The sequence below is a fragment of the Phoenix dactylifera genome, unplaced genomic scaffold (assembly GCF_009389715.1).
Source record: "Phoenix dactylifera cultivar Barhee BC4 unplaced genomic scaffold, palm_55x_up_171113_PBpolish2nd_filt_p 000876F, whole genome shotgun sequence".
In the NCBI taxonomy this organism is placed as follows: Eukaryota; Viridiplantae; Streptophyta; class Magnoliopsida; order Arecales; family Arecaceae; genus Phoenix; species Phoenix dactylifera.
Genome location: NW_024068239.1, coordinates 51701 through 112648, shown reverse-complemented (window position 1 = coordinate 112648; position 60948 = coordinate 51701). Strand labels below are relative to the sequence as shown.

At 44.1% G+C, this 60948-nt stretch overlaps 4 protein-coding genes across 6 annotated transcripts; 2 read left to right on the top strand and 2 right to left on the bottom strand.

Moving 5' to 3' along the window:
- Positions 1–6435: 6435 nt before the first annotated feature.
- Positions 6436–7402, bottom strand: LOC120107472 (tropomyosin-1, isoforms 33/34-like). The gene is made up of 2 exons (XM_039120745.1): positions 7322–7402; positions 6436–7221 (listed from the first exon to the last, which is right to left on the bottom strand). Exons 1-2 carry the CDS (start codon positions 7400–7402, stop codon positions 6436–6438), a joined length of 867 nt encoding a protein of 288 aa, XP_038976673.1.
- Positions 7403–14033: 6631 nt separating this feature from the next.
- Positions 14034–36705, top strand: LOC103720191 (oxysterol-binding protein-related protein 1D). 3 transcript variants are annotated; one of them, XM_026809653.2, is made up of 8 exons: positions 14034–15100; positions 19922–20278; positions 22142–22229; positions 24177–24652; positions 26959–27114; positions 27349–27657; positions 29454–29798; positions 36287–36705. In XM_026809653.2, the coding sequence occupies exons 1-8, from the start codon at positions 14537–14539 to the stop codon at positions 36350–36352; spliced, it is 2361 nt and encodes a 786-aa protein (XP_026665454.2). In that variant the 5' UTR covers positions 14034–14536; the 3' UTR covers positions 36353–36705. The 3 variants fall into 3 exon arrangements, with proteins under 3 accessions (XP_026665454.2, XP_008808011.2, XP_008808012.2); XM_008809789.3 differs by lacking the exon at positions 36287–36705 and adding an exon at positions 34084–34417 and having other exon boundaries at positions 14036–15100; XM_008809790.2 differs by lacking the exon at positions 36287–36705 and adding an exon at positions 34084–34417 and having other exon boundaries at positions 14850–15100; positions 19906–20278.
- Positions 36706–37099: 394 nt separating this feature from the next.
- LOC120107473 (acidic leucine-rich nuclear phosphoprotein 32 family member E-like) lies at positions 37100–39361 on the top strand. Its single transcript, XM_039120752.1, has 2 exons — positions 37100–37221; positions 39046–39361. Exons 1-2 carry the CDS (start codon positions 37100–37102, stop codon positions 39359–39361), a joined length of 438 nt encoding a protein of 145 aa, XP_038976680.1.
- A 17366-nt stretch (positions 39362–56727) lies between these two features.
- LOC103720201 (BTB/POZ and TAZ domain-containing protein 1-like) lies at positions 56728–59124 on the bottom strand. The gene is made up of 4 exons (XM_039120749.1): positions 58782–59124; positions 58542–58675; positions 58128–58431; positions 56728–57540 (listed from the first exon to the last, which is right to left on the bottom strand). The coding sequence occupies exons 1-4, from the start codon at positions 58908–58910 to the stop codon at positions 57217–57219; spliced, it is 891 nt and encodes a 296-aa protein (XP_038976677.1). The 5' UTR covers positions 58911–59124; the 3' UTR covers positions 56728–57216.
- Positions 59125–60948: the final 1824 nt, after the last annotated feature.

Here is a 60948-nt window from a genome sequence, read left to right as displayed (position 1 = left end):
CCTTATGGAAATCGAGGTCGGGACTTCTTCCGACCCCCGCCTCCTATGCGAGACACGGGAGTTTTCCGTAATCCCAGAAAGTACTGTCGCTTCCATCGGGACCGTGGGCACGACACGGAGGACTGCTTCCAGCTCCGGAACGAGATAGAAGCACTCATCCGTCGGGGAGTACTCAACCGGTTCGTGAGGAACCGACATGAGGAAAGGAGGCCGGCGGAGAATACCATACCGTCCGAGAATTCGGACGACAACAGGCCCATTGCCGCACCATCAACATGATTGGGAGGGCCTCGGCAGGAACGGCCGCCCAGAGAGCACCCCCGAAGCGCCCACGCACTGATGAAGTCATCTCGTTCTCGGACGAGGACTTAGAAGGGGTCGAGACCCCTCATGATGACGCTGTGGTCATCTCTATGATTATAAATAGGTTTGATGTAAAGCGTGTCCTAGTTGACAATGGAAGTTTAGCCAATGTTTTGTATTATCATGCCTACCAAAAAATGGGGTTGCCAGAAGGACATCTCCGGAGAATTAATGCCCCACTGGTTGGGTTCACTGGGGATTCAGTCCCAGTTGAAGGTGAGGCTAGCTTCCTTGTCACGGTTGGCCTCGCTCCCCGGGAGAGCACTGTGAGGACGGACTTCCTGGTGGTCCGTCTGCCCTTGGTCTACAACGCCATCCTTGGGCGCCCGGGGCTAAACGCCCTTCGAGCCGTAGTTTCAACCCGCCATCTGCTCATGCAGTTCCCCACCGGCCAAGGAATAGGCGAGGTCCGTGGAGACCAGCTGGTTGCCAAGCAATGCTACATGGCGGCCCACGGAGTAAAGCGACCAACCGGGGCAACGATTCAGCCAACGGGCCCCTCATTACCCATAGAAACCCTCGATGCGAGGGACACCCCTTGGAAGAAGCAAGTAGAGCCCGGTGAGCTTCTTGTTCAAGTTCCACTACGAGAAATTTTTCTGAGCTAACTGTGCAGGTCGGCTCCGGCCTTGGCGCCTGCGAGAGGGACCACCTCGTCAGCTTCCTGCGGGACAACGCTGACGTCTTCGCCTGGTCGCCCGCGGACGTGCCAGGAATTGACCCTGAGGTCATGGTCCATCGGCTCCAGGTGAAGCCAACTAGCAGACCTGTGAAGCAGAAGAAAAGGGGCTCCGCCCCAGAACGACAACGGGCTGCGGCCGAGGAGGTGGACAAACTCCTCGGAGCCGGCTTCATCCGGGAGGTCTCCTACCCGGACTGGCTCGCCAATGTAGTCCTCGTAAAGAAGGCCAATGGGAAATGGCGCATGTGCGTGGACTACACCGACCTGAACAAGGCCTGCCCGAAAGACAGCTTCCCCCTCCCGAGCATCGACCAGCTCGTCGACTCCACCTCAGGACACCAACTGCTAACCTTTATGGACGCCTTTTCAGGGTATAATCAAATCCGAATGGCGCCGGAAGACGAGGAAAAGACGGCCTTCATCACCGACAAGGGCACCTACTGCTACAAGGTGATGCCCTTCGGCCTGAAGAATGCTGGAGCCACCTATCAGAGGCTGGTCAGCCAAATTTTCAAAGATCAGATTGGCCGAAATATGGAAGTCTACGTGGACGACATGCTGGTGAAAAGCCGAGCGGTGGAGCACCATGTAACTGACCTCAACGAGACATTCTCCAAGCTCAGGAGATACCGAATGAAGCTCAACCCGGCGAAGTGCGCGTTCGGAGTCACCTCGGGCAAATTCCTGGGTTTCATAGTCACCCAACGTGGAATTGAAGCCAACCCCGAGAAAATCCAAGCGTTGCAAGAAATGGCGCCTCCGAAAACAGTTAAGGAGGTGCAGCGGCTTGCAGGGCGGGTTGTCGCCTTGGGAAGGTTCGTCTCCCGGTCAGCCGAGCGCTGCCTCCCTTTCTTCAAGAGCCTCAAGCGGCCGAAAGACTTCCGGTGGTCAGAAGAATGCCAGCGAGCCTTTGAAGAGCTCCGGAGCCTTCTGGCCTCTCCCCCGCTGCTCACCAAGCCCCAGAAGGGCGAGGTCCTTTATTTATACCTGGCCGTCTTCCCAGCTGCAGTGAGCTCAGTCCTCATCCGGGAAGAGGACAAGCTCCAAAAGCCGGTCTATTACACCAGCCGGGTTCTCAGGGATGCTGAGACCCGATACTCCAAGCTCGAGAAGACCATCTTCGCTCTCATCATCTCGGCTCGGAGACTCAGGCCTTACTTCCAAGCCCACACAATAGCTATACTGACCGACCAGCCTATGAAGCAAATACTGCAAAGGTCGGATCGTGCGGGGAGGATCGCCAAATGGGCGGTCGAGCTCGGGGAATTTGACCTCGAATATCAGCCCAGGCCGGCCATCAAAGCTCAGATACTCGCCGACTTCATCGTGGAATGTACCCTGCCGGACGACCCCGAGTTGCCTCCCGTATCCACGGAGGAAGCACCGAGGCCACCATGGGTCCTACACTCGGACGGGTCTTCAACCTCGGGGGGTAGCGGAGCCGGGCTCATCCTCACCAGTCCAGATGGAGTGGTGGCCGAGCAAGCCCTGCGCCTCGAATTTCCAGCCTCGAACAACGAGGCTGAATACGAGGCTCTCCTCGCCGGGCTCAAGCTGGCGAAAGAACTGAAAGTGGAGGACCTAAAAGCCTTCAGCGACTCCCAGCTGGTAGTGAACCAGATCCAAGGAGACTTTGAAGCTAAAGAGCCATCCATGTAAAAGTATCTCCAAAAGGTGCGGGAACTCACGTCTGCCCTGAACTCCTTCAGTATTCAGTACATTCCCAGAGCGGAAAACCTCAGGGCAGACCAGCTGTCCAAATTGGCAATCTCCCGCATGAGCGAGCTTCCCAAGGGAACAATGCTCGAATATCTTCGGACACCCAGCACGGAGGAACCCGAACCCACCATGTGCATCGACTTCGAGCCGAGCTGGATCGACGGGCTCGTCCGTTATCTCCGGGACGGAACCCTCCCTCAAGATGAGATTGAGGCTCGCCAGATCAGGCGTCAAGCTCCACGGTATGTCCTATACGAAAATAGGCTTTATCGTCGATCATTCACTTCTCCCCTCCTCAGATGTCTCCGCCCATCTGAGGCGGACTATGCCCTCCGAGAAGTCCATGAAGGAATTTGCGAAAATCACCTGGGAGGTCGGGCGTTAGCCCATAAGATCCTACGACAAGGATATTACTGGCCCACGCTCCAGAAGGATGCGACGGACTTCGTTCGGAGGTGCGATCGGTGCCAATGGAACGCCAACATCCAACGCCAACCTTCGGCCCTGCTAACCTCAATCACCGCCCCCTGGTCGTTTGCCCAGTGGGGAATCGACATCCTGGGACCTTCCCTCTGGCCACCGGACAAAGGAAATTTCTGGTCGTCTCCATCGACTACTTCACCAAATGGGTCGAAGCTGAACCTGTGGCCCAGATCACCGAGCATAAGATGCGGGACTTCGTGTGGAAGTCCATTATCTGTAGATTTGGACTCCCCCGTATCCTTATATCCGACAATGGCCGGCAGTTCGACAACGTCCACTTCAGAGAATTTTGCTCTGAGCTCGGCATCGACCACCGCTTCACCTCGGTCGCCCATCCCCAGACAAACGGAAAAACTGAGATAACAAATCGTACAATTTTGCAGGGACTCAAGGCCAGGCTTGATCGGTCCAAAGGACAGTGGGTCGAGGACCTGTACAACGTCCTCTGGGCTTATCGGACTACGTTCCGATTGCCCACCGGCGAGACCCCCTTTAACCTGGCGTACGGCACGGAGGCTGTCATCCCACTGGAAATCGGCCTCCCCTCCCCAAGAGTGGAGCATTATGACCCTGGCTCCAACTCTTCTCGGCTCAGAAACAACCTGGACCTCGTCGAAGAGACACGAGAGGTCGCCCGGGTCCGTATGGCAAGATACCAACAGAAAACGGCCCAATACTACAACTCTAGGGTCAAGCCCAAGCTCTTCAAAGTAGGGGACCTCGTCCTCAGGAGGGCCGAGGCTTCTCAGCCAACTGAGCAGGGAAAGCTCGCCCCAAATTGGGAAGGGCCGTATCAAATCGCCCGAGTACAACGACCCGGGGCATACAAGTTGAAATCCCTCGAAGGGACTCCCATTCCGCGAAGCTGGAATTCCGAGAATCTACGAATGTATTACCAATGAAACCCCTAGGGGTTCAAGACAATCCAAAACGCGGACTCGGTCTCCTTTTTACATATGATCCGACCATTCCAATAATTATGATTATTTCTTCTAACGTCGGGTCGTTTGTGATCCTCAGATTCCTCGGCCAAGGTCGGGAGGCCTCGAGGCTCGACCGTAGAGTTCCAAACTCCCTCGGCCTCGGGAAGTGTAGCAGGACAGTGAAGCATCGACCTGGCGCATGATCCCTCGACTAAGGTCGGGATGCCCCGAGGGTCGACCGTAGAGTCCCAAACTCCCTCGACCTCGGGAAGCGTCGCAGGTCGGTAGCGCATTCCCAGACCCACTGACCTGGCGCACGATTCCTCGACTAAGGTCGGGATGCCCCGAGGGTCGACCGTAGAGTCCCAAACTCCCTCGACCTCGGGAAGCGTCGCAGGTCGGTAGCGCGTTCCCAGACCCACCGACCTGGCGCACGATCCCCCGACTAAGGTCGGGATGCCCCGAGGGTCGACCGTAGAGTCCCAAACTCCCTCGACCTCGGGAAGCGTCGCAGGTCGGTAGCGCGTTCCCAGACCCACCGACCTGGCGCACGATCCCCCGACTAAGGTCGGGATGCCCCGAGGGTCGACCGTAGAGTCCCAAACTCCCTCGACCTCGGTAAGCGTCGCAGGTCGGTAGCGCGTTCCCAGACCCACCGACCTGGCGCACGATCCCCCGACTAAGGTCGGGATGCTCCGAGGGTCGACCGTAGAGTCCCAAACTCCCTCGACCTCGGGAAGCGTCGCAGGTCGGTAGCGCGTTCCCAGACCCACCGACCTGGCGCACGATCCCTCGACTAAGGTCGAGATGCCCCGAGGGTCGACCGTAGAGTCCCAAACTCCCTCGACCTCGGGAAGCGTCACAGGTCGGTAGCACGTTCCCAGACCCACCGACCTGGCGCACGATCCCTCGACTAAGGTCGAGATGCCCCGAGGGTCGACCGTAGAGTCCCAAACTCCCTCGACCTCGGGAAGCGTCGCAGGTCGGTAGCGCGTTCCCAGACCCACCGACCTGGCGCACGATCCCTCGACTAAGGTCGAGATGCCCCGAGGGTCGACCGTAGAGTCCCAAACTCCCTCGACCTCGGGAAGCGTCGCAGGTCGGTAGCGCGTTCCCAGACCCACCGACCTGGCGCACGATCCTTCGACTAAGGCCGAGATGCCCCGAGGTTCGACCGTAGGGTCCCAAACTCCCTCGACCTCGGGAAGAGTCGCAGATTGATGGAGCATCTCCAAACCCCCTCAACCTCGGCGGGCGCCATAGGGCTCATGAGAAGCCCGAGCTCCTCAAAAGTCAAAGAATGACTCCGGAAGTTGGCGAGGAAATAAGGCCACCTACTCTGATACGAGGGGCGCAATTTTGGAGACACAAAAGGTACATCCTATTTGATGCTCGCCTTGTTATATTTATCTACGTATTGACAGTGAAACCCCGATTGAAATCGGGACCTTAATCTGGCCAAGGTCGGATTGCTTCTACAAGTCGGTGTAAGATTAATCTCCCGTTGACCTTGTGCATGCTTCGTCTACCGACGATCTCCACCACAACTCATATAAACCCTTATGGGCAAGGGCCAAATTCAGCCCCCATGCCCAGACTCCGATGTCAACTTGTGAAGATAACCTCAAAGGCCGAGGTGTTCCTTATAGGCCCCAACCCCGCTCGCCTGAATCTCGGCAGAGTCCGAGGGCAATGACTATGAAAAACCTGGCGACGATGTGACTATTGGCCTAAGCTCCCCTTTGGGGGACAACTTTCTTACGGGCCTGCGCCCCAAGAGCCAGGCTCAAAAGCTTGGCCGAGCACCTCGGTAGCGACCCATGTAGGTCTAGCGCGGCCCCACTTGGGGGGCCCGAAGCCCGAACCCGGTGCCATGAGAACCTAAAAGCCAAACTTGGCAACCTCTGCGACCTACGAATCCGAGCTACAAGACTTGGTGAAATTTCCTAAAGTCTAAGCTCGGAGCCCCCCCAGCTAGCGTAATCAGAGTTCGGACACTTATACACACCAGAAGAAAGGTAAGACATGGCCAAAGAATATGTCTTTATTAATATTATCCGAAGGCTCAGATACGAAGTCGAGAGTCGGCAGAAGTACCGACCTCGTTTGCGAGTGAAAAAGACAGAGAAGAAGAATAAATGTAGAAGTGAAAGAAAAAGCTTTCATTGATGAAACGCCAAAAGGCTAAGTACAAAACTAGAGGCCGGCCTTTTACAAAGTTGTAGGCCGACCTCGTTTACAATGAACATAGAAAAAACCGAAGTCCTAAGAGGCGGTGGCTTCATTAGCATCGCTCTCGTCGTCTACAGGAATGACCTGCGGGTCTTCAGTAGGCGCGGGCTCAGGGTCTGCAGCGGGCGCGGGCTCAGGGTCTGCGGCGGGGGCCTCGGCTGGCGCCGCGGGAACAACCTCGCTGGTTTCACGAGGTATGGCCTCCGCCCTCGCCGGTTCAGCTGCCACGGCTCCGGCCTCAGCAAGGTCCTCCTCGGACATGAGGGCAGCGGGGATATCGTCGTCGTCGTCGTCGGAGCCGTACCCGAACCCCATCCTCGGACGGACCGTCGAGAGGTCGAACTGGGGGCATATCCGGGCCATCTGCTTCCGGAAGTTGTCAAAGCCCCGGAGGAACCCGTCCACAGTCTCCTCCTCTAACATATCGCGGAACTCTTCTAACTCCTTGAAGAGTTCCACGGCGTTCTCGGCCCGCTCGAGCGCCCTCTTCTCCCAGGCCTCGAGCTGCTCGATCTTGAGGCGGAAGACCCCAGCCTCGTACTTCAGACCCGCGACCTCGGACTGGGCCTCCCCCAGGCGCGCCTCCGAGGCACGCAGGACCGATTTCGTCAACGAATGGGCGGCCCTCTCCTCTTCGAGCACCTCGACCATGGCGAGTCGCCCGGCCTCGGTGGCTTCCCTTCGGGCTTCGGCTTCGGCCAGCGCGGCCTCCAGCTCAGCGACCCTCTTCTTGGCCGGCTCCAACTGCCGGCTGAGTCGTCGAGTCTCCGCCTGACAACTTTGGGCAATAAACACCAGGGAGTCGACTTCATGGATACGCTGCAAAAGAGGAAAAAAGAAGAAGAAAGCAACTATAAGTAAAAAGCAGGCAATGTATGCATAAGTTAGTAGCCAATGAGAGGTTAAGGCAATAGCTCACCCGAACAGTATTACAGTAGGTACTGTCGACGATCTCTTCCAGCGACGCCCTCCGGAACTCGGCCCGGTCCGCTGGAAGCATGGCGTGCCGACATACCGCGCGCGCGGTATCGGCATCGTGGAAGGCCGAGCTCCCCTCAAGGATTGGGGACCCCGGCTCGGCTGACCTCCCCGCCTGATCCCTCGGGGAGCTCGGCTCGCCCGAGCTGGGGACCTCGGGGCCCCTGCTCGGCCCGGGCTCTGAAGGCCGCAGTCGGATCACCATCGGTCCTCCCCGCTGGGCGACAGGGGTAGGACAGAGTGGGGCTACCGAGCCCGCATCGCCGGTATCTGGCGCCCGCCTTCGGGCGCCCGCAGAGACCCCCGCCTCCGGGCCTCCCGTCCCGGCCGAGGTGGAAGCAGCGGCCGACTTCGACTTCTTCCGGGGCTGAGGGATGGCCCCGCCGGCCTCGGCCTCCCGCCTCTTCAGCCGAGAAAAGAGGGATGTGCTGCTAGTCGGCATGTGGGGGATGTCTGAAACCAAAAAATTTTTCGAGTGTCAGACCAGTGTTAGCGAAAAGAAGAAATAGATAAAAATAGGACGAGACAACTATTCTTACCCTCGGGGCGCGCCGAGCTCAAGCCCACGCTCGCCAAGGCGCCCTCCCGTAGGAGCTCGGTTAGGTTGAATCCTTTCCCGAGGGCCCGTAGGGAGTCCAAGACCCTCAGCTCCCTCCCCGAGGGATCGGAGAGCCTGTTGAGAGTCTTCAACCGAGGATGCCCCCACCTCAGGTTGAACCCCCACGGCACCTCGAATGCAAGAAAGAAAAATTTCTCCTTCCACTCATGAATAGAGGAAGGGGCACCCTGGAAGAGCGACATACTGCCCCGAAAGGCGAAGTATAGCCACTCTGCATCCGCCGGATTTTTCTTTAATAAAAAACACCGGCGGAAAATGCTCACCGAGATCAGAATCCCGTGCGCAAGGCACAAGGACAAGAACCCGATGATAGTTCTCCACGAGTTCGGAGCAAGCTGTGCTGGGACGAGTTGATACTCCACCAGCAAGTTGTTCACGAACTCGTGAACAGGGAACCGTAGGCCGGCCCAGAGCGTCTCGCGGTAAATCGCGATCCGACCTGGGGGCGGCCGCGTCACCCTGTCTTCCGGCCCTGCAGTTTCGAGACGAAACCCGGGCTGGAAGAAGAACCGGGAGCGGATTAACTCCAGCTCCTCCCTCGATAAGCTTGACCCTACCTCCTCCGGACCAAGACCCATTTTTTCAGAAAATTGAAGTAAACTAAAAGATGAGAGGAGTAGGTAGGAGAAGAAGGGAAACCCTAAATAACACGGGGCAAGAACCTACGGAAAGAGTCGCCGGAAACCGCTCCGGGGACCGTCGGCAAAGTATCGTTAGGAGAGAGAATGGAGGTAGGGACGACAAAAGCAAAGGGCGACCAAATAGGACTATTAGGGCAGACTCGAGGGGCTTATATAGACCCCCCTGACGGCCCGGATTGGCGGGCTTAGTTTCCATCCCCCGTCCAGATTGCGCCAGGTGTCAACCTCAGAACCCGAAGCACCGCATTCACTCCGGATCAATATCCCGGGTACGCAACCGAGGCGCCGTCCCATCGGATCTCACGGCCTCATCATAGGCCCACTAAACCGGATCACCTTAAAAGATGAGCGGACATCACCTCCGCTCCCTTCATTTAATAAGCCTCAGGGACACGTGGAGCGCCGAGATAACCCCAGCCTCCCAGATCGTTATTCCGCCAATACGAAATCGGAAACGTCCGACCTCAGATCATGCCACGTGCTCATTTCGAAGCGCGAAACGGCGTGCCTATTTAAGGTGGCGGCTTCGATTATAAGGTCGAGGCGCCACCTCATCGGGCTCAGGGAGCCTCATTATGAGCTCGCCGTACAAAGCGATCTCGGAGATCTGAAGGGCGTAATCATCATCATGGCTGCTTCGAGATACTAAGGGTGCAGACCCCGTCATAAGTCCGCTGTATAAAGCGATCTCGACGGGCCAAAGGGCGCAGCCCACGCCATAACTACCTCGAAATGCCTAAGGGCGCGGACCTCATCATAAATCCACCACATGAAGCGACCTTGAAGGTTCAAAAGGCGCGGACTTCGTTACAGAAGCTTTAGGGGTGCGGGCGTGATCCCCTTCGACCTCGATAACCACGATAACAACTTCTACTTCCCACGTCCGAGCCTGCAGCTCGAACTCGGAAGTCGGAGGGTAGTGTTGGGGGAATACGGTTTTTCCCCAGTAATACAATAACCCTGCCACCGGAAGACTACGCAGTCGACGACCCCGGACGACTGAGGTCGGTGCCCGACCCCAGAACGTCCGATCCCGGATCATCCGACCTAGAGGACTTCCGACCTCAAAGGCTTGTCTTTGTCGACCACCTGCCGCGGCCGTACCTCTCCGAGGTCCGGCCAAGGGCCATATCCTGCCATTGCCCTAGCATTTATTACAATGATCCCGGCAAATTCTCAGTTCACGCAACAATTAATGTGAATCTCCGGCCTACGCAACAATTAATGTGAATCTCCGGCCTACGCAACAATTAATGCGCGTGGCTCCTTTCATCTACGGATCCTCAGTTCTCCATGGCAAATCAGCTCGGCAGAGTCCTGTCCGCCATGATAAGTCTGACCCCAGCCTCACCGCCGACATCAATGCAATGATTCACTCGATCGCGTGACGGCTCAGGTCGTACGACGGCCTTACCTCCGACATCAGTGTAATTATTTACTTGTCCGTGCACCAGATCAAGCAACGTGCCGAGCTGTACGATGGCCTTGTCCGGTCACATCGCAGGTAAACCCCCCTATAAAAGGGAACCGTGCTTCTCAAGGGAGGGGGGGAACAGAGAGAGAGAGAAAAAACACTACTGCTCCCATTTTCTTTGAACACTATTTTGCCCCTTCTGACTTAAGCATCGGAGGGCCGGCGCCGGAAGACCCGGCCATCGGCTTTTCTGCAGGCACCCCGACAGAGGACGCCGCCCGCTGACGCATCACCACTCCCTCGCGTCCGCCGACAGCTCCCCCTCCTCGACGGACGATCGCCCCCGGGTCCAATTTCCAGCAACAGGATCTTTGCTCAATCTATATGGAATAAAGCAATTAGGTCTGTAACTAGAATAGAGGTGTAATTGGAGGGACAAAGCAAAGCTATTATTCAATAGTTAATTATTGTGGATAACTACAATAACATATATAAATGATGCATCAACCAAGGTTTATTAAATTATTCAATGATGACACTTGGAGTGATTAAGAATAGCCACTTGTTGCTCATATAAGAGGACATATTTGGGTAGTTAGTTGCTGAAATTAACTTATCAAAAGAAAGTTATTAGGACAATAGTGCTATTTTTATCTTCTTAAATCTTAAAATTTTTATTTGTAAAAAGAGATATTTGCTCTACCTTACCTATACAGCTAGACCATTCTACTTCATTTTATTTTTTTTTTCTCAATTTGGAGTCTTTGTTATGAGGATAAGGCCATAGAAGTCTGAAGAAACTATTTTTAACTAGAGATTGATGGAAAGAGGAGAAATATGGATTAACTCTTGGGATGAAAGCCAAGTGATTGTGTAGACACCACAAGTATCCTTTTCTAAGCTTTATGGCGTAAATTTAATAAGTGATCATGTGTATAAATTAAAAGCCCCTTAGTTTGGATGAAACTTTATCTTACCAACCCTTTTCCTTTGCTTTGATTAATTCTAAATTTTTCAAGTCCCACTACTCTAAATTGATCAATTGCATATTTAATTAAACCCAATTATACCGAGTTGCATCAGTTGACCCATTTACCACTTTCAGACCCTAATTTACTTATCTCAATCTAATTCTACCAATCTCAAGTCATTTGATATCTAATTTACTCTCCATTTTATTTGACTCTACTCCTTCATTGACCAAGTCTTAGTTTACCTAAACAACTACCTGGTTAATTTTTCCAAATTAACCTGAATAGGCTAGCACAAATTCACCTAATCTAGCCTGATTTACCAACTCATTTCAATTCTCTCCTAGTTACTTACTAATTTCACTTCACCTCAATCTCAATTAATAATTATAGGATCCACTTAGATTTCTCTATGCCTAATTTGATCAAATTCTATATGTATAAGTTGGTTGGACCCTAGTCAATTTACTTATGAGTTTAAATTTGCTGATTTTTAAAAGTATGTTAAATAAGCTCAGATTGAGCCCTCATTTAAACTATGACCTTCCCTCATAACCTATGTGTCCTAGTTAAAATTTTACATCTTTTGACATATCTTTACCCTACTAACAAAAATCAGTCAAATTACCTAAAATTGCATCTAAATATACTAAAAAATAGAAAAGGGGTGAGAATATTAGATAGAAATGACAAATTTGAACACTAACTACTTTTTCTTCTAAAGTTGGAAGAAGAGAAGGACTTTAAGCCATCATATCAATGAGATAGTATGCTATCATTGAATCAAGTTTTGATCTATAGCTCTTCTTAAGTCAATGATTATATTCTACTTAGTGTCATCTTAATCTTTCTTTAATTCAAAAATCAAACTCCACCATCTTTTTTAGGCCTTTAGTTCTTTGATTTTTTTTCTCTTCCTTTTGCTTTAGCTTAGGTTCCTTTAGCTTTAGCTTTCTCTCTTCTCCTATCTTAATTTTCTTGGATCTAAATCCCCCCAACCTAAGGACATCCTCAGTAGAGATCCAAGAAAATCTAAAATAAGAAAGTGTTTAGATTAAATTCTTCAAGAGGAACTTCTTTCTCCCTCTCTTTTATATTTTTTTTGTATATATTCATTTAATAATATTATTATTTGTGTAATTTGATGTTGGCCAATAAAATTTCTCATTCTTTGGTGAAAATTGGCTTGCACTTTGATTCCTTTGCTTATCTTAGCTTAGTTGTTGGATGCTTGCTTAGTAGTTTGTAGATCATTTTTTTGATCTTTTGGGTATCTAGATGGATGGATAGGATCTAGGACCTCTTATCTTATCCCATAGTCTCCTCCATCATCAAATCTCTCATTGATAGTATCTTAAGGTGTAGGAAACTAGAATTCATTATTTCAATATCTCATCCATGATGTGTCTATCCAATAGGTGCATGATATATGTACCATTGATCCTTTTACATAAGGAAGTACAGGACTAGATGCTTGTACTTAGGACTAAAGAGGATGCTTTATTTCTTAAGCATTCTCTAATAATACTCTTAAGCCTTAACCAAGCTAGGATTTTGTAGAACTATCTTATCTACTTTTATTTCTTCGGATTTTCTGGTTTTTAAGTTATAAAGAACCGATGGTGACTTCAAATCAACCTTAGATTATGATTAAGGCTCATGTATTGTAGGATGACAGGAGCCAAAGTGAAAAAGAAAAATAAAAAGATTGTGAGAGGGGGTCCCTTGGGTTTGGTTGTGAGGTGGGAGACAAGAAGAGGAAGGATGCAGAGAAGAGAAAGGAATAGAGACAGAGGGAGAGTTAAATAATTATAGTTGTGGGGGTGTTTTTGGAAAATACAGAATGTTAAAAGATTTAGAAGCGGGAGACCAAAATGAAAATTTTCAAACAGAAACTCCAATGCACTATAGAAAAGAAAAAAAATCTTAATATAAAGTGGTATAAGGCCTTTGAAAGCTATCTGTTACAATAATAGTTATTTTAAACTATGGCTAATTCCATATCATTGTGTAATACTACCTTTTGGACTAGTAGAGATGGTTGGGTGGTGTTGTATCATTGTAATACTACCTTTTGGACTAGTAAAATGCAAACCATTATGAGTTAAATATAATTGCTCAATAGCATCTTTTGGACTAGTAGAGATGGTTGGGAAGTGTTGTAACATCCTCTACCTGTAGACACATAGCAGATGACCAATAAACCGCCTTCTCATATTGCATGTTCTTATATTTTAAAGGAAATAAATAACAACTAGATTGCAAGAATAGTAAGATTTCAAGAAGATTTTGCTCCAATTCTTGTATACACAAGCATATGTTATAGATATTTCTTTATCAAGAAGAGAAGATCTAAATCTTCTTCTTTGTCTAGGAAAATAGAACCATAACTAACATTTTAAAACATTGTTGATTGGAAAAATGAAAAAAAAAAAAGGAAGGCTAAATGTTTAGATAAATAAAGGATCATTAAACAAGCTTTGCACTCTTTTTTGCGCATAAAGAGCCAGTCAGGACACGCACTTTAGATTTTCCAGCCCAAGCATCTTCTTTTAAATATTCCCCAGCCAGAGACAAACTCGCTTCCATTACTCTGCAGCAGCACATAACCCAAACCGCACCCACTTGGTGCGCCCACGGCCCACCCACTGTGCTCCACCAATTCGCCCCGCGACAAAGAAAGCCACCCAACCGACCCAAGCGCCGACCCACCGTCGCCCCGTCCGGCTCCCTCCTCCTCCATCCACGTGTCACCAAATCACGGTCCACGTTAACCCTCCTCTCCCCCTCCAGCACACCGGAACCTGTCCCCATCTACGCCAAATGCTTCACCGCCAGCCTCCACCACCCCACCCCCCCCCCCCCACAATAATCTTCATCAATCTCTCCAATCAAATACTGCCACCTGTCCTCGCTATCAGCCGACAGACACGTGTCAGAATATTACGCCACGGGTACAGTGCATATATGCAGCAGATCCGTTGCAAGAGCTACTTTTTTTTTTTCCTCTCCCTCTCTCTCTCTCTCTCTCTTCTCTCACACTCGTTCCACCGAGCGCTGCTGCTGGCGCTGCGACGCCGATCAGCGAATTTAATGGATCTGTCGCGCCTGCTCCTCTTTATCGCCCAGCTTAATTGCTGCTGAGAAACTCTCTTTAATAAAACACGCGCGCGCACGCACACACTCTCTCTCTTTCTCTCTCTAGATCCCATTCGTACCATTCTTATGTCATCCCCCGCAGCCCTCGCATGGCTTGCCTCCTCGATCTCCCTTGATCGAGCTCCCTCCAACCCCCTCCTCTCCTCGTCGCCTAGGGCTCGAGCCCGGGCCGCCGCCTTTCCTTCCTCCTGGATCCCAATGCCCTTCGATCCCTTCTCCATTCCCTCCAATCTTTGCTGAGTGCCGACAGACCTTTGGATCCGATCTCCAGCGATTCTTTGGGTTTTTTAGGGATTTTTGTTGCGTTTTTTTTGGATATTTTTGGGGTTTTAGGTGGATCATATAGGTAGAGATGAATCCGCTCTGCTGCATTGCGCCGGTGTCGCTGGATCGGGGGGAGCGCGGGAACTCGCCCGTGGTAACGCTGAAGGCGAAGCCGCCGGCGTCGGCGTCGGCGTCGGCGGTGGCGCCTCCAGGGGTTGAGAATCAGGGGAGGAATTTGTCGAGCAAACAGCTGTTGTCGTCGGCACAGGTTCCGTTGCTGGCCTCAGATTCGGATTTGGGTGTGAGTCGGGAGGCGGAGGAGGCGGCGGCGGCGGCGGGGGAAGGTAGTGAGGTGAAGGGTGGCTGCAGAGGGTGCACCACGAATGGGGTCGTGGCGGGTGTTCTGTACAAGTGGGTGAATTATGGGAAGGGGTGGAGATCGAGGTGGTTTGTGCTGCAGGATGGGGTGCTGTCTTATTACAAGGTGCATGGGCCGGATAAGATTGCAGTGGGGCCGGTATGCGAGGTCGGCGGCCTCCGGATGATCGGAGAGGACTCGCTGAGACGGGTGAGGAAGGACCAGGCGGCGAGTGGAGCAGCAGGGCGGGGGACGGCGAAGCAGTGGAAGCCATTTGGGGAGATACATTTGAAGGTTTGGTGCCAGTTCTCTGCTTTCTTTGCGTCTTCTTCTGTTACTGTTTTATCTGGTTTTGTGAAAGTTGTTTTTTGGCACAGGCCGTTGATCTTGTGGTTGGTTGGTCCATCCTGAATTGCAATGTCGAACAGGGATTATTGCATATGAAATAGTCTATCAACTAGTTGTTAATATGAAAGCATAGCTGTTTTGGATGAGACATGCCATTTTTGCTAGTAAATGACCTTCTCTGATATATTTTGTCTCATCTAAAATTTGAACTAATCCTTGATCAGAAAAGAAAATCACAATCATTTGGTACACTTTCCATGAAAACAACAAGTTCATCTTTTTCCAAGCAATAATGCTGAACGCTGTGAAGTTATAGCAGACTTATTCACTGGATGTCGCAATGAGAAGCTTTGCATGGGTATGCCGGAAAATCAGTTGTATCATGCTTACAAATTTTCATCATACAGTGGTAGAAAAGGACTAATTGATTAATACCAGCCAGATAATCCAAATTTGCCTTAAAAAATAGTCAGAGTTATTGATATACACTTCCAAAATCCGATATTACTTTTCTTAAATCCAGATGAACTTTTGAATTGGCAAGATGCCATTTTTTCATGGGATTTGACCTCTAAGACACCTTGCCCCTTTCTTTTGCACAACTTTCTACCTCCTAATCTCTTTATTTATAGCCATATTCCTTTCAGAAGATGATTTGATTAATCATGTGAACCACATCTCTACTGGTATAACAAATTGGCAACTAGGAAGTTGGAATAGATGAAGGGACTGAATAAAGAAGTATTGGTTTCACCACCTGGGTTTCCATTTCCTGTAGCCAACATTTTATCTCCATCTCAATCATTAGAACCAGTCTTGACTACACTCAAGCTTCATGATATGTGCCAATGAACTTGATGGCAAGTTTGTCTAGTTTGCTGAATAAGAGCTCGGCAAGTCTCTCCTTTTTTCAACCTTCCATCCTTCGTAGATGAGAATTCTTTTCAGCCTAAAAATCACTTAAGAAGATCTCAAAGCACCGCAAGATTAATCTGAACAAGAAAAGGATATCTTTTTGTGCTTCATCTGACATGTCATTAACAATCAGCAAATTGGAGTCAGTTCTGCCATTTCTAGTATTTGGGCACTTGTTGCAAACTCTATGCTAATGCAAGCTTTCACGTTCTACAAGTGAAGTCAGTAAGTAACATGAACCATAAATTGGTATGGACTTTGTCTTAGATCTTTCTTGCAACAGTGTCATCTCAAAGAGATCCATGACAATGTAATAAACCTCTATTGAAGTAACTCTTAGTAACTAGTCAAAATGTTAACATTCGATGACACAATTGATAGATTGTAGTATTCATTTTCATTTAAAGGAAAGTGCTTAATTAATCATTAATTTATTATTATCTCTTAGTCTGTAGCCAAACCATGGGTCTAAGCACCATTCAATAAATTGATGCATTTATGAGAAATTTTGGATAAATAAAAATGAATGATCAAATACAGATGCATTCCTTTTCCTTCATTTTATTTGCAATATATAATGACAATTTTAATACCATTTTTTTCTTTACTGCTATTTTAGGCCATTTTCTACTTTTTTTGCTTCTTATATTTTTCCACTCTTGATGGCTTATTTTGACATACTCCACGAACATAGAGTTTATCCATTATTTTTCTTCTTGAATCCTTCTTCTCTCTTACTATTCTTAGCTTCTCAAATGTGGATAATGCTTTTAACAAAGTTTTTTTTGCATTCATGTAATGCAAAAAATTTGGATATAATTGTATAAAATGCCTAGAAACTACAAATCATTGGCCTCGAAAGTCTTTTATCTATACATCAAACAAGCACAAAATGAGCACTAGCAATATGGCTAATGAGCAAAAGTACACCATAAACCATATAATTTCCAAATACAAGCAGTTGATCTTGATCTAAATATTTTAAAACATGTATAAACCAATATTCAATAAATTTGTATGCTTCTGGACTATAGATCGAACCAAAACAGGGCATCACAATATTTTAATGGTTTGCAGGAGTAGATCCTGACCTTTGGTGGATGAAGGTATTGTGGGAGAGTTATAAGCCATATTTTTTCCTCCACCTCCCAACGTCTTGCCTCTGTGGTTTCACCGTGGTTGCGAAGCAGCCATAGCAGCCTACCGGCAGTGATGACCATTGGTCTCATCGGAGTATGAAACCATTAGGAGCAAGGTTCGCTGTACCGATCGGTACCGGTCGGTACCGAGCATACCGTACCCGTACCGATGGGTACCGGTATCGGTACACCAATGTCGGTACGGTCCGGTACCGAGCGTACGGTACCGTACCGACACTCAGTACGCCTATACTAGTGCGGCACCGGTACGGGGTTCGGTACCGGTACGGCGAACCTTGATTAGGAGTGTCCCTCATGGGAAAGTCATCTATCTCCTTAGCTTTTTCTCAGCGACTTATGATGGCTACTTGTCTACATTTGAGTCAATGGCCACCATCACTTATCCTTGTAGCCCCACTTCACCCTCAAATGATGGCACTTAAGTACCTTCCAAAGCCATGGCTGTTGCTTGTTAATAATCTAGGAAGTGGTAGAATGTCCTTCGAGCGAATGGATGTGCTATGTGGGATTATAACAGTGCGGCAGCAAACCAATAGTAATGGCAAGGATGCAAAGGGGGAATAGAGGGGGTGATTGCACCTTTTTTACCAATTGCCATGGTCACCGGTGCGGATGCAGTGGTGTAGAAATGGCGCGTTGGTGTGGTTTGGAGAGGAGGGTGGGGGGAGAGGAGAGCGTTGATATTGCTGCCATGGAAGACAACTGGCAACCAATAAGGCCGTTGCAGAGTGTCAAGAAAGTAGGAAGAAAAAGAAGGATATGAAGCTTTAAAATAGGGCTTAGGGCAGTTCTTTGGTGGGCAAATATCATGAAAAAGTTGATCAGTGTTCTTATTGACCAACTTATCCATGTTCTTATGCTTCTCTAGGTGGATAAGTCATTTTCCTATCAGCCGGTAAAATGATCTTTTAATTTTTTTCTTAAATTCCCCAACCCTATATTAATAATATAATAATATAATATAATAATAACTTATATTGTTATTACATTATGTAATAATATAATAATATATAATATAGTATAATATAATATAATATATATTATAATATATAATATAACATTATATATTTGTTATGATATATCATTAATATAATATAAAATATAAGTATAATATATTTTATATATTATTATAATATATAATAGTATAATATGTAATATAATATATGATATAGTATAATGTAATATAAACCAATATAATATAATATATTATAATATATAATATGTAACATTATATATTATTATGATATATCATTAATATAACATGATATATAAGTCTAATATATATATAATATTATATAATAGTATAATGTGTAATATAATATATTATTATATTATATAATATATATAATATAATACAATATTATTGTTATATAATAATATTTATATACTAAAGTTTGCTATGGAAAATATGGATAGATCTTAGCAACTTACTCGAAAAAATTGTAATGCAAATGAACATGGGTAACAGTTCCATAGCCATTTTCCAGTGCATAAAAGAACATAGGTAAATTATTTTTCTGTCTTATGTTGCCTGAGAAATACTTACCCAGGAAAATGCAGCTTCCCAGGTAAGTTTTTTACCTTCCAAAGAACGAGCCCTTAATGTTTTAGTCCTTAAAAGATAACTTTTTCTTTGAACTTGTACCATTGATTACCTGGTAAATCACCTAAGCTTACCATTTTAGAACAAATGACTCAAACTGCATACTATAAAAATCGCCGGGGAGTACTGTAGCAAACACCTATTAAAATTGTGCAATTTGAATCCTTCCAATATATGGGTGAAAGATCAGAGGTCTTTCACCAATAAATTAAATGAGCACAAGATAAACAATAGGAATATAGCTAGTGAGCAAAACTACATCATAGACTATAATATTTGCAAATACAAACTATTGATCTTGATCAAAAAATTGTAAAATAAATACAAATGAAGATTTAGTTAATTAGTATGACTATCTCAAACTAGAACATGGCATCACACCATTAAAACTGTCCATTTTCATTCCATATGATGCATAGGTAAAAGGTCTAAAAGTGCACGATTTTGGTTTATAGCCAGTATAGACATTGTAGATCATCATGATTATGAGTATGCATTTTCATTTTGAAGGCCCATCATTAGTTTTCATTGTGCCGCATGTGAGGCTGAATGCTGTTAGAAGCATTCTAGCCTCTGTGTGTGTGTGTGTGTGTGTGTGTGTGTTTGTAGGCAGACTTACAACAGAGAATTTCTCCCTCCAAATTAATGTACTTGGATAATTTATTTTAGGATCACTTTATATGGAAAGTTCTTTATTGTATGTTGCCAGTTTCTCTTCAACTTTGAAGGCCTTGATGCTAAATGGCATCATATGAGGAAGACATTTATAACTTATGGTGTTGCGTTGACCTCTGTTGATCCATATCTACTGCCTTTTTTGTTAAGTATATATGCAGTAATTGATGGGTTGATCCATTTGGATGTTTTAAATTTTTACGTCCTTTGTTGTATGATTCTGCGTTCACTTATGCTCTGGTCCCATAAGATACTTATGGTATCATCCTCAAACAACAATTGGTATAGCTGTTCACCATGTAACCTATTGATAGTTCATGGCTTAATCAACTTGTTTTGCTGCTTTGCATATTATCATTGTATCATTTCTTCCATCCTCTGTACTAACAAGTGAGCAGTGAACATGATTTTCAGGTTTCTTCAATTCGTGCCAGTAAATCAGATGATAAAAGGCTATATATTTTCACTGGCACTAAAACTCTTCATTTACGGTGTGATTCTAGAGAAGATCGCAGTGCATGGATCGAAGCATTGCTGTCAGCTAAAGATCACTTTCCTCGTATGCTAACCAGCAATGACTTCGCACCTACCATAGATGTCACAGTCTCTACTGAGAAGCTGCGTGAACGATTGCTGCAGGAAGGACTCAATGAAGCAGCAGTCAAAGAGTGCGAGTCTATAATGCTATCTGAACTCTCCGAGCTGCAGAACCAGTTAAAGTCTCTTCAACAAAAACATGTTGTTTTACTTGACACGCTAAGGCAGTTGGAGGTAACTTTTTCTGAATAACAAGGATATTGTTTTCACAGTTAAACCAACACCGAGTAAATGTAAAACAAAAAAGGCGTAATTTGCCAACATATTTAATGAGAATTTTTCTTCGTCCAGATAATTCTTTAATTTCTATTGATCTTTTTTTCTTAATAATTCTTTAATTTCCATTGATTTTTTCTTCTTAAGGTAACGTGATTGATCTTTCTCTTCAGTTTATGTATGCATTGGTGTGCAAACCTTGTTCTCCACCTTCTCATGTTGCGTATTATTTGCATCTGATTTGTTTTTACATTTTGAAATCACATTCTTTCTGCATGCAATATACTGTCATGTACTATTTTAAGAACAATATGTGGAGTATTTGTTTAAATGCTAATAATACTTAATTCCATTAACTATATCTTATAAATTGTTATTAACAACAAACATATTCTTGTGTGATATCCTTAGATCATAAGTGGTGTATGCTTGTTGCTGTAGCATGCATTGCCATTTTTTAAAACTTAATGATGATTATGCAGTATTATTAAAAATTTTGTTTTCACTTGTAGTAAAACTTTTAATTTTTATGATGTTAGGGAATATATTCACTAGTCACTACAGTGCTAAAACATCCACGTCTTTTCCTTTATGGATATAGTTCCATGCAGGTGCAATGTTGCAATAAAACATGGTATATACTGTTGTAATTTTATTTATAAAGTAAAACTTCAAGAATGAATATTTGCAGAAAAGGCTTCTCTCCACCACATCAGATCAACATTCGATTGCCTTGACTTAATCTCAAACTTGCCATGCCTTCCTAACTGCTTGTCTTTGCTGTCTGTCTTGTTCTTGTTTGCTCTCCTGTTGCTGCCCCTTTGCAATTGAAACCTTGTATATCCTTGCTCGTATGCATTTACAACCTGAAAACAAAGTTTGGCAGCCCAGGGTCCAATGCTCTCGCAATTACATAAACACGTGTTCTTGCAGCTCACTGTTCACATGCTCAAACTTTTATGCACATTATGACACTCCAATCTACTGCACATCAAGGTCCACATGTGTGCTTCAAGGGATAAGATGCTTACAGTTGGTCATCTCCATTTTAAATATGACTCCCAGAGCATCAGTTACTGCATAATGGTTATGGATCAAATCCATTAATATTACTCCAGACACTGTTTAGTGGCCTAACTGACTGCTGAACTTTTCGTCTTCTGTATATTTTAAAATTAACATACACCTTTTCTTTGTAATCCATGCAACAAGAACTTGGGGAAGCAAATTTGAAAAGCACACATCACATTCTTTTTTCAGTGAAATGTCCTAATATATAGACACACGAGACATCATTTCTGGCATCATAGGGTTTTATACTTTTTGCCTAGGCTATTTGATAGTTTATGACATTTGAAAAGGTTGCTCCCTTGTTGCAAAACTTAAACTCCTTTACAATCTATTGACCTTCTAAGTTTCAAGGAAGGCTCCTCTGTTTTTTGAAGCTGCTTTAGCTAGGAGTTTGGCTCTAATTTTCAGGGAAATGCCATCAGGCCAATCAGCAATTGAAAAAATTGCTCAATATTTTCTCATAACTTATTGGCTTAGAGTTGTGCTTCACGGTAGAACCATCTTTTCATGGGAAAAGGCTTGAATTATATTGATGGCGATGACTGATGATAATTCCAATGTGTGCCCATGATAACTGGTGGGAAAAGTTAACTAATGTTTCTTTGATAGATTATGTTCAAGAAATCATTTGCAGAGACCTCCTATTTCAGATGCTCACATTTCTTTCTCATTATTGTATCTTTTTTTGAGTCATGAAGCAAAGACATGGTCCTAAAGGAACTATATTGTCCTTATTTTCTTGATATGCAGACAGAGAAAGTGGAGCTGGAAACTACAGTAGTAGACGAAACAAAGGAGCGTGAAGCACATGCTGGACTGGGGAATGGGAGATTCAGTGGTCAGTAGTGCTTGAAATAGATTTATTTTCTTGAATGCTTTGTTATAATACTCGCGATGTATATATATAGCTGCATCAGTTAGGGATTTCTATGTCCTGACATTTACTATAATTTATTTTGGTATTACAAATTTGTGCTGTCATCTGACATTTATCTGACATCATGTTATGCATATCATACTCACAATTTATTGAATTTTCTTATGAATCAATGGGCATATTGTTATATGATATTCTGAACTATGAAAGCTTTTTCCATGACCTTGTTTCATCTTCTTTTGGAAAAAATATCATGTGTTTCTTTTATCCCTATTTGTATTAATCTGCTTTTACCATGACCCTGCTTCATTTTCTTTTGAAAAAATTGCATGCATTTTTTTCTCCCTACTCATTTTAATCTTGTGAGGACCTGTGCAGGCGTGTGTTTAGTCCCACACCGGCTATGCACTAGGTAGATCTTGAATATTTTGACAGGAATAAGGAACCAAATAATACCTTTTGGCTAGCCTTTTTGGATGGGGTTCTAAATTATTCTTTGATACCATTTGTTATAACCCAAGACCTCATCTAAGAAGGTCTAGCTAAAATGTATTATTTGGATTCCTTGGTCCTGTATAAGTATCCAAGATCTACTTATCTAGGCTAAACACACATCCACATGGATCCTCACAAATTTGCTTTGATTTATATATTTTGTGGATATGTTAGAGTGTGAACAATGATCGCTTCAAATCTTGAAATAATGCTGGTAATCACCAGGAAAAGATACATGGATCTATTTGGAAGCTATTGCTTCAAATCTTGCTGGACATTGCATGATTTTACTTGAAAAAAACTCTATATGTTCCAGGAAAATGAGCTCAAAAAATGAGATTTGGCCCATTTAACTCAGTCTGAAGTTGGTACATGATTGAACCTGTCTCTCCAAATGTCTGGTTCATGTTTGTTTTCTGAAACCAGTGTTTGCTTGGTATTTGCTCTACATTTTAGAGTTTAAGCTAATTAAGTTGGGAATTTGAGTCAAGTTAGATTGATTGATGTGACCCATCTGCACCTGGAAAACTAGTGGATAACATATATTCTTCAGTTTAAGACGATTTGACTTTTACCACCTAATGTTCAAAAGATAATGAGAGGAATTGTGCTGCAGTTTCCCTTGGCTACATATATTGTTTGAGGCATATATGGACCAAAATTGCATTACATGTACAAGCTAGTTTAATTAATGTTCCTCTCCTTATCTTCATTCTTCCGAAGCTTTCATTATATCTCCATCTCCATGTTAAATCCTGACTACCATCCAGAGATGGACCCTTTTCCATCCAAAATGAACAAAAAATAGCTGATGCATGTCTATTCTTGTGGGGATGAGTCACCACAATTGGCTACTGTTGTCAACCATTTTGTTGACATGCTGGAAGCTAAAGACTAAAATCTTATGCCACATAGGCAAAGCAACATTATAAATAGTTGTGGGATGCTTTGGTGGACTCTGGGGGCGCTTCTCATGCATGCAGATGGAGACTTGTTTGAGCTGAATTTTTTGGTTGATTAACATGCTCAAACCTTTACCTTCCCACTGGTCTGGCCCCTTTCAGTTTTCATGAGATGGCTTCTGATATTGCATGGTCCATTTTTATTCTTGTTGCTATTTTCTCCTTTATTCTCATTAGTTAGAATTGAAATGAAAAATATTCAGACCTTCAGCAATGTAATTTGATGCATCAAAATGGTGCTTTTACCAGTGAAAACAAACAAAATGTCCTTAAAAGAAAAAAGTGCTTGTGTTTTGCTCATTTTTCATTTAGGAGCATACCTGTTTTACTTTGTGAGGCTATAGTGTCCATGTAAATGCCTTTGTATTTAAATATGTCCATGTATTTTTGTCAGGCTTGGTTTCTTTCTTCTGGAATTTTAAAAACACTCATCTTGTTTTGTATGTTACAGATTTCTATTCAGTTATGTCAGAGGGCAGTGCAACTGACTCTGATGCAGACAATGAAAGTCAAGGTGCAGATGGGGAAACAGATGAAGATGATGGGATGTATTTTGACACTAGAGACTTTCTATCATCAGAGTCACTAAGAAGTGCCTCATATCGTAGTAGGGAAACTATGACTAATGGCTGCATGTGTTTAACATGTGATAGAGATTCCTGCTGTCCTGATCATATAAGAAATATTGTTATTGGAGTGAAAATCATCGAGTATCCTTATGTTAAACGGAGAGAGAAGTTGCCAGAGCCAAAGGAAAAAGAAAAACCTGTTGGCTTGTGGTCAATAATTAAAGAAAACATCGGAAAAGATCTTTCGGGAGTTTGTCTTCCTGTTTATTTCAACGAGCCACTCTCTTCCTTGCAAAAATGCTTTGAGGACCTGGAATATTCATACTTGGTCGATCGAGCATTGGAATGGGGCAAGCAGGTTTAATCTTTGGAAAAATTCCAACTCTTATTAATCAATTGCTTATTCATATACAATAGTACTACCATTCCTGTTTCGTATGGGTCTTGATTTGTTACAACTTATAAGCATGCCCTTTCAATGTAAATGTTTTCTGTAAAATTTTTATGTTTTCTTTGGAATTCTTTGGTGCAAAGATGGCACTTACTCATTGCTGATGATCTGGTCATACTGCTGCTTTTGTTTTATGTTTATTTGTTATGGAGATGTTTTTTAATTTGAACTTTTACTAATTAGTCTTATTAATGTAGCTAGTGTGCTATCCTCTTGAATGAATGTTCAATGGCTGTGCGGAAGCATCTGCTTCCTTCCCTTTTATTAGTTTGAAACAATATCATCCTTACATATGTATGATGATGTCTATAAGTTTGAAACATTTTGATGAATGTATATGCTTGGCAATCATGAACATTCTTTTTTGAAAACTTTCACAAGAAATTGATACTTCTGCAGCTCAGCACTTCTAGTATCCTGATTCCTGAGCTAGATATCTGCCTTGTTAGTGGCAATTAAGTCTTCCACTATTCAAGTAATGATGGGCTATTGCCAGTGGTAACAAACCTTTTCAGGTTTTGCATTGTTCATTTGAAAAAAAAAAAAAATTGCCACTTTTTTTTCAGGTAATATGCATCACTGTAGGTAGCTATTAATGCCTACCAAACATGGTATAAGCATGGATGGTTAATGTTAAAAAATTGATGCTATTTGTTCTTTATTTCTGATCTTTAAAGTGCCTTGCAGCTTATATTTAATGCTATCTACTATTCTAGATTATTGTCCTCTTTTTTTCTTCATGTTTGCTTGATTGCCATATTTTCTTTAATTTATCAGTAATACAAGGGATTTTTGTAATGTTATACATGGTAATTTATTATTATATCATTGGTATGTTTACTGCTTTAGTGACTTGAACAGTACAGAATACTGTGCATGTATTGGGGTGTTCCTGTTCATATTGTATTAACCTTAGCCTTAAACCAACAAATTATATCCCATCTAGTTGGTATTGGCTTTATGCATATGATTCATCAACGCGAAGAAACATCTTCCAGTTGTATCCTAAGCTGATCTTAGCACACTGGTGCCGAATCTCTTAGATAATCTTTTCAAGGAGAGTACTTCTATAAGACCTAGAGAAGCCATTTCTGGGTATGGAGACCTACCGCAGTACGCACCTTAAGCTTGTGCAACTTAGGAGCAAATTATTGACGTCTACCTAGACTTGCAGTCCGGATGCATGGGAATAAGGCATAATGTGATGCAGAGAATTGCATTATCTCTAGGCACAAGCAATAATCTGAAGAGCGAAACTTAGATCTTTAAGTTGCATGATATTGCAGCTTCGCATCAGTTTTTTGGGTCTTGTGACAGTTTTGGGAACTATTACAAGATTGCTTTATCCTTTTCTTATGTCCAATGCCTGATTAAAGCATTAACCTCATTGATGGAACTTCAGCCTTTAGAATCAGGTTTTTGTGATTATATACATAATCCTACCATAATTAACACTATACCTTGAATCTCGATCTAAACTTTGTCGATATTAACACTACCACCCATTAAGTTTCTGTTCACCAATGATATGTAAAATTTTATTATATCATAAACCTGTCCATAGTTCTGCCATCATATGGTCAGATTGCTTACACTGTCAAGTAGTTTTGCCATGACATATGAATAAGCAGCCATGGTGCTGCCATAGCTTCTGTTTGGACCAATCTAACATTTTCTCATGATAGATGAATATATTTTTCATCTATTCATGAGAATCATGGATCAGAGATACACATCAAGCTTCTGAAATAAGAACAAATGGTGAACAAGGATTATAATGTTTATGCCATGAAGATGGGTCAAACTTTTTATGCATATGAGTTGCTTGGGAGCTGATTCAAATCCTGAACCAGTGGCAGGCCATTAGATTTCTTTTTCTTTCCTTTTTTTTATACCTCACTGCACTCCTTTTCTACTGTATACTTATATCGTTTAGACTCTCAGCTATAGTTCCTGGATACCATTGAATAGAAAGAAAATGTCTTAACAAGTAGGGAAATTCTTGATAGGCAACAACAATATAAAAGCTTATGACTCTACAGTTGCTGTAGCCTGCTGTTTATAACTTTCATTTAAGAGCTGCCTCACCTGATTACCTATTATAGCTCGTAGATAAACCTATATATTCAATTGAACAGATAGCGTAACATGTGGTCGAGTGCTGTCTGTTGCTTGATTGTGAAACATAAGAGAGTGTGTTGAAAAATATGCAGGGAAACAGCTTAATGAGGATTCTCCACATTGCAGCATTTGCGGTATCTGGCTATGCTTCAACAGAAGGTCGACAATGCAAACCTTTCAACCCTCTTCTTGGGGAGACATATGAAGCTGATTATCCAGATAAAGGTCTTCACTTCTTCTCTGAGAAGGTTACACTCTTATCTTCTCTCAATAATGTGCAGCATACTATTTAGTTAAGTTACTCTGGATTATTAATGTCATGTGTTTGGATAGAACAGAAACTTTAGTGATATTCATTTTTTCCCATTCATTTCTATCCGTTTTCAGCAGAAGCAATTAGTGTCCTCTTGTTGTGCTCGAAATAATGCAGATTCTGATCACATTGAACTGTTTTCTTTGGTCAAAAATTATTGTCTGTTCAGGTGAGTCACCACCCAATGATCGTCGCTTGTCACTGTGAAGGTAGAGGATGGAAATTCTGGGGTGATTCTAATCTGAAAGGAAAGTTTTGGGGTCGATCTATCCAGCTTGATCCTATTGGCATTCTAACTCTCCAGTTTGAAGATGGAGAGACATTTCAATGGAGTAAAGTCACCACTTCTATATATAACATTATAATTGGTAAAATTTATTGTGATCACTATGGTACCATGCGCATAAAGGGTAGTGGCCATTACTCCTGCAAGCTCAAGTTTAAAGAACAGTCCATCATTGATCGAAATCCCCATCAGGTACCTCTGCATGATGCAGATAGCATTTCTATTCTGCAGTTACTTGGTCCCTAGCTCATGGAACAATATGTTTAGCAAAATGTTTTCTGATAATTGTTATTTATTTTATTTTATTTATTTATTTATCTTTTTTGGGTTGAGATTTTTTTTGGGTGGGGGTTGTTCTGGAGTGAACATGCATCAAGGTTTGTTTCATAGGGAGATCAAAATGGAAGCTGCAAAAGAACTGCCATGAGTCAACAAAGAGTCCAAAAAGAAAACCAGCAAAACAGAATAAACCCCAATCTTTGAGAAGCCCGATCATGATGGCATAAGAGGTGTATAAGTCTTATAAAACACACAAAACACAATACAGACTGAAACTGCAGCAGCTTAGAAACTAGAATAAACAATGATGATTGTGGAGTTGTTCTGTGTATATGTCACTCTCCACTTTATTGAGCACTTCAAAGAACTTCTGTTAGAAAGTTGATGCCTTATTTCTCATTTCTGGAAATGAATAAAAGCTTTAGGCTTCATATATTTTCTCTTCATTTCTTGCAAAACAGCACTTTGTATTGCTGCTATGCATGTGGCAGAAGCATGGCTATGATACTTTCAAGAATAGGCTTTCTTACCTTCATGCTTAAGAAAAAAATATTTGTTGCAGTATTTTAAACATTTCTTAGATTGGGGATTCTGACTTTTTTGGATTGAGATTCTAAAGAGTTTCTAAATCCATTAAGAACCTAGAACACTTTCTAAATTAGGACTCTAAAAAATTGCTAAACTCATTATTTTTTCTTCTCTTTTGTTTGTATTTGAACTCTATTTAGTCAGTAAAAAGTCTGATCAATAGTATTGTTGCAAAAGAAGAGTTTGGTCAGAAAAGCTTCTCCCACTAAAATGGTAGAGATATTACCTGGATTATCTTCACATTTCATTTTTTAAAGAAAAGAAAAATAGCATAGTGTCACATGCAAGATTCGGCGATCAGCAGTTAGTTTAGGAATGTTTGTTGATCCTAACCAGGGAAAGACTTCTGGTTCATGCATTTTAGGCCATGGAAAAAACTAAAAGTTGATGTCATTCAATTGACTAGCGGGAGATAGAGCATACACTAGACAATTACTGAGACATGTCTCAAGAATATTATGTAGGAGAAACTATAAGAATCAAGATCAAGTACTTTTCTCTTTCAGTAACCCAGAGATACCTGTTTACTAATTAGGAAACTCATTGGCCAATTATACGTGTGCATTTGATGTTGTTCGAGAACACCACGTCGCTACCCCCAGGACACCACCATCACAAAAAGAAAAGAAAAAGGAAAAAGAAGTTATATGGTAACTAACACAAATTATTATTTTTGTTCCTTTGGTTTATATATCTATTCTTTCATAGTCTTCTCTTTACATTATCTAATGTATGGTGGTATCCTGTAATATAGCAATGTTGTTGTTCCAGTGATAGTGATTAGGATGGGATCTCCATATATGCTAGCAAGACCTCCTCAATCTGAACAGAACATCTTCATCAATCATTGGTTATTTTTTTTTAACTTGTTTTTATCAGAAATTTGGCTGGGTATGTTATATTCATAATTTAGTATATTCCCCTATATTAGCAACTAACTTTACTTGCTTTTGTAGCAGAAAAGAGAAATTTCTTTCTAGATTATTTAACCTATTTTTTATCAACATTAGGTTGTATGTTTGAATCAACATGGAAAATGTTTATAGACGGGTATCGTTATGTATTTTTTTACTCCTGTACCTCCCCTTTTTGTTAACTGATAGTTCCATTTTACCATGCAGGTACATGGATTTGTGCAGGATAATAGAACAGGAAGGAAGGTAGCAATGTTGATGGGTAAGTGGGATGAAGCCATGTATTATGTACTGGGTGATCCAAGTACAAAACCCAAGGGGTATGATCCAATGTCTGAGGCCATGCTTCTATGGGAGCGAGACAAGTCTGTCACTCAGACACGTTACAACCTTACACCATTTGCTATCTCCTTGAATGAGTTGACACCTAGCTTGTTGGAGAAGTTGCCTCCAACCGACTCTCGTCTTCGGCCTGATCAACGACACCTAGAAAATGGTGAATATGAGCTGGCAAATGCAGAGAAACTCAGGCTTGAACAATTGCAAAGACAGGTACCTGTTATTATGCTTATTCCAACATGCCAGTATTTTGATGACTTTCTTTTCTGGTAAAATGCTTATGATATGTCTCGAAATACTTAGTATGAGTTGCATGTTCCCCCCCTCATTCTGTTACATCTGGGTACACTTTGATCATGCTTATTCAAAAATTCAGAATTTGCAAACTAGTGAGATATCTCTTTCTTATTTAAGATTAGATGATATCCACATGATTTTGTTCTATCCTTTCAATATGTTTCCTAATCCTGGTATTGGCTTAAGTCCTATGATCAAAGATGTAGAATATCCAGCAAGGAACTTTTAATATGCTTATCATTTTGAGCAATAATTCATGATTTTTTATGAATAAAAACTGTGAAATTTTTTTTATTGTTATATGTGATATACAGATCCCACTTTGTAATGCCTTCGAGTTACTTTGAATCTTAGCATTGCTGTTATGCTGTAGTCAAAAATGTGAGAGATCATCATACCAGCTGCATTCCTTGCCATTGAGATGCCACGAATGTTTTCAGTACATCAGGCTGCAAAAATGTACTCTGAAAAAGCTGGAATCAAGAAGCAAAATATTTGAAACAAGTTATTGAAATTGTAAATAACAATTTATGCTTTGAATTAATGATTGTTCGAGCTACATAATATACATAGGTTTGAGAACTCAGTTTTGGCTGGACCAATTGAGTTCTCATGTTGGCAATTTAGCGATTTCATCTCTAGTTTTGGATTTTGTGGTCGGAAATTGTAAAAATACAAAAAGAGTGTCTACAGAATTGTGGAAAATACAGAATTGTAAAAAGTATAGCAAGCCACTAAGAGAAAATTAGGAGGTAATATGCAATATTTTGGATCGCTTGGTGTATCTTTTTTGTTGGTTGTGCAGATAAAAATCGAGTTTAATGACAATTTAACATATGATGATTTACATGGCTATATGATTAGTGAGTTCTGGGATAGCTGGGCTTATTTCAAAAATTTTGTTCAACCTGAAATATCTTTGAAACCTGATGTTACCATGCTTTCAAATCTTATCAAAATTCTCAACTCTAAATTTAATTTAGCCAACATGCTTCTGAACAATATAAGTAATACAAAAATAGTTAAAAAATTTACTTGGTGTATATGCATTTATTTGATCCCATTAGTTAGTTTCTGCTGATTCTTTGATATCAATATCTGTTTTGGACTGGTCTTGGCTGAAAAAGAAATGCTTCAGTGGAGTTCTGTGGAGCTTAATGTTATGCTATCTATTGCCAATGTGGGTATATGTAAACAAGTTTTATGAGTGGCCAATGGCTGCAAACTATGTTAGTTATTGGGCTGTTTGCCATCTAATAGCTGATACTGTGCCCTTGCATCATCCAAACACTTGCTTCACAAGTTTCGTTGTAGTTAAGCTGCAAGAATCACTCCTTAGACTTGAGATGACACTAAATATTATCATTTAAAAGCTGAAAAATATTTCAATCATTAATACCCTTCTGGCCCTTATGTCCCATGGTACATCAGTTGAATCCTACAAACTTGAGAAATAACGGCCTTATCCAGTCACAATTTGGAATAATTTTTGGCCACTATTAAGCATCCATACTTGACTTGCACCCACCAAGTTTGATGCACCTCATTACCTGCATGTTGGATATTGCTTTCACTTTCTTGTCAACACATCCTGCCTGTTGTATTTATGCAATCGTTTCCCCAAGTGCACTCATATGCCTCACATCCTGCACTTGTATGCCTCACATCCCATGTAAGTGCCAGACTCCTGCACAAGTTGTTCCATGCCATCAACTTAAGAATGAAGTTCTTGCCTCTGGAAAATACTATTCAGTTCAAATAATTTCTCAATCATATCCGCACCTAATTTATATGAACCTCCACATCCAATGGTGATGACAATTATTGAACAAAAGGTGTTATTTTGTTCCTCACTGACCAACAGAGGCTGCAAGTTCTAGCGGCTCTTGGGCTATCTAATTTTTGTTGCAGAGCTCTCCAAATGTTTACTGAACATGTTGGTGTTGCCCACTTGGACCAAATTATTCCGGTATTGAAAACTGAGGCTGTTATCCTTTCAGAATTCTAAGCTGACCTGAGATTAGGACCGCCCATCTCCTTCAAGTTTCCAGCAACTATCATCTCTGGTGGGTAGCTAGCTAGTTCTGGTTTTCTCATCCAAGTGCCAAAACATTCTCATTTCTCTGGAAAATGAGTTTCCAATAAACATTAACTGGTCCCAAAACCTTAGTTTATCTTCATTCAGCTCCACTTTAATATTCCTTCCTACAATTTCCATGGTCGAGCCCTTGGCCAGCCACTAACACTCACAACAGCAGGATTTTTTTCATCATCTATATTTGTTAGGTTCATTTTGCTGGCAGCTTGTGTTTTTTGGATCAGATATTTCCTGAGACTCGTGGTGAGCAAAAATGATGAGCTGCTCTTATGCCAAGGATTTTCAAAGCTCTGCAATGCCTTTCACAAGCTTTAACATGTAAAATTTGCATATGTTCGTATTCATAATAACCCCCAGGGATGCTTTTCAAGGAATGTTTGCCCACTCTAATCAACTATGTTAATCACATCAACAAGGTGTTGATTTGATGTACACGGCACATGCTTTGAGCTGTTAGAGTAAATAGATCTGGGTGATTTTTATCATATTTCTAGTTAGAGTACATGCAAACCGGAAATCACAATGGTTGAGGTAAGGCTCATTGCCCTTGGCTTGCACTTGTGATCTATATATGACTTAGGTGCCCATTCTGTTTTTTGTGCCCTTAACCTTGAATTTGTAGTTAAAACCCTTGTTAAACTTGGAGTTGGCCCATTGTAAAGCGGAAGTGAACAGGCAATATATTATTCTACTGAAATGGCTATATTTCTTAGGATTTTCCACATAAATACAAAAACATGAGGGTTTAACCATAAATCTTTTCTCGTTTATAAAAATTAGATTGCAGAAGGGCCTGTCTGTAGTTCCAGTGTCTTCTGCTATCATGTTAATGAAATTGTCTCACATGATATTTGTGGGTGACCAGGTAGATATGTGCCACATTGGATTGCAAAGTGTTTTTTTTTTTGAAAAATACATGCCTACATTTTATTTTTTAGAGTTTGTTCAGATATTGCAAAAATGTTTTCAAATTTCAAGACATTTACAAGGGCATTATGGGCACGTACTTTTCTATTTCCATGCTAATATAATCAAATTGCTGCTAGCTGTTGTTTTTGGATATATGATCATGCATCTTCTGTGTCATTTTTCATCTCACTAATCCATAAAACTGAAAAGGAAAAATGTTTAGTTTCGGGTTGTCTCAATTTAAAAACTGTTTGTAGCCCTTAATTCTTAAATGTCTTTCATGCACCATAGATGCTGGATCTGTTTATTATTGAGCCAAATTACCCTGCTTATGGTAGTGGGAGAGGGGATACATCATTCTTTCTAAGTGAAGGAAAACATGCATTTGGTGATATTGTTTATCAGCAGTTATTAGAAGATAATATTTCTGAAAGATAGGTAATGCAACAGTTTAAGTCTGCACTAATTCCGGATTATTCCGAAAAGCTTCTTCTGTTTATCATTGCTGATGAGCTCACTCCACATGACTTGTACATGAATATAGTTGAGTAGATGCGGAGCTTGTTGTCGTTGTTCTATGTTAAAATAGATGTAAGCATGCAAAATCTCTCTCTCTCTCTCTCTCTCTCTCTCTCTCTCTCTGCATACATAAGTACATGCACACATTCCAAAGAAACTAGTAGTTTTATATCATTAACTATTCATGGAAGGAAGTCCTTACCATATAATCCAAATCATAGATTAAAAACTTCTATTTTGTTGGTTAGTGCCGAGGCTCTTGAACATTCAGGGGGGTTGCTTTGTGTTACGTTTTAAAAATGCAGCTTGTATGTTATTTATTTTGCCTATTTCTTAATGTGTAACATATCTTATTATTTTTCTCTCTGTATTTGTTGGAGATCTAGTATTTAAAGCAGACATCTCTCTAAATATATAAAAATGCAGTCCAGATAAGTACGAACATAAGGCAATTCCTCCAAGGGTCATAGCTAGCTTTCTGTCATGCTGATTTGGAGTTTACGTCTTGATGTCTTATTGGATGCTTCTGCAAAGGGAAAATATTTTGAAAAGAAATAAAACTCTCTTGTTCTCCAATGACTTAGAGCTAGACTGCGAACATGTGGTTCTTTTAGTTTTGTTACTTCTATATGTTGAAGGTTTTCTTTGAAATAAATTGCGTGGTTTGTTGTATAGGCAAGAAAGCTACAGGAGAAGGGATGGCAACCCAGGTGGTTCAGAAAAGATAGAGAAGATGATTGTTACCGATATGTAGGTGGATATTGGGAAGAAAGAGAGGAGGGCAAATGGGATGGCATTCCAGATATATTTGGCCAGAGTAGTTCTCTGCCATGTGTAGATTGAGGCTTTTTTTTTATAATTTTATTTTCCCCCTCCTTTCTCCTTTTCATGTGTCTGTTTTAGTTCCTGTGTTGTGTCTTTCAGATTATCTTCCTATTCTCAGAAACAGCTTTGCAAGGATTTTATAAAGTAGTAATATATAATCAAGAGGTTGGTAATTTTTTGGTAAGTCTCATCTGCTCAAATTCAGAGGGTGTACTATGTTTGATGTTGGATTGTGCTCTGTTGTGTATTAGCTTAAACTATTCCAATTAATTCAAGGAAGACAGTATGTGCACATATAAAACAAAATACTAAAGTTTTTTTCCTGTGTGTTGCATATTGGGATGAGGAAAACTTTTGTTATATTATGTAGCTCTCTATATACGATACTTGAAGTTTGACAAGCAAAAGGGAGTTATAATTGGTCGTGTTTGTACAATGTTTCATAAGATTGACAAGCATAGGGGGTTGCTTGTAGGGCAGCTACTGAAGTGAGTTGAGTGAACCAAAGGGAGTTGCTTAAAGAAATGTTTTATTCTGCAGCTACCTTTTCTCCTAGGATGAAGAGAACATTTTTTCTCTCTTCTTTAATATCGGCATAATATATAAACCTGGACATGATTTGAGCTTTCCTGTATCCTTTTCCCTTCTTCATCCTTGACCTGCTTGGGATTGTTTCTCCACTATAGTGGAACAACAACCTTCTAGTAAACAAAATCAACTAATTCAATTTCTAAGTAATACTCCTAGCAACAAAGTTATTAGTTGATGATCTTTGCATAATGGGCGACTTTACCGCTGTATAAAGGGTAATCTAGTCCCAAATTGCTGAAGCAAATAAGTAATTACAAGAAAATAATATCAATTAACTTTCTAAGCTGATGTCATCTTGACGAAAAAGTTATTATCAATTGTTTCCCAAATCTTTACTATGTTTGGGCTTACCAAGTATTTTTCCTTTCTGGTGTGAACTAAATAAAAGCTTTAGGAACCTTGTTGGTGAAATCTTTAGGTAATGGCATCAAAAAACACATTGGGATCAGAGCTCGCATTCATGGGGAGCTTGGTGGTCCATAGATTTAAGAGGACAGCTACTCCCTGTAGCATGGCCCACTGAAGAAGAAAAGAAACCAAAAATACTCAGACGGATTAATCTGAACAATTTCATGCGAAACAATAGGATGATCATACGAGGCATGCTGTCTAAGTAGCTTTATAATGGTTAGATTTCAAGGGAGTTTAACATAGGATTTTATATTGTCTTGAGCTTATCTTTACATCCATGCATATGACGGCCAATGATGAGGTCTACTGTCCTTGACTTCCACTAAGAGTAGCCGTGGTGGCCTCCCATTCACCATTACACTGTGCCATCAAGATGATCAACCAAGGTTAAATATATATAAACATCTCAGTGATGGTGTCTCTTCTCTTCTCGATGACCTCCAATTTTAACAGTCATGTGCTTACCTGCTAGTGGAGCTCACATGAGACAAAATATTCTGACAGATATCAGCCCCAAGAAAGAGAGAGAGAGAGAGAGAGAGAGAGAGAGAGAGAGAGAGAGAGGAAAATCCCACACCTTATTATAGACCCACTAAAAGGGCTTGAAACTATAGAATCTTCCTTCCCTTTAGAATATGAGTCTAGCTAGTTCACCTATATGCAATTAGAGGGACAGAATTTAGCTACTAAAATTCCCTCATGCTGAAGTCTCACATGTCCTTGACTTGAGGAAGGCAGCCTGAGGTCTGATGTGACATGCTTTTAGTTCACATTTAAACAAATAGATAGAGAGAGGGAGAGGGAGGAGTATGGGATCTGCTAGAATGGAGGCTTTGGTTGTTCTTCTGATGCTTGCAGGACTCTTCTTGCTCCACCATCAAACAAGAGTTGGTAAAACATCTTCTCTTCCATTGTTCTCTGTATGTATATCAAGACATGAACAATTTCTCTTCTATCATTATATGCATGTGTTGTAGATAATCTTCTCATTGATACACATTTATTATGTTTCTTTTTTTTTTTTCCTTTGCAAATCTATTGAATGCGGAAGGCGCCACTAGCATGCAGCATCGGCGGCTGGCAACAAGGGGAAGATTTGGGGCAAAGAAAGGGATGATGTCTTTGTGGTGGACTGCAGATTATGCTCCAGTTAGGCGAGGAAGACCAATACATAATAGTTTTGACCCATGATTAATTAATGTCTCCTTGCTCAGGAAATCTAAGTAAGATTTTTCTCAAAACACGAGACCACATGCAAGAAAGGGGAGGGCTAATGGTTTTGAGTTTGTAGTAGTTTGGGATCTATAGGTCAAACGTTTTGCAAAAAGGTCTGCTGTAATTAGTGGCTTATATAGTATGGTCATGTTTTCTCAGGTAAGGCCATCAGGTGTAATCTAATCTATAAGTTTTTCCTGATCATTTTTCTTGTATTGAGGGCTAATGGTTTTGAATTTGTAGTAGTTTGGGATCTATAGGTCAAACGTTTTGCAAAAGGTCTGCTGTAATTAGTGGCTTATATAGTATGGTCATGTTTTCTCAGGTAAGGCCATCAGGTGTAATCTAATCTATAAGTTTATAAGTTTTTCCTGATCATTTTTCTTGTATTGACCTTGCACTTTTATTTTTTTAATGATATGGAACTCACCCTCATGAGCCCAGATTAGCATTATTAATCATTTTTTTTTGTTTTTGTTTGTCCAAAGAGAAGTTTCTATTTGATCCACTGCAAGCTTTCCATTACTTGGCTAATGCTAAGGTGTGTTTAAGAAGCAGCAAATATGACTAACTTGAGTTTAATACTTTAATTCTATATGCACCAGTAGTTCATAAAGTTCCAAGCATATTGAATGATGAGAAGACAGTCATGCACTACCATTGCAAGAAATCACCTTGTGAAAGATGGGTCTCTGGTACTTCAGACATTTGGCTAGTGTGGATACCCATGCTGCAGAAGGTTGCCTGTCTCTGTGGACTGCACAGCGGGAGGTATCCTGTCTCTGGATAACTTGCCATGCGAGACATGGGTAAACCGGGCAATATGCCTGTCTTCTGCTCACCATTGATTTATATCTTTGATGGTTTCATGCCCATATTTTTCATTGAAGGCCTTGCAAAATTCATCTATAATCAATGCGCCATTAGATGTGGTTTCTATACCAACATTAACATTTGAATCTCTTGATTTTAGTTTTTGTAATCTCATTCATCTCCAAACAAAGCAATTAAATGGATGGAGTGGTAATTATTTTCTTCCATTTAGCTGAGGGATATCTGTCTGTTTTGCTTTTCTTTCTTTTTTTTTTCCGGAGAAAAGTTGTGACCATTAATACCATTTCCTTATAAAATTAAATGATAAAAAGATGAAATTTTGCCAAGATTTTTAAAGCAATTACTTATTAATATATGTTGGATTATAATTAGCGGTGCAAACCAGTCAAGCTGAACCGAGTATGAAATTGCTTAGACGTTGTTTGTTATATAAAAAAGTTTATGAACTCAAAACAGCTCAATTTAATTAGGTTTTAATTCCAAATTGGTTGGTTCAGTTACATAATTATTTTTTTTCTATTCCATCTTGTAAACTTCTATCAAGCTTTATAATTTTTTTTTTCTGGAGATTTGCCATATCTGTTATTTGAACAGTTACAAACGTTCTTGTTATCGAGCCGAGTCTCAGCATCCATTTGTCTTCAACAGTCCAAAATCCTAAGAATGGGCTAATTTTTTTAGTTGATTCAAGGTTTTAATAAAGTTTAAACTTGGCTCAATTTTAAGCATATTATTCAGCAAAGCATAAGATGGTCAGGAAGAGGTTGATCCTGGACATACCTTGTTATCACATGATCTCAAACAAGACAAGACATGGATTGTTGTTAGCCGTACGGCACGCGCTCCGGAGACCAGCAACGCGGCGAACGAAGGAGTCGTGGTGGGACTTAAAAAGATTAAGCCAAGAGGCCGCCTCGGGGAGGACGAAGGCACTAAGCCGAAGCCCGGCTATCGAGGCATGCGCCTATGCCCAACTTTTTTTTTTTCTTTTTTTGGTACATGCCGATCCAACTCTTCAGCACTTCCAAAGAAAAATTTTCCAGCCAACTTTGGCTGGTTTGTCAGCAAGAATCCATGTCGGGTTGAATTGTTCGGTTTCGACGCGTGGAAGGGAGATCGGAGTTGCACTTCGTGATTTGTTGTCTCTTGGGTGGCGCAAGCATCCGCTAAGCACGGCTGTGTCTGGAGTCAGATTTTTTTTTTTTTCTGAATAAATTACATTGAATTTCTCGAAATTTGAGGTGATTAAAAATTTAACTCAGCATTTCGAAAATATTCCTTTCTAAAATAATAAAAATAATAAAAAATAAAATAATAAAATAACTAATAATAAAAAAGAATATTTTAAGTTTTAAATAGGTTAGAGAGTTATGAAGCCGACAAGATCTATTAGTTTATTCGATGGATAGATAATGATAGAAGGATATATGTATATTTCCAAAATACCGGTACGAATCTATAATTATTCTTAGGGGCGCAAATAGTTTGGTCGGGTTATAAGTGATCCTGACCGAATCTGATTTTTTGTTTGGATCCTAATTTTGGATTCAAATTCGATCCAATAGAAGATCGGGTCAGATCGGATCCACGGCTACAATTTTTGACCCAATAGGTCATTCGGATCGGGTTAGGTCTACGTATAACCCGGACCCTATCCAAAAAAATTGGGTCCGAGTCAGGTTCGGGTCTGGTTTGAGTCGGGTCCAGATCCAGGTATTGTGTTTGTCAACAAGTGAGGGCTTTCTGGTCTGGATTTGGCAGTGACGTCGGCGACAACGAGGTTGAGGAGGACGGCAATGAGGACGATGACGAAGAGAGAGGCGATGTTGTAGGTGAGGCGGAAGGCCCAGATGAAGGCGACCATAAGGTGGCGCTATACCTTGTGGACGACGGAGAGGACCTTGGCGAAGGAGAGCTCCTTGGCAGTGTAGATGAAGGTGACAGAGTAGACGACAACGGAGGTGGAGAGGACGAAGAGGACGAGAAGGGCACGGAGGTAGGTGACCTTAAAGAGGAGAAAGGCGAACCATTCAGACGAGAGGCAGAAGAGGATGGCGGATTAGGAGGGGGAGCCTAGGGGGGCATCGTCGAGGGTGTCCTTGTTGCAGTCGATCTTGGAGAAGAGGAGGTGAGAGACGTAGATGTGAGCCAGATAGAGGATAAAGAGGGGGAGGACGAGGGTGAGGGCGATATGGGAGAAGTGACGTCCCCATGAGAGCATGATCTTAGATGCCTAGTGGTAGATGCCCACGATACCCAGGAATTGGAGTTCCTCCGGCTCCAGATCCATGCTAGGGTTAGGATTAGGAATTTAGGGTTTCTCTGTATGGGGAGATTGGGGAAGAATTTGGGGAAGAGATATAAGGAGAGGAAGGAGGAGTATTTTGGGAACGAAGAAGAATGGTGGCGGACTTTGGATTTGGAGGATTGCCCCTACCGTGGCATTATTTTGTCCGTCCCATTTGATATCAATCTAATGGCCAGCAAATTTTAAGTGGTTTGTACCAGCGGCCCACGACCCAAATAATTTTACAGATTCGGTTTGGATCGTATCGGGTCAGGTCGTAGGATTGAAAATCCAAAATTATCCAAATTTTAAATGGATCGGGTCATATTTGAATTCAGTTAGATCCGATCCAAAAAAATGGAATGGGTCCAATTTTAGGATCCGATTCGGCCTCATGGGTCTTCCAAGATTGGTCGGATCAAGTCTAAGCGGGTCGCGTCGGGTCGCAGGTCAACTCGATCCATTTGCAACCTTAATTATCCTTATTGGGGGAAATATTAGATGCCTTGACCTTGGACCAGATCTTCCCTTTGACCTAGGATGTAAGCCGAAGAGAACAGCCTTGGCTCTAGTCGAGGAGCGGATCAACCGAAGTGAGTTACTTCGGCCTCCGCCAAGAAGCTAATTATTACGAGTCGACAAAGACTGACAACCCTAATAATCAAAGCCTTGGTAGCCCACAACCGCGGTAACATCACGCCCTACGCTAGACTTGCACTGTATGCCGCACGCCTCCTAGAGCCCATGCTTTGATCGTGCGATCGGCTATTGCTTGGCCATTATTGCATGCCACGTCGGCCCAGGTAACGATAAAGCTAGCTCCCTTATACAAGAGAAACAATCCAGAGGATCTGAGGTATGCAATACACACACAACCTTTCTCACAATGCCCTCACTCTACTGAAATCTCTCCCTTCCACACTATTGCTTCTCGATTCTGAAGGTTGAGCTCCAGACTCAGTTAAGGGTGACGACTACCAAGCCTAGGGAGAATGATCCGACAACCGACTTCCCTCTAGGGTTTTAACCTCACGGTCGCTCATAATGAGAAAGATAAAGATGAAGGAAAAGGAGACAAGTAGAGAAGGAGAACATAAGAAAAGAGCTGAGTAGCCAAGGAGTGAAAGCCTATAGAAAATGGAGAAAACGGAGGATGTTGGAGCCATAGACGGAGGACGCCAACGTCGGGAACGAAAGATTTCACCAGAAGACTATCCGGAGTCCCGAATGCTCGGATACTCATGTGGAGGGGTAGATGGAGCAAAAGGTAGAATCTGAGGGTTGGGGACACCCATTTATATGGGTGCAAACAGCCTCGATCGGAACATTGGCCTGGCTACTCGAGCAGATTGAGCCATATATCACCCCGAGGTATGGCATGGGTTATCCAACGGATCGTTGCATTGATGGTGACTCGGAGTTGCCCTGCAATGATGATGTCTCTAGGTAGCCCGGATCCGACGACGCTTCGAAAAGACCATCTGACACATTTAATGCTCATGACAAAGATCTCACCCTCAATCGAGGCGACTGTTGACTTCTACTGCCCGAACCGAAATGCAGTTTGGCCTCGAAAGTGGGGGCAAGTGGTGGAAAAAATATTGGATGGCTCAACCTCGGGTTAGATCATCCCTTTGACCTTGGATATAAGCCAAAGAGAATAGCCTCGGCCCTGACCGAGCAGCGGACCAACCGAAGTGAGTTACTTCAGCCCCGATGAGGAGTTAATCCGCACGAGTCGATAAGGACTAATAGCCCTGACAATCGACAATCTTGGCAGCCTGTAGTTGCTGCAACATCGTACACCATGCTAGACCTACGTTGCACGCCGCCCACGCTGCCTAGCGCCCATGCCTCGGTCGTGTGACTGAACGTTGTTTGGCCATCATTGCATGCCATATCAGCCTAGGTAATAATAAAGCTGGCTTCCCTATACAAGAGAAACAACCCCAAAAACTTGAGGTACGCAATACACACACAACTATTTTCGTAGATTTTCTACTTTGCTGAAATTCTCTCCCTTCCACACTGTTGCTCTCGATTCTGACTTTGATATTGGAGGGTCCCTTGCCGAAAACTCTTTGGCAAGCGAATTTTTTGCAAGCCACACACGGAGCAGATCCAGTTCCCGCACCTCGTTCTGCCTATTTAGCCTGTCTCCAGCCAACCCCCAAGTCGTCTGGGTTACACTCCGACCTTAACCTAGTTTCGATGGCAACAACCCTAAATCTTGAGAAGGTTAGTGTCATATATTCCTTTTTCATCTTAGAATGGGGAGGCCATATCCACCTCGTAACCTAATTACTGTGTATCTAAATTGCTAGGTGTTTGGGTGCTCCAAATTTATTGCTCATTGTTGGGGGAAAAACCCAAGTCATATCGCCACGGAGGCGCTCGGCCAAAGAGCGCCGACCAGAAAGATGCTCGGCCAAAGAGCGCCGACCAGGAAGGCACCTGACTAGAGAGTGCCGACCACAGAGAGCGCTAAGAGGCGCTCGACCAGAGGACGCCGACCAGAAAAGCGCTCGACTAAAGAGCGCCGACCAGAAAAACCGCCCAAATAGAGGCGCTCGGCTAGAAGGCGCTCGCCCAAAAGGCGCCGACCAGAAGTACTAGAAGCAACCCCGCCACAGGGCACCCCGCTGGGCGACCAGCTCGGCTCGGCACCCCCGCCGAGCCGATGCCTTAACCAATACTCATCTCCGCCTAACTTTTGTGAAGGATCTGACGGCTACATACACAACTCCACTATAACCTGCCACCATCTCTGAGCCGTTAAGGCACGAGATCTCCGCAGGTATTCTGGCACAACCTGTCATTAATGCATGAGACCCCCCTCAAGTCTCCGATGCACTCAGTCATTTAATGAACACGGCCCAAGACGATCTCCGGATCACTGAACTATCAGAGCGTATGGCTCTTCCTGACCGCCGGTTCACTCGGCAATAAATGCACTTACCATCTACGAACCCCAGGCCCACTACGGCCGACGGTTCAACCACTCCAACGGGTCCAATCAAACCGCGACAACTCCCTGACTCCGGTCTGATCCGGCCTTATCCTCCACTACGCCATTAATGAGCAAAATCTTGCCCAATTATCACAAAAGAGGACAAATTTCCCTGTCACCTCCCAGGTAACATAATATCCTTCTATAAAAGGGAACCTGGGGGGAGGGGAGAAGGGACCGGATGGAATTCAAGTAAACAGCACAGACACAATTGAACACAATATTCTCTTTATCTTCTCCATATATCTCTTCCTTGCTCTCTCCACATATTTGCCCCCTCTGACTTAAGCATCGGAGGGCCGGCGCCGGAAAGCCCGGCCACCGGCTTTTTTGCAGGACAGGATAGGACAGGACGCACTCTCCTTCGCTCACCCTCTCCACGGAGGACGCAGCCGGCCGGCGCACCGCCGTCCGCCCTCCCGGCAGCGGAGCTCCTCCTCCCCTGGCTTCGCGGCGGCCCCCGGGTCCAATTTCCAGCAATAGTTGGCGCTAGAGGAAGGGCCCGAGTCGCTGCCATGAAGCTAAGAAGCAAAGGGGCTTCCAATGCCTCTCGACGTCCTCCACCTAGTCCTGAACATTCTGTCCGAAACTCGCCACCTCCGGCCGAGTCAACACCTCAAGTTCGGCCGGAGCAGTTTGATGCCCTGGTGCAACAGGTGCAAGCCTTGGCGACCGCAGTCCAAAGCTTGCAACCTAGGGGCATCCCAACGGCACCGCTTCCTCCGGCTCCAGTCCAACCGGAGCCCCCTACAAGCGGACTTCCTCTTCAAGGTCGGGACTCTCAAGTCCAGGCCTCCCGCTGGAGGGAGCACCCAGTCAGAGGCCACGGAGGCTGGCCACAGCCTTCAGAAGCTGAGTCGATTCCGGGCAACTTGCACCCGAACGAACCGCTGCAGCGGTCCTCCAGAATGACGAACTCGACAAGAAGGTCGAGAAGCTGGAGCGCCAAATCCAGGCACTCCACGGAAGAAAATCAGGGCGTGATGGCGACTTCGAGTTCACTACGAAGTCGCCCTTCTCCCCGGAGATTGAAGATGAACCGGTTCCACTACGGTTCAAGATGCCTCAGGTGGAGCCTTACAACGGCAAGGCTGATCCCCTTGACCACCTGGAAAGTTACCGGGTCTTAATGGCCCTACAAGGAGCCTCGGAGGCCATGATGTGCAAGGCTTTTCCGGCAACACTCCGAGGGCCAGCCCGGCTTTGGTTTACCGGGCTGAAGCCGAGTACTGTCTCTTCTTTTGAGCAGCTCGGCAGACAATTTGCTGGCAATTTTGCCGCCAGCCAGCCCCAGCGGCGGACATCGGACTCCCTCCTTGATATCAAACAAAAGGAGGGAGAATCCTTCAAGGAGTATTTGGACCGGTTTACCGCCGCAACATGGGAGGTCCGGGAGCTTGACCAGTCCATCGCCATGTCAGCGCTAAAGACTGGAGCCCGGTCTTACAGGTTCCTCTTCTCGATCGAGAAGAATTTCCCCGCGGACCTCACCGAAATGTTCGCTTGGGCACGGAAGTACGCCAAGGCTGAGGAAGCCGTAGCTGTTAGGCGGGGCGGGACCGAGCAGAACCCCAGGAAGAGACGCCGCGAGGAGCGCGGCCAGCCCAGGAGCCCGTCTCCGCGACGAGCCAAGAATCCGCCCCGCTCGAAGAGTCCACCCCGGTTGAGGGGACCGCCACCGCAGAGGTCACCGCTCCGCCCGAGGTTCCCACTGCGGGCCCATGCACCCGAAGGGAGGTATGAAAACTACACTCCCCTCAACGCTCCTCGGGCTGAAATCCTCATGGAGATTGAGAGTCGGGATCGCATCCGGCTCCCACCTCCAAAACAAGATACCAGGACCCGGCGTGATCCCCGGAAGTATTGCCGTTTCCACCGGGATCACGGCCATGATACCGAGGATTGCTATCAGCTCCGAAATGAGATCGAAGCACTCATCCGCCGAGGGGTGCTCGATCGGTTCGTGCAAGGCTGGCGTGAAGAGAAGAAGCCAGCCGAAGGAGCTGCACAGCCTGAGGGTTCAAATGCCAATAGGCCTATCGCCGGCATCATCAATACCATCCGAGGCGGGGCCTCGGCTGGGGAAGCTTCGGGGGAAGAAACCTCCTCAAAACGTCTGCGCGCCTCTGAAGCCATCTCCTTTTCAGATGATGATCTAGAGGGAGTCGAAACTCCCCATGATGATGCCGTGGTCATCTCCATGATCATAAATAAATTTGATGTAAAACGCATCTTGGTCGATAATGGAAGCTCGGCGAATGTTTTGTATTTTGGTGCATATTGTAAAATGGGGATGACAAAAGAGCAGCTACGGAGGATGAATGCTCCGTTAGTTGGATTTACTGGGGATTCAGTCCCAGTAGAAGGCGAAATCGACCTCCTGGTCACAGCCGGGCTCGCCCCCCGTGAAAGTACCGTGGGGATGAGCTTCCTTGTAATACGCCTGCCCTCAGTCTACAATGCCATCCTCGGAAGGCCGGGTCTCAACGCCCTCCGAGCAGTGGTCTCGACCCGCCACCTGCTCATGCGATTCCCCACCAGCCAGGGAGTCGGCGAAGTTCGAGGGGACCAAATGGTGGCAAGGCGATGCTACCTGGCGACCCACGAGGCAAAACGGCCAGCCGAGGTGCCTACCCCAGCAACTGGCCAGCCCTCGACTAAGGTCATGGAGGCACGGGTCAACCCTCAGAAAGAGCGGGTAGAGCCTGGTGAGTTACTAATTCAAGTTCCTTTACGAGAGAACTCTCCCGAGCTAACCGTGCAGGTCGGCTCTGGCCTCAACGAGCATGAGAGGGGTCGCCTCGTCAATTTTCTACGAGACAACATGGACGTCTTCGCATGGTCGCCTGCGGACATGCCGGGGATAGATCCAGAGATCATGGTCCACCGGCTCCAAGTGAAGCCAACCAGCAAGCCCGTGCGACAAAAGAAACGAGGCGTCGCCCCTGAACGACAGCGAGCAGCAGCCGAGGAGGTCAGCAAGCTCCTTGAAGCTGGCTTCATCCGGGAGATAGCCTACCCGGAGTGGCTCGCCAACGTGGTCCTCGTCAAGAAAGCCAGCGGGAAGTGGCGTATGTGCATGGACTACACCGACCTGAATAAAGCCTGCCCAAAGGACAGCTTCCCACTCCCCAGCATCGACCAGCTCGTGGACTCCACCTCGGGTCACGAGCTGCTGGCATTCATGGATGCCTTTTCCGGATACAACCAGATCCGCATGGCGCCAGAAGACGAGGAAAAGACAGCCTTCATCACCGACGGGGGGACCTACTGCTACAAAGTGATGCCATTCGGCTTAAAAAATGCCGGGGCAACTTATCAAAGGCTGGTCAGCCGGATCTTCAAAGACCAAATAGGCCGAAACATGGAGGTCTATGTAGATGACATGCTGGTGAAAAGCAAGATGGCGCAAGACCACATAGCCGACCTCAATGAAGCCTTCTCCACACTCCGAAAGTACCAGATGAAGCTTAATCCAGCCAAATGTGCATTCGGAGTCACCTCCGGCAAATTTCTCGGCTTCATCATTACGCAACGGGGAATCGAGGCCAATCCTGAAAAGATCCGAGCCCTCCAAGAAATGACGCCTCCCAGGACGGTCAAGGAGGTACAACGGCTCACAGGCCGAGTTGCAGCCCTCAGGAGATTCATCTCTCGCTCGGCCGAGCGCTGCCTTCCATTCTTCGCAGCCCTCAAGAAGCCGAAGAACTTTTTGTGGTCGGACGAGTGCCAGCAATCTTTTGAAGAGCTCAAGCATCTCCTGGCCTCCCCTCCCCTGCTCACAAAGCCTCAACAGGGCGAACTCCTCTACCTATATCTAGCTGTCTCCCCTGTAGCAGTAAGCTCGGTCCTGGTCCGAGAGGAGGGTAAGCTCCAAAAGCCAGTATATTACACCAGCCGGGTCTTGAGGGACGCCGAGACCCGATACTCCAAGCTGGAGAAGACTGTCTATGCTCTGGTCATCTCAGCTCGGAGGCTCCGACTCTACTTCCAAGCTCATACAGTGGCTGTGCTGACCGACCAGCCGGTCAAGCAGATCCTGCAGAGATCAGACCGTGCGGGCCGGATCACTAAATGGGCCATCGAGCTCGGAGAATTCGACCTCAAGTACCGACCCAGACCGGCGATCAAAGCACAAGCGCTCGCAGACTTTATAGTCGAGTGCATTATACCGGACGAGGCCGAGCCCGAGCCTGAGCCACCAACGGAGCCGACCCCGAGTTTGACATGGACTCTGCATGTCGATGGCTCTTCAAACTCGGGGGGTAGCGGAGCGGGACTTATCCTCACCAGCCCGGAGGGGGTGGTCGCCGAGCAAGTCTTGCGCCTCAAATTTTCCGCTTCCAATAACATGGCGGAGTACGAAGCGCTTGTCGCCGGGCTCAAGCTAGCCAAAGAGCTAGGAGTGAAGGACTTGAAGGCCTTCAGTGATTCTCAGCTCGTCGTCAACCAAATCATGGGCGACTTTGAAGCCAGAGACCCGACCATGCAGAAGTATCTTCAGAAGGTACGGGATCTCGCCTCGACCCTGGACTCTTTTCACATTCAACATGTTACCAGGTCGGAGAATCTCAGGGCCGACCAGCTATCAAAGCTGGCGTCCTCTCGCATGAGCGAGCTTCCCAAAGCGGCAGTACTGGAGTATCTCCAAAAGCCCAGTACAGACGAGCCCGAGCAGACCCTCTGCACTGAGTTCGAGCCAAGCTGGATGGATGAACTCATCAGCTACCTGCAAGACGAAGTCCTCCCCACCGATGAACGAGAGGCTCGCCGAATAAAGCGCTCCGCCACCCGGTACATACTGCATGAGGGAAAGCTCTATCGGAGATCTTTCACATCTCCCCTCCTCAGATGCCTTCGCCCAACGGAGGCTGATTACGCCATGCGCGAGGTCCATGAAGGAATTTGTGGAAATCATCTGGGAGGACGAGCATTGGCCCATAAAATTCTGCGCCAAGGATACTATTGGCCGACACTCCAGAAGGATGCTGTGGACTTCGTCCAAAGATGTGACCGGTGCCAGAGGAACGCCAATGTTCAACGCCGGCCCTTGGTTCCCTTGACTTCGATCAGCTCCCCTTGGCCTTTTGCCCAGTGGGGAATTGACATCCTAGGGCCATTTCCGCTGGCCACCGGGCAAAGGAAGTTCCTGGTCGTCTCCATCGACTATTTCACAAAGTGGGTGGAAGCCGAGCCCCTTGCCCGGATCACCGAGCAGAAGATGCGGAATTTTGTTTGGAAGTCCATAATCTGCAGATTCGGGCTCCCCCGCATCCTTATCTCTGACAACGGCCGCCAGTTTGACAACATTCACTTCAGAGAATTCTGCTCCGAGCTTGGCATTGACCACCGCTTCACCTCGGTCGCGCACCCTCAGACAAACAGAGAAACCGAGGTAACAAACCGTACTATTTTGTAGGGGCTCAAAGCCAGGCTCGACAAATCCAAAGGACAATGGGTCGAAGACCTATATAATGTCCTGTGGGCTTACCGGACCACGTTCCGCGTCCCCACCGGCGAGACTCCCTTCAACCTAACATATGGGACGGAGGCTGTCATTCCACTAGAGATTGGGCTTCCTTCTCCAAGAGTTGAGTATCACGATGCCAGCTCCAACTCTTCGCAACTCAGAAGCAACCTCGACCTAATCGAGGAAACAAGGGAGGCCGCCCGAGTTCGTATGGCGAGGTACCAACAAAAGACAGCTCAGTACTACAACGCCAGGGTCAAAGTCAAATCTTTCAGACCAGGGGACCTTGTCCTCAGAAGAGCTGAAGCCTCCCGACCAACTGAGCAAGGGAAGCTGGCCCCGAACTGGGAAGGACCTTACCGGGTCACGCGCGTCCGCCGACCCGGAACTTATAAACTAGAGTCTCTAGACGGGACTCCCATTCCACGAAGCTGGAGCTCTGAAAATCTCCGCGTGTACCACCAGTAGAACCCCAAGGGGTCCCCCATTATTCAACTATGAATTTCATTTTATGAATTTCATGATGATCTGCGTACTTATTTCAAGCTCACTAATTCTCCTGATTATCCCCTGATACCAGGTATATTTCTCCTACCCTGGCCACGGTCAGGATGCCCCGAGACGTCGGGATGCCCCAATACCTTGGGATGCCCTGAGACGTCAGGATGCCCCAATATATTGGGATGCCCTGCCACAACGGGATGCCCCGATACGTCGGGAAGCCTCGAGACGTCGAGGTGCGGTCTTCATTGACCAGACGAGCTCGGCTCGTTCTCCATCAACTTCCACCGACGAGCTCGGCTCGTTCTCCATCAACTAAACGAGCTCGGCTCGTTCTCCTACCCCGACCACGGTCGGGATGCCTCGAGACGTCGAGATGCCCCGATCCATCGGGATGCCCCGAGACGTCGGGATGCCCCGGTTATAGGGATGCCTCGAGACGTCGAGATGACGAGATGCGGTCCTCACTGACCAGACGAGCTCGGCTCGTTCTCTATCGGCTTCAACCGACGAGCTCGGCTCGTTCTCCATCAACCAACGAGCTCGGCTCGTTCTCCTACCCCGACTTCGGCCGGGATGCCTCGAGACGTCGAGATGCCCCGATTCGTCGGGATGCCTCGAGACGTCGAGATGCGGTCTTCAAGGACCAGACGAGCTCGGCTCGTTCTCCATCAGCTTCAACCAACGAGCCCGGCTCGTTCTCCATCGGCCAACGAGCTCGGCTCGTTCTCCTACCCCGACCTCGGCCGGGATGCCTCGAGACGTCGAGATGCCCCGATTCATCGAGATGCCCCAATACGTTGGGATGCGGTCTTCATTGAGTAGACGAGCTCGGCTCGTTCTCCATCGACTTCAACCAACGAGCTCGGCTCATTCCCCACCGATGGATTTCTCTCTGCCGACGTCCTCAAAGAACAGAGTCCGAGCAGAGGAGCGTCTTCAATCGCCTCGGCGAAAAGCAACCTCGGTACCAGGTATCCATTTATTTAATGTTTCTACATTATCTATTCTATTCTTGGATCTCTGCCGACGTCCTCAAAGAACGGATCCCGAGCAGAGGAGCGTCTTCAATCGCCTCGGCGAAAAGCAACCTCGGTACCAGGTACCCATTTATTTAATGTTTCTACATTATCTATTCTATTCTTGGATCTCTGCCGACGTCCTCAAAGAACGGACCCCGAGCAGAGGAGCGTCTTCAATCGCCTCGGCGAAAAGCAACCTCGGTACCAGGTACCCATTTATTTAATGTTTCTACATTATCTATTCTATTTTTGGATCTCTGCCGACGTCCTCAAAGAACGGACCCGAGCAGAGGAGCGTCTTCAATCGCCTCGGCGAAAAGCAACCTCGGTACCAGGTACCCATTTATTTAATGTTTCTACATTATCTATTCTATTTTTGGATCTCTGCCGACGTCCTCAAAGAACGGACCCCGAGCAGAGGAGCGTCTTCAATCGCCTCGGCGAAAAGCAACCTCGGTACCAGTACCCATTTATTTAATGTTTCTACATTACCTGTTCTATTCTTGGATTTCTTTCTGCCGACGTCCTCAAAAAACGGACTCCGAGCAGAGGAGCATTTTCAATCGCCTCGGCGAAGGAACGCTCACGACACCAGCAAACTATTATACTAAGCCTGGTGAATCCCCGTCACGAGCTGACGAGCATTCAACCCATTCGTTGGGAAAGAATCTGGTCCGCCCCGACAACTCGAGGCTTGGACCCAAAGTTCACTAACTTCGCTAAAATTTAAGTCCTAGTGACCGCCTTAGGGCTCGGTCGAATTCTGGACTAGGCTCGGAAAGACTCTCCGGGCCCAAATCCCTTGGGCATAAGTATTACTGTACCGCTGGCCGGAGGACCGAGCAATGGAGCTCGGCGAGCCGAACCTAAACCCGATCCCTCCGCCTGGCGGGTTCCAAACGGAACCCGTGAAGAGGGAAAAACCACTCTTCGGTCATCTCGACCTCCAGGACGCTCATAGTAGATTCGACTTCACTGGGAATAGAACCCATTGCGAGGAAAAAAGAGATTAAAAAAGAAAAAGGGAGACCTGAGGAAGACGCCGGAGAAAAAGAACTTCGGACTGTGAAAAGCTAGAAGAAGAAAAGCTGGAAGAAGAAAGCAATAAGAAGAGGATGGAAGGCCAGGGGAGAGTTTATATAGACCTCCCCAACGGCCCGGATCAGCGAGAAAAACGCTGTGTCCCGATTATATGATAACACGTGTCGGTCCAAAAGACAGAACGACGCATTTAATTAGGGCTAGCGCTTCGAACACCGAAGCGCCCCATCGGATCGTGCGGCCCCATCATGAGCCCATGACGCGAGGACGCTTCGCAAAAAGTGTCCCAATAATGAGGCTTTTCGGGAAAGAAGGGACGCCGCCTATTAAAGGCACCTCGAAGCGTCCGATAATTCAAAACGCGCAATAAATTAAAATCTTCGGAACCCGTAATGACCCAACTAAAGCTACTTCCCGCGCTCCAGCTGGTAGCCAGCTGGAACTCGGAAGTCGGGGGGTAGTGTTGGGGGAAAAACCCAAGTCATATCGCCACGGAGGCGCTCGGCCAAAGAGCGCCGACCAGAAAGATGCTCGGCCAAAGAGCGCCGACCAGGAAGGCACCTGACTAGAGAGTGCCGACCAGAGAGAGCGCTAAGAGGCGCTCGACCAGAGGACGCCGACCAGGAAAGCGCTCGACTAAAGAGCGCCGACCAGAAAAACCGCCCAAATAGAGGCGCTCGGCTAGAAGGCGCTCGCCCAAAAGGCGCCGACCAGAAGTACTAGAAGCAACCCCGCCACAGGGTGCCCCGCTGGGCGACCAGCTCGGCTCGGCACCCCCGCCGAGCCGATGCCTTAACCAATACTCATCTCCGCCTAACTTTTGTGAAGGATCTGACGGCTACATACACAACTCCACTATAACCTGCCACTATCTCTGAGCCGTTAAGGCACGAGATCTCCGCAGGTATTCTGGCACAACCTGTCATTAATGCATGAGACCCCCTCAAGTCTCCGATGCACTCAGTCATTTAATGAACACGGCCCAAGACGATCTCCGGATCACTGAACCATCAGAGCGTATGGCTCTTCCTGACCGCCGGTTCACTCGACAATAAATGCACTTACCATCTACGAACCCCAGGCCCACTACGACCGACGGTTCAACCACTCCAACGGGTCCAATCAAACCGCGACAACTTCCTGACTCCGGTCTGATCCGGCCTTATCCTCCACTACGCCATTAATGAGCAAAATCTTGCCCAATTATCACAAAAGAGGACAAATTTCCCTGTCACCTCCCAGGTAACATAATATCCTTCTATAAAAGGGAACCTGGGGGGAGGGGAGAAGGGACCGGATGGAATTCAAGTAAACAGCACAGACACAATTGAACACAATATTCTCTTTATCTTCTCCATATATCTCTTCCTTGCTCTCTCCACATATTTGCCCCCTCTGACTTAAGTATCGGAGGGCCGGCGCCGGAAAGCCCGGCCACCGGCTTTTTTGCAGGACAGGACAGGACAGGACGCACTCTCCTTCGCTCACCCTCTCCACGGAGGACACAGCCGGCCGGCGCACCGCCGTCCGCCCTCCCGGCAGCGGAGCTCCTCCTCCCCTGGCTTCGCGGCGGCCCCCGGGTCCAATTTCCAGCAACACTCATATTACCAAAATTTTATTTTTTAAAAAATTCTTTGAAAAATAACATCACTAAAGATTGGAATTTCAACCTCGCTTCTAAGGTAGGGTGTGCAACCATTGAGCTACACTTAGGGTCTTACCACTAGATTTTTTGCTACATACAATGTGAGTGAAATGCTAGACATTTAGCTAAGTTAAAGGGAAGAAATATCAGTCATTTTTATGTTTATAAATAAATAAATTTGAGAAGTAGTGTAAGTTCAAGGGCTAGATTTGAGAAACCTCATAAACAAGAGAAGATGAAAAGAAAAAGGAATTAGAACTTACAGGGGAAAGGAGTTGGGATAGAAAGTTTATCAAAAAAGTAGAGTTCCCATCATAATAATAAGAATTTTAGAAAACCATGAATTTATCCTTAGTTTTGCACATACCTGGTAAGTTTGCAGAAAAAGGCTTGAATGAGATATAAATTTAAGTTGTAGATTTACGCGTATTGCTCCCGCCATTAGTCTTAGGAAAGAAAAGATAAAAAGATTATTACTAGTTGGAGAGACTATTGGCTATCCTGACCTCGGGTTGTTACGAGGTCTCTGACCTCGGTATTGGCTAAGGTCCTATTCAGATCGGGCCAAGCATGGAGTAATGCCGAGGATCACTAAAGAAGAAGCCACAATTATGATTTCGGTAGTAGTTATGCCAGCTCAACCATAAATACACGATCGGTGCAATTATTGCCACGTGCAAATCATGAGGAGCCGTTGCCATACAGTTAAGGCACGATCATCCGTTATCATGCGGTGGTTGCACCATTTGATAGTTAAGGTAATGGACACTAACCCCATGCTATATATAGGAAGAATTGGGGACCCTCAGAAAAGCTCTCGAAAATAACTATTTTACTCTTATACTTTCTCTCTCATTTTCTACTATTGCTCTAGAATTCTATTGACTTAAGTGTCAGAGGATCCCTACAAGAAACATTCCAGCAAGTGGACTTCATTTTAGGTCAGACTTGCATTCCAAAGAGATATTGATAGTCCTTCAACTTTCTAAAGCCTTTGCTTGGTTCTAGACCGACTTGTTCCTCACCTCGGTACCGACCGACCTTAATCGACTTCGAGCAGCAGCCGATCTCAACTTGGATTCTAGCGGCAACATTGGTATTTTATCTTATTGTTTTAAAAGATTATGAAGATTGAGTCATAGATATGAGTTTTATAGCAACCTAATTCTTTAAATAACATGCCAAAAAGAAAGAAGACTAATTAATAAGGCAAATGTGGATGAAAAGCGATATATTTTGGATGATGTGGCTAGTGCATACAAGATACAATATATTGTTTTCAATGTGTGTGTGTATATATATATATATGTATGTATGTATGTATATGTATGCTGGTATATATATACATATACATACATATATACATACATACAAACATATATATATATACACATACATACATACATACATATATACGTACATATATACATATATACATATACACACGTACATACATATATATATATATATATATATATATATATATATATATATATATATATTCATATATGTACATATATAAATCTGAAATGCATGAAATTAGAGATGAGATCTTGCTTTTGTTTGCTAATTTGACAGACTGTAAGACTTTACTAAATTTGTTACTATTTACTTCTTACCTAAGCTATTTATTCCTTGTCATCTCCTTATGTTGGACTTTGTAGAGGGATATGGAGATGGCAGAGAAGGCAGTGGTATTATGTTTCGAAGCTTTTTGTATATTTTTCTTCTCCTACTTTAGGGCTTCCTGCTTCAAGGTCTTGGATTAAAGGTAAGAATAAATCAATTGCGATAGAAAGAAGAAGATATTTCAAAGAGAGATATAAAGAGATGGAACGAAATAGAGAAGGGAGGGAGGGAAGGATGAATGTCTTGTCTTCTCTCAAAAGGGAGGAAGGTGGAACAATGTAATAGAAGGGAGAGAGAGAGAGAGAGAGAGAGAGGAACGAAGTGAAGAGAGAATCTCTGAGAAGAGGGATAGAGAATGGTAGATAGTGGCATAAGAGGGAAAAATAAGAGAGAGATTGCAAAGAAAGGAAAGAGAGAGGTGGGAAGAGAGTATGAAAAGGCAGCATGGAGAGAGGGAGAGTCGTATGCCTCTCTCTGGTTTCATATTTTCTTTTTTCTTTCCTATCACAATAATAGAACTAGATAGAGAGGAGCTAAGGGAAGCGGCATTCTGATCCATTCCTATCCAGTGACTAGGAAATGACTGGATCCAATCCTAAATCCAGTCATTATAGGAGTCCATTTAATCTCTACGTATAAGTATGATATATTAAATATAACTAAGGGATTGATGTGGCTATACTTGAGTGGATCTTCATTCAAATCTGATCAGGTCTGAATGAAAGATTGAGGATCCTATATTGATGATCCGAGCTATTGGAGTATGATTTATTACCTTTAAACTATTTGCACTAAATCATATGATTTGGAGATTTCTATCCTATGCATCAAATAGTCAAAAAAATATGTATTATTTTATGTTATTTAAACTTATTTTTTATCATTCGATGCATAGGTTAGGATCTCCAAATTATATAATTTTTAATATATAAGTACTTTAGAGTTCGAAAATCATATCCAATTGCTCAAATCATCGATGTGGGATCCTCATCATCTAATTTAAACTTGACCGATCTTAGGGGAGATTCAATTGGTGTAGCTAAGTCAATCTCTATAATATAATGTATTATAAATAGTATTAAACAAGCCATCTTGAGTGTCCATAATGGACGAGCTGAGCCCAGCTCAATCTTGGGTCATGGATTGAATGAGCAAGCTGGCTTTGAGCTGAACATGAGCCAGCTTGTGAACAACTTTCTTGTTTGATACCCCTATTTGCACCTACATAGCAATCAAAATTTTATGAGTTTGATTCTTGGTGTAGGTGTGTCTCCTCCCTATTCTCTCTAAAAGCAGGAAAAGCAATTACAATGAAGCAAAAGCCAAAACATTCATGAACTGTCCTTGTTCCTTGCAGAGCAAGATCTATCAAATCCCATCTTTAATTTGCTTTTGAAAAAACCCAACGCCGAGGCATATGCCCTCAACCCTATCCACTTTCTATGCACAAATCCTGATACATAAGGGTTCCCATTGCGAGCTAGCTGTTTACTGCTACGTCCCTACTCATGAAGGGAGGCCCTTTCTTCCTTATTTCTTTTTGGAATTGTCACTAGGTATGATTACCAGAGTTTTCTGTCTTATGGGAAATCTAAGCTAGTGGCAGACTCGTCATGGTGAAATGGAGGAAGAATCTAAAGAATGGGGATTTGGAGGGCTAGAAATTTTCATCAAGACCAACTTTTATTGCTCGATAGTTTAGGTGGCAGTCGATGATTACCAGAGTTGTTTACAGCATCGATCTTGGGTCTTGTCTGAACTGAATATTAAAATCTCTTTCTTTCATATCATGCTTCTTGTAAGGGGATATAGATTCCTTTTACAATCAAGATGAGGTTGGATTTGTGTTTACTTAAATTTTATATAGCTAGTTTGTAGGTTCCATTGGCCTCTCAATGATGAAGAGGCACTTTATGTCTTTTAAATCTTTTAGAATTTAGAAGCTACTTCACTTTTCTAAATTTTTGATGTAGGATGTAACAAACCTTGTCGTCTGTTCTATCAGATCCTTCTTCCAAATCCTTAAACAATGGTGTACTCGGCACGAATCTTCTCTTGCTTTAGGTCTAGTTCGCTAGCATTTCATAAAATCAATGGTTGAAAATATTTGGAGCTTTATAGCTGGCATTGTTATAATCTGCATTGACTTTTCCATACATTATTTGACTTTTTCATTCCATGTAGACATGATATAGTTCTTTTGGCATCAGAGCTACTTCCAACACCATGTGAGTTCTATGGATGATTAGAGAGATTTGTGCTTCCTAGAACCTATTCATATCTACGCTTTTAAACTATGTGGAGGGAAAGAAACTATAGGGAATTTAGTAGGAGGGACTCTTTTTAGGGTTCTATATCTTTGATCCACCATTCAAAAGATTCCACAAGCAAAAGTCCCCTTCTTGGCATTGGTGGGTAAAAACATGTAAAGCATCCAATGAAACCATGGTGCACATATCAGAATGCTTCTACTACTAGGATAACATATATCATAGTTGCACTACAGGAAAAATAATATTTTCCGACGCTAGGGAAAAGCGTCGGAAAATTTTCCTAGAGCGCGAAATTATGCCGACGCTTTCAAAAAGCGTCGGTAGAGATTTGGAATCGACGACGCTTTTTAAGCGTTGTGGAAAAACAGACTTACGACGATGCTTATAAGCATCGTTGGAGGCCAAAACCATTTCAAAACTGATCCCCATCTCAAACCCCTCTCGATGCCCTAGCTCTCCTCTCCTCTCCTCTCCGGCGCCGACATCAATCCACCGCCTCCCCGGTCTCTTGGATCTGAGCAATTGCCCAATATAGTTTGTGATTCTATCATTGCATGTACATCACCCCACTAAAAAATATACAACACATCTGTCAGCAAGTTGAGCTTAATTAATCAAGTCATCTGCATCAGACTTCAATAAGTTTCATAAAGTATGAGCCAAAATCCCACAACAGAGAATATAGAAAAAATAAATGCAATGAGAGTACAAAAGAACCAAGATTCAGTATAGAACAAACATTGTTTTGTTCTAAAGAATGAAAAAAAAAGGAAAATAAACAAAAATCTGAATGATGGGAAGTCACTTTGTGCCTCTGTATCTTAACCATGTCTTTTGGACTTCTTCTGGTCTCCTTCTGCTGGCCAAAGTAGACATCACTCTAGCAGTAATCACCTTCTTCTCCAGAAGCCTCCATGCCACATCTACTTTGCCATCCATTTGCATCTTTAATCTAAATTGCCTGCATTAAATTAATAGAAATATCAGCTAATAAACTTTGAGTGAAACACTACCAACATAAAAGAGGGGTAAAAGATGGCATATGGAGTTCCACTCACTTGCATAGGGGAACCTTGCAAGAGTTGGATTGGTCACAGATGGAGGAGTGGAGCTGAAGGAGCTGCCACATGCGCTTACAGTGGGTGCAACCTCCAGGGGACAGTTTCCTGCTGCACGTGGCAAAGTGGCAAATGAGGAACTGTAGCCCTCCACACGTGTGAAATTTGCAAGGGCCCTTGCTCCTACTTGGAGGCTTGCCATCATGGGGCCCCACAACTGTGCAACCATCACTGCAGATGTGTTGGAGGCACTCCACTGCCTCACTCAGTAGTTGGTACATTTCTTGATCTCTCTTTTCTCTCATCCATCTCTTCTTCCTCTGCAAACATTAGACATAATAAAGATTGCGAATAATCAACAACTTTGCAGTTCTCGATGTCAACTTTGAATAGCACCACCTAAACAATTAGACTAGATTCATCTAAATTATCTTTTGAAATTATGCTAAATCGAGCAATGTGCATACAAAGCAAGTCTTCCTCTCGCAAGAATTGATCAAGTAATTTGTGATGCAATTTGGTTAGTTAATTACAATGAACCAAGAAAATTGGTGCTTTCTTTAAAGTCCAACTCCTTTATTTTTTATTTAAAACAGTGAAAGGTTCTACTTGTTGCTTACATTCATGAACAGTGCATTAGCTTTCCTCCCTTTTATTTCTTTGATAGAATTGTAATTATCCCTTCATGTTTTGCTTTTCCTCCAAGCCTTTTACCATTGCCCAAGCAATGGTCCCAAGCCAAACACATGCATGAACACAAGATATATATGAAGCAGTACATGAACCAATATTAAATTTTTCAAGCTAAACTTACAGTACTTTACTTATTTGAATTTCTCCCTAGATTAAAACGTGATAAGAAGAATATGTTTTCCACTATGTCAACCCATGAAGGAATAAACAGAACCTGGTCTGCATCTTGGAGGAACTGCAGGATCTCCAGCTCGAGCAATGGATCATGCTTCTGGATGAAGCGCCATCCCTCCGACTGCGTCACCGCGGCAAAATCCTTGGCCACCAGCCTCATGCACCGCTGGTACAACCACGGCGCGTCGCAAAGCTTGGCCAGTTTCAGCACATCCACCACCACCTCCGCTCGCAGCCTCGCCGCCACCCCCTCCTCGCACCATCTCTTCAGCCGTTTCACCTGGTACGCATGAGACAGCACCAGCAGATGCATGCCATATTTCTCCATCGCCTCCTCCCCCTCCCTCGATCTCCATGCAGTTCTGCGATCGCCGTCACACCCATCATTCAACTTGCTCTTGTATTCCAATCAAATTATTGCATTGGAATCCATTAGTTTGCGTCGAGTTTGTACCTGGAGGAGTAGAAGAACTGGACCAAGGCGAGCACCGCATCGCAGGGGACACCCAAGATGCGGATTATTCTTTGCGAATTCCAGCTTATCCGGCATCGGTACAGCATCTTTTCCAGCACCGGCGAAGCCGAAGCCTGCATGCGAAATATCATAGTGAACGTTGGATCCCAAAGAGCATGCTGTGGAAGCTAGACAAACTAAGAGACCACGATGGAATTTTGGAGGAGACGGAGTTAATACCAGAATGGCGGAATGGGCCGGGATGCTCCGGCCGCCGGAGGTGACAATTTGGACGTCGGCCGGCGGCACGAACTCGTTGCCGGCCTCATGCCGTCGCCGGAAGCTATTAGCATTGGCTGAATTCATCATGTATGAGAAATCAATACTTCTTCTTCTCTTCACCCCCTTCGGATGATGGAATGAGGCTTTTGGAATCCTACCAAGAGTTTGTTATATAAAAAAAATAGGACATGGAGAAGAACAGTCGGAAAACAACCGATGCAGTTGAGACTTGCGGGGGAAAAAATAACAAAACGAAACAAATTTTAAGTTCGATTGTTATGCATGGAAGGAGGATAAAACACCCAGAATTATTTATTTTACTATAAATAATAAAAAAAGTTTTTTTTTTTTTTTTTTGAAATGTGGCTTCTCTTTTTCTTTTGATTTATTCTGTTATTCCTCGGTTGTGGATTGGGGGCTCTATATTGCCTCTGCTGATCGTGTTAGTTATCTACTTCAATATGCTATAAAATATTAGATACAAAGGCTTTGTAATCTACCATGCTTCGTTCTACTTGTTTTATTTTTCAATTGGTTATGGTTTGATAGCATGACCCGGCCTTTGAGAGTGTTTTTATAAAAGTTCATTTTAGCATGGGAAGTGGACTGCTCGGTTTTGGAAAAGGTTGTAAGAAATCCATCTTAATGGAGGCAAATGAAACCTCCATCTTATAACATGGAAGATATATAATTTTGTTTGTCCTAAAAAGTAACATGGTGTGTTGCTTCGTAATAATCTCAAGCAATTTTTTATGATTTCGCGTGACACGCAGTTTCACCAACCACTCAATTGGTTCTAACAAAGATGGAGGGTAGTTGTCCATTAAAGTGATTATTTAAACTTCTGAAAGTTTACAGATAAAGATAGGTTTAGAAGGAGGATAATAACTATTTCTGTTAGTCAAGTTGCTAGAGAATGGCTATTAATGAGCCGGGTTCCAATCTTTCCTTATCTTTCTACTTAATTATCAAACAAAAGCCAGCTAATTCCATTGGCAAAATCACTGAGAGTTGGGTACCAATGACTTGGCATAGAGTCCATTTTTGTCTATCTTCTTTGTAAAAACTAAAAATAGATAATTCAGTTAATAAAGTTGTTACTAAGTGGGTGTTTTTCACTGCTACAATTCTGGATGGCTATCACGTCATCCATTTCAAAGATGGATGAGTGGCATTCAACTCTGAAATAGAGAAGGTCGTATAAGGTGCCAAACATGGCATATCTTAAGTATAAACAGTTATCGTCCATCTTCGAGATGGATGACATGACAGCTACAAAGGCTATGCAATCTTCTGTACTATAAAACATGCACCGCAAATGATCCCAATATGGTTGCAGAATTCCTGGATATATGAACATGAAAGGGTTTAGATGGTTTCTTTCTCACATATTTAAACAGGGTATTATTCGATGTTAAGTTTCTCTTCGAACTCTAACTATATCTTAGATACGAAGGTTTGACGTATATCAAGGTCTAAAAGAATTTCTATTGTATTCTCAATTATCCTATTCTGCATTCTAATTATCCACTTTCTATTTTCACTATTTCTTTAATTAAGCACATGGGTTCCTATTTAATTCTCATCACTTCCATTGAAAATTGAAGTCCTTAGGCCATGCATTTTGATCCTATATCACATTTTTTTTATTGATTGTATTTTTTTGATTAATATATCCAATTTGACATGCCTGGTGAACCTAGTCCATTTATGAACCTAGAACTATACTTATCAGTAAACCAAACTTCCTGCATCCCCATCTCTACACTCTACCATTAAAGTGATAATGCTTAGGGATGCAATTCCATCCCAAGTATGGCTCCTCTCTTGTGTTACAAGTATTTTCTATGATCCCTAATAGTGGTTTCACATGCCTTTTCAACCAATATAACTCCGACTTTCATGTATGTGAGAGCCCAGTTCATTAACCGGCCCGCATACAGCTAGACCAGTGGGCCAGGCCTATTGGCCGTTGCGGCCTCTAACTCTTCGGGGGCTATAAAAGCTTCGAACGTCCTTCCTCAGCGATAGGGTTTTCTGAACCCACGTTGATGCCGCCGGAGAGGGGCGTCGAGTTCATCCCCGAAGCCAGGTAAGCCCCTGACCACCTGTTTTCTTTCCTTCA

What these genes read in the sequence shown, in the direction of transcription:
- LOC103720191 (XM_008809789.3), top strand. Translation starts at nt 14,537, where the DNA reads ATGAATCCGCTCTGCTGCATTGCGCCGGTGTCGCTGGATCGGGGGGAG. An exon ending in TTCACTTCTTCTCTGAGAAG is followed by an intron (nt 27,115 to 27,348) that starts GTTACACTCTTA and finishes TTGTCTGTTCAG; the next exon opens with GTGAGTCACCACCCAATGAT. An exon ending in TTGATCGAAATCCCCATCAG is followed by an intron (nt 27,658 to 29,453) that starts GTACCTCTGCAT and finishes TTTACCATGCAG; the next exon opens with GTACATGGATTTGTGCAGGA.
- LOC103720201 (XM_039120749.1), bottom strand. Translation starts at nt 58,910, where the DNA reads ATGATGAATTCAGCCAATGCTAATAGCTTCCGGCGACGGCATGAGGCC. An exon ending in CAGTTCTTCTACTCCTCCAG is followed by an intron (nt 58,432 to 58,541) that starts GTACAAACTCGA and finishes ATGGAGATCGAG; the next exon opens with GGAGGGGGAGGAGGCGATGG. An exon ending in TCCTCCAAGATGCAGACCAG is followed by an intron (nt 57,541 to 58,127) that starts GTTCTGTTTATT and finishes TAATGTTTGCAG; the next exon opens with AGGAAGAAGAGATGGATGAG.
- LOC120107473 (XM_039120752.1), top strand. Translation starts at nt 37,100, where the DNA reads ATGCACTACCATTGCAAGAAATCACCTTGTGAAAGATGGGTCTCTGGT. An exon ending in TGTGGACTGCACAGCGGGAG is followed by an intron (nt 37,222 to 39,045) that starts GTATCCTGTCTC and finishes TGGATTTGGCAG; the next exon opens with TGACGTCGGCGACAACGAGG.
- LOC120107472 (XM_039120745.1), bottom strand. Translation starts at nt 7,402, where the DNA reads ATGCTTCCAGCGGACCGGGCCGAGTTCCGGAGGGCGTCGCTGGAAGAG. An exon ending in CCTACTGTAATACTGTTCGG is followed by an intron (nt 7,222 to 7,321) that starts GTGAGCTATTGC and finishes CCTCTTTTGCAG; the next exon opens with CGTATCCATGAAGTCGACTC.